The sequence below is a fragment of the Lactuca serriola genome, chromosome 2 (genome assembly GCF_051521515.1).
Source record: "Lactuca serriola cultivar US96UC23 chromosome 2, Lser_US96UC23_V15, whole genome shotgun sequence".
In the NCBI taxonomy this organism is placed as follows: domain Eukaryota; kingdom Viridiplantae; phylum Streptophyta; class Magnoliopsida; order Asterales; family Asteraceae; genus Lactuca; species Lactuca serriola.
The window spans coordinates 9819948-9892036 of NC_136409.1; the positions used below are offsets into that span (position 1 = coordinate 9819948).

The 72089-nt window shown below is 38.8% G+C and overlaps 1 protein-coding gene and 1 non-coding gene across 3 annotated transcripts; one reads left to right on the forward strand and one right to left on the reverse strand.

Annotated features, from left to right (window-relative positions):
* Positions 1 to 17231: 17231 nt before the first annotated feature.
* Positions 17232 to 34313, reverse strand: LOC145085961 (uncharacterized). 2 transcript variants are annotated; one of them, XM_079023666.1, is made up of 9 exons: positions 34208 to 34313; positions 27304 to 27370; positions 23916 to 26619; positions 23249 to 23785; positions 21090 to 21749; positions 19378 to 20088; positions 17831 to 18670; positions 17660 to 17702; positions 17232 to 17521 (listed from the first exon to the last, which is right to left on the reverse strand). In XM_079023666.1, exons 3-8 carry the CDS (start codon positions 26592 to 26594, stop codon positions 17679 to 17681), a joined length of 5451 nt encoding a protein of 1816 aa, XP_078879792.1. In that variant the 5' UTR covers positions 26595 to 26619; positions 27304 to 27370; positions 34208 to 34313; the 3' UTR covers positions 17232 to 17521; positions 17660 to 17678. The 2 variants fall into 2 exon arrangements, with proteins under 2 accessions (XP_078879792.1, XP_078879791.1); XM_079023665.1 differs by lacking the exon at positions 17660 to 17702.
* A 37008-nt stretch (positions 34314 to 71321) lies between these two features.
* On the forward strand, positions 71322 to 71428 carry LOC145091107 (small nucleolar RNA R71). Its single transcript, XR_013701995.1, has one exon. It is a non-coding gene; the product is annotated as a small nucleolar RNA R71 (small nucleolar RNA).
* The last annotated feature ends 661 nt before the right edge of the window (positions 71429 to 72089 follow it).

The following is a 72089-nucleotide window of genomic DNA, read 5'->3' on the forward strand; positions in this document are numbered from 1 at the left end:
CAAGCGAGGACCTGAATTCACTTGGGAACGAGAGGATCAGATGAAACTGAAATACCCTCATCTTTTTACTTAGTTACTTGTAATTAATCATTTTCTTAAATTCTAATTTCGGGACGAAATTCTTTCTACGGAGGGGATGATGTGACAACCCGAAATTTCTAGTTTACATTCTTCATTTTTATCAAAGTTAGCTTCATTTTGCTATTTTATAATGAAGTTTTGGGTCGAAAAGAGTGCTTAAAACTTAGTATAATTGAGTTACGTGTCGGAGGATGGGTTAGTTTGGTTGTAGCACCGAAAAATTGGGCCAAACACACCAAACCAGGTGTGTGCGGCCGCACACTAGAGTATGCGGCTAGCCAGCCGCACACAGGCCAACCACACACCCCTCCAGCCGCACACACCCTCCTATATATACTATCCTTGGTCATTTTGATCATTTCTTACACTTCTACAAAGCTAGGACCCGAAAATCCTCTCAAGTATCATCCGGAAAGGTATCATCCTTCACCAAGAACACCAAGAACACCAACAACACCATATGTTCTGGCAGCACACGCCTTCTGGCCACACACACGTGCTGGCAACACACCTGGCCGCACACATGGCCGCACACACACATATAGTGTGTATTTTGGCCATACACTCTCTTGTATAGCCTTATAACCCTGCATACAATCATATATGGTTGTAACACTTCAATATAAGTGTTTACCAGTCACTAAAGTGGTCCCAATTCATTAATTAGTTGTTTATAACACTAATTATATTCATATATGTATCAATATATGCTAAATAGGATTCGCGTGTGTACTCAAGTCAACACTTGGCACTTAGCAACTGATCCAACATTTTCTTCAGAACCACTCACTATAGGTGAGTTCATACCCCTAAATTAACCTTTGAAATGTTTTTAAATGCTCTTATGGGGGGGATACAAGTTGAAAAATTATAGTTATTATATCAATCACATGTGATTAATAACTACCAAGCAAATGGCTTATCTTACTTTCCAAACTATTTATCAAACTGTTTTACCTCAAACTGTCTTACAAACTCCTTTAATTGTCAAATACTTTTACTTAAACTCTTTTGAACTTATATTCTCTGTATCTGTATAGATATAGTTATATAAGTAGGATTGAAAGGGCTTAGGACTGCTAGTCTACCCTGTCTCCTGTTCTTGTTTGATTGTGGTCTTAGGGTATCAAGATTAGTTGTCCGAAGGTCGTTTGAATCCTAGTTACATATTATGTATATGTATATAGATAGAAAAGGTTATTTCTTTCATTCAATTCCATGCCCTTGGGTAGCAAGGGTATTCAATCATGTTCATACTTTACTAGTAAGCTACCATATGGGTAGTTTAGGAAGATATTATTACTAGAACAATGAAAGATACAAAGAGTCAGTTCATCCATGAGTCAATACATACTATGATGAGATTCAAACATGAAACAGAGTGAGGAGAAACAAATAATAGACACTATAACGAGAAACAAACATACAGGCTAGACAGAGAAAGAACACACAATACAGCTAGCACACATATACATTACATATACATTAACACAGTTATGTGAGCCATTAAACAGGGCATTGCACTACCTGCCATGACTGTTTTTGTATCAGAATCTCCTTAATTGGGGAGCGTATGAGTTTGTGTATAGATCTATACTGGATTGACTATCCTACATCTTGCTGCTCGCTACAGTGGGACTTGCAAGTCTACGAGTGCCAAACGTCATTTTTAAGGCATCTTACATTGTCGTTTTACTTTTGAGTCGGTAGCAAGATACAGGCCGATCACATGTTACCTTAAAAATTACAATTGCTTAAGGTACTTAGTATAACAGTAGTTACTTAATACAACACTATAGTACTATAATATTTCCCCATTGCATTCACTTCGTGAACATGCACACGGTGCACGGTAATGTAAAAACTATATTTTTGGTTAATGATAGTCGGAGTTGGGAAAATACACACTCTTACATGACATACACACACAGATACTAGATGCCTTGGTAGAAGGCTACTTTTAGTAGAAAACATAGGGTTTTCTAGGACAGTTCAAACAAATACAAACAATACAAAACTTAACAGAACTTATACATTACAAAACATCTTACAAATGATTTCATACAAACTCAGACACTAATATACTTATGACCTCACCATCTTTAAAGCTGATACTCGCTTTCAAAATAACTTGTATTCTCAGGTCACCAGTAGACAGGTACAGGTGCCAGATTTTGAGAAGAAGGAGCTTGTTCAAGACTCCTCTTTTATTTTGATGTATATAATTTTTGGTGTCTATATAACTTGACAAAACACACTTGTATGAAATTATACCATTAATGCAATGGATGATGTTGTTGCTTGTTTACTACTTTACATTGTTGTGATACTGTACATGACGTCCTCCACCCCAGAACGTTTCCGCTGTTCACCGGTTTTGGGGGTGTGACATTGCTGGAAATCTATTTTGGTGGCTGTTGATTGATTTATTGTTTTGTCAACTGATGCTTTTATAGATTATGCTATTAACATGTCATTATTCTGAAAACTCTTGTTTCCTCTCTGTTTAGACCAACATAACTTGAAATTATCCAGAGCGATGCCCTTTGCTCAGCTTTAGATTAAGTTATTGCTTATTTTAACAACCCCAACTGAGTTTTCTATACCATTTTCATTATACATTTGTGCTATTTTCAGGATTTTTTTTCTTTTATCGTAGACTATGGAAAAGTCTTGTATGGATATAGTTCGTAGGACAAAGGACCCAATATTTGAGTTGGGTGTGAATGAATTCCGTTGGGTGTGAATGAATTCCATAATTTTGCATAACATGATAGAGAATTATTGTCAAAAGTTCCATGTCCTTGCACAATATGCAAGAATTTTCAACATCATAACCAAACAACTTTATTTTCACATTTGATGCAAATGGGAATTGTTGGTAGTTATGTTAGGTGGATATATCATGGTGAGTCATATGATGCGTTCGATGATGATATATCAATTGATGAAGTTGATGTGGCTAGTGATGACTTAAATTATGATGACCTTGATGAGATGTTAAATAACATAGGTCAAAGTAAGTGGTGTGATAATTTGCAAGCTAGTGGTGATTCTTCATGTACCTTAGACAAGTATTTAGAAGCCCTCCAAAGATTATTTTTCATACCTATATAGTTTTTTGATTCTTGAAATGATGAAGAAGCATCAAGATCTGCAAATATGTTTTTCTATTTTCCAGGTTTAAAATCTTTAAATGTTTATCGTTGCGCTTGATTATGTTTCTTTTGGTTCATATTGAAATGAAGACCTAAGAGTTTAACCCGTAAGCATTTTCCATCTATATAATCTTTTATTTGAATCTATTTTTCCTTTGATTTCCCATGTTTGAATTTCTATTTTTTGCTTAGGAGATGCCGAAGTAAAATAGATAAGGTCGACCTTTGGAAGGCAAAAATATTTTATGTTTGATTGAATTTTATAAATTTGTTTATTCCCATTAATTGGAGAAAATTCACAGGAAAAAACCTAGAAATTTCTTAGCCATAAAACTCACAAGAAAGCAAAGGACATGCCAAGAGTGGGAAATTTGACCGAGCATAATGTTTTTGGCTAGAAACTCAACAGGAAGTTAAGAGCTTTTTGAAGTTTAAGAAGGTATTAAGTATGAAATTTACTGCAAATGTACTTATGGGGACATAACTAAAGTAGAGCAAAAACTATACATTCTATGTACATATAATATAAAAAGGGAAAGATGCAATAAATAGCAACACATGTTTGTTTATTTGTGTATTATAGCATCTAGCTTTCATTTCTTGTTCTATAACACCATATTACTTTCAACCTTTTTAAAAAGTACATTGTTGAACAGGACAAGTTATTCTGCCTACTGGCAACATACGTGATCAAAATAGGTAACAAATGCATAGTTATAATGTTGTAATATTATAACTATAACAAGATATTAAATATGTGACTGTATGAGTTTACATTTTTTAGTTTGGAAACGATATTGGACGTGTAGATAAAGATATGGGAGGTCAACATGAGGCATCTTCCCTTCGTGATGAAGTAAGTAAGTCTATCTTATAAAATTTAAAAGTTACTTGCACTTTGAATTATTTCTAGGGTATTTTACTTATTGGAAATTTGTATATGCTAGATCATCCAAATCAATATAGCTATATTGTAGCACCTGGTTCCGGGTATGTAAATCTTATTTGAGTATCCTCTTTTTTTTTAGCCTTGGACTCGGCGAGTCATAGGTCCGACTCGCCGAGTATATACGGGACCCGGGACACGTTTAAGTTGGCGACTCGGCGAGTCCATATCCTGGACTCGGCGAGTCACCGCTGTTGGATGAAACCCTAAGTTCCAGGGGTTTGCACCCTATTTAAACATCATATCCGCCCCAGGCCAGCCCCCATTCACCCTCAGAGCTCCTAACCCTCGTTCTAAGCTTGTTCATTGAAAGTTTGAAGCAATTGTTGTGTGTTCTTGAAGGTTTTGAGGCAAAAGGGGAGTAGATCAAGAGGAAGGGAAGGAATCCAAGCATCTTTGTGCTCTCTCAGCAGTTCCTTTGAGGTATAACCCATTTTCCCCCTGTTTCTATGCTTATTACTTCATTTAAGTCATTCTTGAGCCAATCCCCAAGCTTGTATGTGCAATATAAGTCGTAATAAGTTGATTGGCCTTTAGATCTAGGCAAGATTGAGCTCCAGGAGCTTAGATCTGTTACCTTTATGGACCCATGTTGCTTGTTCACCCTAGATCTACCCTTTTGAGGCATTTTGAGCCCTAAATCCCTCATTGGTGAGTATCTACACGTAAAGTTGGAAACTTTACGTGTCATTCATGCTCTAGGAACCCGGATCTATGTATGGCATGAGCTGGATTCAAGCAGAATCGACCATATAGTAATTGCATGGTAACGACTCGGCGAGTCGTTCATCTGACTCGGCGAGTCTCCGAGTTGTCCCCTTTTCGTTGTGTCGAGTGGATGTAGTGAGTCACGGGGTGTGACTCAGTGAGTTGGAAGCCAAACTCATCCATGGAGGAACTCGGCAAGTCCATGCCCTGACTCGGCGAGTTCAAGGAAATCTCCTTAGATCAAGAACAGACTCGGCGAGTTGTTCATACAACTCGGCGAGTCTCAGCATAAGTGTTCATCGGATGAAGATGAACTCGACGAGTTGTTCATACAACTCGGCGAGTCTCAGCATAGGTGTTCTTCGGATGAAGATGGACTCGGCGAGTTCAAGGAAATCTCCTTAGATCAAGAACAGACTCGGCGAGTTGTTCATACAACTCGGCGAGTCTCAGCATAAGTGTTCATCGGATGAAGATGAACTCGACGAGTTGTTCATACAACTCGGCGAGTCTCAGCATAAGTGTTCTTCAGATGAAGACGGACTCGGCGAGTTGTTCATACAACTCAGCGAGTAGGATGAAGGACTTGAACCTCAGTTTAGAAGAAGAACTCATCGAGTCGACGCCTAACACGACGAGTAGGGACGGGATTCAGGACAATCGAGTGGATAGGGACTCGGCGAGTTGGAGAGCCAACTCGGCGAGTCGAGTCAACTGAAAGTTGACTTTGACTTTGATTCATGGTCAGGGGTAAAATGGTCATTTTACCCAGAGGTCAGTTAGCAGTGATTGATTGAGTATGTTGTGGAAATTGTAGCTGGAGGATTTCTGGAGCAGCAGCAGCAGCAGTAGACAGTCAGTTCCCGATCAGATCAGCAGCTACTTCGAGGTGAGTTACCTTCCAGTAGCGGTGGGTCTACGGCCACAATGCTGGCCCACCAGTAGGAGTCGTATGTTAGATGATTGTCTTTATGATATCATCTGGGTTTACTACCACCTGATATGTTATATGCTAGCATGATATGTTATATGTGATAGAAGTAGAGATCGGTTGTTAGGACCGAAGGGTAGTTCAGACACCCCATAGATGTCTGATAGTACGTGATGATATGTTTGCATGCTGGCTTGTTATGTTATATGCATTAGAGGTAGTAGGAGGGGAGCAGTCCCTGAGTTCGGTTGCTAGGACCGAAGGGTAGTTCAGACACCCCAGATATGTCTGATAATATATTATGTTATGATATGTGATAGTAATAGCAATAGGGGGTGAAATAGTCCCCGAGGATCGGTTGTCAGGACCGACGGGTAGTCAGCACCCTAGAATGGCTTGACACGGGTAGTCAACACCCCAGAATGGCTTGACACGGCTAGGACGGCACCCCAGAATGGCCGCACGGGTAGTCGGCACCCCAGAATGGCCGTACCGGGTAGTCAGGCACTCAAGAATAGCCTGGCAATATGTATGTTATGTGTTTGTATGGTATTTGGTACGATGGGGGGGGGGGGGGAACTCACTAAGATTTGTGCTTACAGTTTACAGTTTTGGTTTCACGTACCTCTTCTTCAAAGGGGAAGGAGCCAGCGCGGTAGCGGCACATCATGCACACACATTGGTTTCCGCATTTACGAGATTTCTCTAGGATTTATACTCTGATATTTCGATTGGTTGTATGATTTGGCTTTTAGACATGGTTTATGTTGTGTTGTGGTTTGATCAAACAATGTTTTTAATTATTAATGTTTTCTAAAGTAATGTTTTAAAACGAAATTTTTGGACGTGAAAATTGGGTCGTTACAAGTTGGTATCAGAGCCCTGGTTTGAGGGTTCGGACACACCTTCGGGGTGTCTGAACTCAAATCAAGGGATTAAAAGATTTTCTAAAAGAAAATGTTTTCTAAAAAAAATTGAGAAAAGAGTTTCGAGAAAGAACGAAGTGTGTGATGTGCGTGACCGGCCGAGCTCAAGTAAGTATTCCCCAAAGTACCCATACAAGTTTATGTTATGTTTATAAGATTTTGTAGAACAACATGCTAGAATAGGACTAGGGATATAGGAGTGATGCCTTATGTGCCTGCTTTATGTTTTTCAGTTGTATGAGAATTGCATGCTAGTTGTTGAGTAGACAGCAAGTAGGATAGCCTGATTAGGTTATGCCTGATAGTACGAGCTTAGCACTTTATGCTAGTACAGTTCCTGTAAGCAGATAAAGTTGATTGAGATTGTTACCCTTGTCTGAATGCTGCTTGCTTCGTGCTATGTGGGACTCTGAATAATGGGAATTAGCGATTAGGCGAATACGTCACGTCACATGTGATCAGGGTTGAATAATCTTAGAGTACCGGATTTGATCCTACTACGCAGCTCTTGTTTGAGTCCAACCGTTGTAGGGACGAGTCGGGTACTCGAAGGATTATCTGAGCCTCGTCATGTGTGATGGTATTCGGGTAATGGCTAATTGGCATTACAAGGAGATCTGCAGCAGCTGATGACTGGATCGAGTAGAGTCGGAGATTTCCCTAGGGTGAGCCTAGGATGAGTATAGTAGTGATCAGCCATAGTGAAAAGGGATCTGGTGGAGTCGAGGCAGTCCGTGAAGAAGGTACGGATAGATGTGGAAGGTAGTATGGGCCCGTACTACTGAAAGCAGAGGATCCGTACCCGAACCAAGGAAGGCCAAGATAAGACCAGGGAACCTGTAAGTAGTTGTGATCCCTCAGGAAATATCAGTATCACTAATGACTGTTGTGATGTATTGCATAATGGTGGTACTTCGATCGAGGCCGATAGATGGCGGTTTAGGAGAGGGGTCAGGTTCGGGATCAGGTTCCGAGCAGGTAGATGAGGGACTACGCGAGTTCATCGCGTCAGAGATCACCAGGGGTATCCTTGAGTCGACTCCCATTATCTTCGGGTCGATCAAGGAAGGGATCATCGAGTTGATGGAGGATCGCCTCAGGGCGTTCAGGAGCGACATGGCATCTGGCTAGTCGGGTCCTCGCACATTGTCCTTTAAGGACTTCAGGGGCAGTGGTGCGCCAGATTTCCACGGGGTGAAAGACCCCATTGCTGCCAGGCGATGGATTGCTGACATCGAGTCTGCACAGTTGACTAGCTTCTGCCTCGAGGGGTCGAAGGTGAGGTATGCAGCAGGGTGTTTACGGGACCGAGCCCGAGATTGGTGCGAGTCAGTGGGTGACTCATTGGAAGCCTCAGCTATCGAGGCTATGACGTGGTCGGACTTTGTGACCAGGTTCAGGGCAGATTTTGCGCCGGCTGTCAGCAGCTGGCCAGGGAGTTTCTAGACATGAGACAGACGACGGAGACTGTGGCGGAGATCACCGCCAAGTTCCGGGAGAGGGCTTTGTTGGTGCCCCAGTATGCTGGTGACGAGGATATGAGGAGGACCTGTTATCATGATATGCTACGAGCTGACATCCGGGAGCATGTTAGCTTTTCGGCTTGCCCTACCTTGGACTCTATGATTGCCAGGGCGAGGGAGAGGGAGATAGATTTGGAGCACATCCGGAAATGGAAATCAGAGGAGGGACAGATAGGAGGGGCTTCGGGGAAGAAGCCTAAGGGATCAGATGGTAGGCCGAAAGGCCAGTCATGACTGAGCCGCTGCAGGAAATGCGGCAGGCCGCACGAGGGGGCGTGCAGGATGGGATCATCAGGCTGCTACAAGTGCGGCAAGTCTGGGCACTTTAGCAGGGATTGCACTGCTCCGGCAGCAGTTATTCAGACATCGGAGTTGATGTGTTTCCACTGCAACCAGAGGGGCCACAAGAAGGCCAATTGCCCCCAGTTGATAGTTTCAGCGCCAGTGAAGGCGCCAGCTCCATCAACCCTGCGGATCACGGATGGCTGGCAGGGCAAGGCAGAGGCTCCGGTGGTGAGGAGCCGAACATTCCAGTTGACTACCGAGGAGGCACGCACCGCACCCGATGTGGTGACGGGTATGATTCTTTCCCTCTATTTTATTTTTTTATGATGTTATGATATTGATATGTGCTCCGTATGTATATGTATGCATTAGGATCGTTCCATGTGAACGACATCCCAGTTCAGGTGTTGTTCGACTCAGGTGCATCCCGATCGTTTGTTTCCCTTGCGCTTAGCAAGAAGTTTCATGAGACTTCGGGCGAGTTAGATTGCCCTTTAGAGGTAGAGATTGCTGATGATCGATCGGTGCGAGCATCGATGGTGTTTCGAGATTGCGTATTGCGTTTGTTTGAGGAGCGCTACTTGGTAGAATTGGTTCCCATTCCGTTGCGCGGAAACAAGGTGATTATAGGCATGGATTGGTTGAGCCCTAATGGGGCGGTGATAGACTGCGCGTAGCAGCTAGTGCGGATCAGGACCCCAAGCGGGGGAGAGTTAGTGATTCATGGCGAGAGGCCGTAGTGTGGACCCGCAGCATGTTCAGCAGCGAGGGCGAGACGCTACCTTCAGCAGGGATGCGCAGGATATGTCGCATACTTGATGGATACCCGGGAGGCGGGTAAGGCGATAGTGAGCGAGGTTCCGGTGTTGCGAGATTTCGCAGATGTTTTGCCAGAGGAGCTTCCTGGGATACCTCCGGAGCGACTGGTGGAGTTTAGGATTGACCTCGTTCCTGGTGTGGCTCCGATAGCCAAGGCACCGTATTAGTTGGCTCCTCCCGAGATGCAGGAGTTGTCTACACAGCTGCAGGAGCTGTTAGACAAGGGATTCATTCGACCGAGTAGTTCACCCCGGGGAGCTCGGATTTTGTTCGTGAAGAAGAAGGACAGGTCACATCGGATGTGTATAGATTATCGGGAGCTGAACAAGGTAACGGTGAAGAACCGTTACCCGCTCCCGAGGATTGATGACCTCTTTGACCAGCTTCAGGGAGCATCTTGGTTTTCTAAGATTGATTTGCGTTCGGGATACCATCAGATGAGGGTCAGGGAGGAGGATACGCAGAAGACCGCATTTTGGACGCGCTATGGCCACTATGAGTTCGTGGTGATGCCGTTTGGGCTCACCAATGCTCCTGCCGCGTTCATGGACCTCATGAACCGCGTACGCAGACCGATACTGGATCGGTCTGTGATAGTCTTTATCGATGACATCTTGATTTATTCCAAGAATCAGGAGGAGCATGAGGAGCATCTGAGAGAGGTGTTGGAGACCCTAAGGAGGGAGAGCTTGTATGCCAAGTTCTCCAAGTGTGAGTTTTGGTTGCGCGAGGTGCAATTTCTCGGACACCTTGTCAACCAGAACGGGATTTTGGTCAATCCGGCCAAGGTCGAGGCCATGATGAGATGGGAGGTTCCGAAGTCTCCATCTGAGATTCGGAGTTTCCTAGGATTAGCAGGCTACTATCGGAGATTTATTCAGGATTTCTCCAAGATAGCCGTACCCCTGACGCGGCTGACGAAGAAAGTCGTGGTCTTTCGGTGGGGACCCGAGCAGCATGCTGCATTTGAGACACTGAGACAGAGATTGTGCGAGGCGCCGATCTTAGCTCTGCCAGAGGGCGTAGAGGATTTTGTGGTATACTGTGACGCATCCATTTCAGGGTTGTGCGCGGTACTGATGCAGAGGGGGCATGTCGTTGCCTACGCTTCGAGGCAGCTTAAGCCTCACGAGGCGAACTACCCGACGCATGATTTGGAGTTGGGGGCGGTGGTTTTTACCCTCAAGATTTGGCGGCATTACCTCTACGGGGTTCGATGTACCATCTACACGGACCACAAGAGTTTGAGGTACCTCATGGATCAACCGAATCTGAACATGAGGCAGCGTTGGTGGTTGGACGTGGTGAAGGATTATGATTGTGAGATCCTTTACCACCCGGGAAAGGCCAACGTGGTGGCCGATGCGCTTAGCCGCAAGGCGGCGCCGATCCGGGAGGCCCAACAGGAGGCTATCAAGGAGGAACATCGGAAGAGCGAGCGTGTGTTGGGTCAGGTTTCCTCCTTTGATTATGATAGCCGAGGACTATTGACACTATACCGTAGGGTGTGGGTGCCATATCACGGAGACGTGCGCCAGATTTTGATGGAGGAGGCGCACAAGTCCCGATTCTCTATTCATCCCGGGGCGATGAAGATGTATAGGGATCTTCGTCTAGATTATTGGTGGCCCTGCATGAAGCGGGATGTGGCATGGTACGTTGAGCGATGCTTGACCTGCAGGAAGGTCAAGGCCGAACATCAGAGACCGCATGGCAAGATGCAGCCGTTGGATATTCCACTGTGGAAATGGGAAGATATCACGATGGATTTTATCACGAAGCTTCCCAGGACCGCGCGTGGAGTGGAATCAATTTGGGTCATTGTGGATCGATTGACCAAGAGTGCTCACTTTATCCCGATTCAGGAGAGCATATCGGCCGAGAAATTGGCCGACATCTATATCAGGGAGATCGTGGCGCGGCATGGGGTGCCAGTATCGGTTATCTCGAACAGGGATGTGCGTTTTACTTCCAGATTTTGGAAGAGATTTCATGACGAGTTGGGCACTCGTTTGCATTTTAGCACCGCCTTTCACCCGCAGACGGATGGTCAGAGTGAGCGGACCATCCAGACTCTGGAGGATATGTTGCGGGCGTGCATGCTAGACTTCGGTGGTAGCTGGGATACTTATCTTCCCTTGGCCGAGTTCTCCTATAACAACAGCTACCACGCGAGTACTGACCGTCCCCCATTCGAGATGTTGTACGGTCGGAGGTGCAGGACCCTGATATGCTGGGGTGAAGTAGGCCAGAGAGTCATAGGGAGCACCGAAGTGGTGCTCAAGACGACCGAGAGGATCCAGCAGGTTCGGAGCAGGCTTCAGACTGCTCAGAGTCGGCAGAAAAGTTACGCCGACAAGCGTCGATCCGACTTGGAGTTCCAAGTCGGGGATATGGTTCTCCTGAAGGTGTCGCCTTGGAAAGGCGTCATTCGATTCAGTAAGCGGGGCAAGTTGGGCCCAAGATTCATCGGACCGTTCAGGGTTGTAGCCCGGGTGGGCAAGGTGGCGTATAGGCTGGATCTGCCAGCCGAGCTCAGCCAGATCCACAACACTTTCCATGTTTCTCAGCTGCGGAAGTGCCTAGTGGACGATTTAGCGGTAGTGCCATTAGAGGATATTCAGGTTGATGACAACCTGAATTACATTAAGCGCCTAGTCGCAATCCTCGACAGGAACTCGAAGGATTTGCAGAACAAGAAGGTGGAGCTAGTGAAGGTGCAATGGCAGCACCGCAAGGGTTCGGAATGGACTTGGGAGCTGGTGGATGAGATGATGGAGCATTACCCCAAGCTGTTTCTGGATCGAGCAGCAGACTTCGAGGACGAAGTCTAAAAATAAGTGGGGGAGATTTCTAGCACCTGGTTCCTGTTACGTAAATTTTATTTGAGTATCCTCTTTTTTTTTTTAGCCTTGGACTCGGCGAGTCATAGGTCCGACTCGCCAAGTATATACGGGACCTGGGACACGTTTAAGTTGGCGACTCGGCGAGTCCATATCCTGGACTCGGCGAGTCACTGCTGTTGGATGAAACCCTAAGTTCTAGGGGTTTGCACCCTATTTAAACATCATATCCGCCCCAGGCCAGCCCCCATTCACCTTCAGAGCTCCCAACCCTCGTTCTAAGCTTGTTCATTGAAAGTTTAAAGCAATTGTTGTGTGTTCTTGAAGGTTTTGAGGCAAAAGGGGAGTAGATCAAGAGGAAGGGAAGGAATCCAAGCATCTTTGTGCTCTTTCAGCAGTTCCTTTGAGGTATAACCCGTTTTCGCCCCGTTTCTATGCTTATTACTTCATTTAAGTCATTCTTGAGCCAATCCCCAAGCTTGTATGTGCAATATAAGTCGTAATAAGCTGATTGGCCTTTAGATCTAGGCATGATTGAGCTCCAGGAGCTCAGATCTGTTACCTTTATGGACCCATGTTGCTTGTTCACCCTAGATCTACCCTTTTGAGGCATTTTGAGCCCTAAATCCCTCATTGGTGAGTATCTACACGTAAAGTTGGAAACTTTACGTGTCATTCATGCTCTAGGAACCCGGATCTATGTATGGCATGAGCTGGATTCAAGCAGAATCGACCATATAGTAATTGCATGGTAACGACTCGGCGAGTCGTTCATCTGACTCGGCGAGTCTCCGAGTTGTCGCCTTTTCGTTGTGTCGAGTGGATGTAGTGAGTCACGGGGTGTGACTCAGTGAGTTGGAAGCCAAACTCATCCATGGAGGAACTCGGCAAGTCCATGCCCTGACTCGGCGAGTTCAAGGAAATCTCCTTAGATCAAGAACAGACTCGGCGAGTTGTTCATACAACTCGGCGAGTCTCAGCATAAGTGTTCATCGGATGAAGATGAACTCGACGAGTTGTTCATACAACTCGGCGAGTCTCAGCATAAGTGTTCTTCGGATGAAGACGGACTCGGCGAGTTGTTCATACAACTCAGCGAGTAGGATGAAGGACTTGAACCTCAGTTTAGAAGAAGAACTCATCGAGTCGACGCCTAACACGACGAGTAGGGACGGGATTCAGGACAATCGAGTGGATAGGGACTCGGCGAGTTGGAGAGCCAACTCGGCGAGTCGAGTCAACTGAAAGTTGACTTTGACTTTGATTCATGGTCAGGGGTAAAATGGTCATTTTACCCAGAGGTCAGTTAGCAGTGATTGATTGAGTATGTTGTGGAAATTATAGCTGGAGGATTTCTGGAGCAGCAGCAGCAGCAGTAGACAGTCAGTTCCCGATCAGATCAGCAGCTACTTCGAGGTGAGTTACCTTCCAGTAGCGGTGGGTCTACGGCCACAATGCCGGCCCACCAGTAGGAGTCGTATGTTAGATGATTGTCTTTATGATATCATCTGGGTTTACTACCACCTGATATGTTATATGCTAGCATGATATGTTATATGTGATAGAAGTAGAGATCGGTTGTTAGGACCGAAGGGTAGTTCAGACACCCCATAGATGTCTGATAGTACGTGATGATATGTTTGCATGCTGGCTTGTTATGTTATATGCGTTAGAGGTAGTAGGAGGGGAGCAGTCCCTGAGTTCGGTTGCTAGGACCGAAGGGTAGTTCAGACACCCCAGATATGTCTGATAATATATTATGTTATGATATGTGATAGTAATAGCAGTAGGGGGTGAAATAGTCCCCGAGGATCGGTTGTCAGGACCGACAGGTAGTCAGCACCCCAGAATGGCTTGACACAGGTAGTCAGCACCCCAGAATGGCTTGACACGGGTAGGACGGCACCCCAGAATGGCCGCATGGGTAGTCGGCACCCCAGAATGGCCATACCGGGTAGTCAGGCACTCCAGAATAGCCTGGCAGTATGTATGTTATGTGTTTGTATGGTATGTGGTACGATGGGGGGGGGGGGGGGGGGAAGAACTCAATAAGCTTTGTGCTTACAGTTTACAGTTTTGGTTTCAGGTACCTCCTCTTCAAAGGGGAAGGAGCCGGCGCGGTAGCGGCATATCATGCACACACACTGGTTTCCGCATTTACGAGATTTCTCTGGGATTTATACTCTGATATTTCGATTGGTTGTATGATTTGGCTTTTAGACATGGTTTACGTTGTGTTGTGGTTTGATCAAACAATGTTTTTAATTATTAATGTTTTCTAAAGTAATGTTTTAAAACGAAATTTTTGGACGTGAAAATTGGGTAGTTACATATATGATATAATATGTGGATTTAGGATGTAGTGTAGTGTATAAAACTTGAGTTAAATGAAGGAAACTTGTTCTATTTGTGTAATCCTTGTTCTTTGGTGAAATTTTGTGGGGTTTAGGTTTACTGGAACAAAAGTAAAATACTGATGAACGACTTGGTGCAAAAATAAAAACAAAGGGCATTGTTGTCTTTTGTGGGTTAGTGTTAAATGCGACATGTATATTCAAGACTGTATAAAACACCGTGACTATGGTTGGCAAGGGATTAGAAAGAGTTGGTTTGATGTTCTAAAGATTTGGTACGATAAAAATTCCAAGGGGTATTTTGGTCCTTTTTTGGAGTTTAATGGATCTAAGACCTGGTGTAACTATAATTCTAGTCCTCTAGTTGTGTTAATTTTGATTTTGGATGTAGTTTGATGGGGATTGGTTTTATTAGAAAAAAGGGTATCCTTACAGTTTACAAATTTTTTGAGTTTGACATAAGAAAAGTTTATAAAAGATATTTTTTGGGTGAAAATGCATTGCACTTCCATTTTTTTTATAACCATTCTGCCCCTGCTCAGAAATTGACCATTACTTTACTTTCTACTTTCTTTTTTATTAAGGTGTTATGCTTTAAAAAAATTAACCAGTTAATTATTGCAGGAAGGTTAGAAGAAATGTTACTTAAAGCAAAGGGCATGGGTTGAGGCTGAAAAAGCTTATTCAAGCCCACTAGAGGATAATCCACTTAATCATGTAAGATTCTAAATTTATTTAATTAGAAAAAAGAAAAAACGAAATGGTTCATTCCATTTTAATGAAAAAAACTTTTTGAATGAAAAAACCATTTTGAATTGGCTGACGGAATGGAATGTGAGCATTATAGAGGAAATGTGATTCCTTCCTTTTTGTTATTTTTCAATCCTTATTAGAGGGGGTGATTTCTTTTCATTCCATCATTGAATGGAATGAAAAATTGCAATATAACCCGTTTTAACCGTGTAATTTTTAGTGATTTAAATCTTTGTAAAAGAAAATTAATTCTTTTAGCCAAACTATAATTTTTAATTTTTTATAAACTAAAAAAATATTATTTTTGTCATAACCTTATTTAGGTGTTCTGTGTTTGAGAGTGTTGTGTTTGAGAGTGTGAGTGTACAATAGGCAACATGATTCTCCATTTGAATATTATTTTGACATTAATTATTTTTGATGATGCTTTTAGCTTGTGGTGGGGTATCAAATACATGTGAATTATCTTATATAGATTGTAGATTGACTTGGGGGGATTGCTTATAGAGGCTGCAAACAGATGAGACAGTTATTGCAGGAAAAAAAACTATCTTGAAGCAAATCATGCTGTTTGAATAACCCGAAGAGTTGAATCTTTTTTTTTTTTTTTTTTTTTTCGTTTTCTATTTATGTAATTTGCTGGAAAGTTGTGTTAAGGTTTTATTGAGGACATGATGTAAGTTTGCATGATAATTGAAACAATGCCAAAGGGAAAATAATTACCCCCCAACCTTTCGTTTTTATAATTTGAGGACAAGTTTTATATTTTTAAATTGCTCATGAAATATCTTACCATTTACCAAGTTCCATGCTTGTTACTTAAATTGGTTAAATACAAAAAACAACAACAAAAATCAATGACGAGTTTTTTTTGTAACTAATTGGATAAATCAATGACGACTTTTTTGGTCACAAGTCGGATAAGACAGTGACAACTTTTTATTGTCACTAATTAGGTAAAACATTTCATTGATTAGTGACAACATTAAATGACGAAACAGTTTGTCACATATTTAATGATCAGTATATTGTAGTCACTATTTAGTGATCGTTTTTATACTTACAGTTACTTGTGGCCTTTATATGAAAATTTGCACCGGTCTCTTTTCTTGGTTGGAAAAAAATTGAAGTAACTCTAAGGTTTAATCAGATTTTTGCAGGTAAGAAATGGAAATTATAAGTAGTTGAAGATGAGAATAAACCAGTGTTGTAAAAATCAGTCTAGGCGGCCGATTAATGGGATTAATCAGTAGGCGGTCTTCAACCAAATATGATTAAGGCTAATCGGTCGGCTTAATTAGTTTTGGTCAAAAAGGGTCAAAGTGAAAACTAGATGGTTCTAATCGGTCCTAGGCGGCCTAATCGGCCAAATTTTCAAATTTTTAAATATTAAACCAAAATTTTCAAAGTTTCAAAAGTTCATAGTATTTTAGTGTTCAACTAATATATAAAAAAAAATTAAAAATTAAATTTTAAAGTTTTTCTCCAAAATTGTCAAAATTTCTATGTTTTCAAATATGCAAATACCTAAATTTACTTCTTTTCTTAAGATATATTAAAATTTGAATAATTTTTCTTATTAATTGGATGATAAATTGGTGTGCTTGTTAAACTTATTATTAAACTTTTATGCTTATTTATTAATATTCTTATGATTAAAGTTATATTTATAAATTATTGAATAACTTTCTTAATAATTAATGGTCTCCGATTAATCCCCGCCTAACCGATTAATCCCTAGACACCAGTCCATCGACTAGCTAACGTCTAACGTTTTCTTCACCCTTGGAATAAACTCTACTTCTAGTTACTCTCATGATATGTGCTTCCAAGATACCCAAATAATATGTTGCATTTATTTATATACTATAGTTTCATAATATTTTCATTGAAAATCTCAATCCTACTTTTCCATATATTTTTCACAAGTCATTCCTAATTTTCCATACTTGTCCAACATTTACCAACAACATAATTTAGGTTAAGTCACTCATTATCCCATTAACACTATTGATAAGCCCATATAATGATACCAATGAATTTGAAATATTAAAATCAACATCCTCAACCAACAAACTTAGATCATTAAGCAGCTTGCTACTTGATACATATGTTTTCTCAACATCTTCATAGCATCCATGTTCTTCTTTAATGTCCTTCATATGACCAACAATTCTTCCCTTGAATATTCATCCTGACATAGAGTCAACATTCAACCAAACAATGAATGGGGTATTAGAAGATTCACATCATCATGAAGAATACATCCAAAAATCATGAACTAAAAGGCCATTAATTAATAGGCAACTAGGAACATGAAAATATAATTTACTTTTAATATTCACTTCACATTAATCAGAGTCTTGTTTGAAATCCTGCATAAAGTACATAAATATAAAGCTGAAAATGTAGGTTGCGGTTTTTGACAATATAACAAAAAAACTTGCATGAAGCTTTTCAAATGTAGTTTAAGAATTATTAAAGCAACAAAGATCTGATTTACCTGTTGTTTGATCTTTATAAGAGAGTTGATGTCTTTTTCCCCTGCAGCATAAAAGAAGCCAAAATTTGTTTGTATTTCTTTTAGTTGTGGAGTAGCGGAATTTCCTTTGGTGAAGGTGGTTATTGCTGGGCATTTGGAAATGCTCAAAGTATCCAATAATGGGAATGAAAAATCCTCCTTCCCCAAGCTAAACCCCTTAAGACATTGTAGTTCATGTAATTTCAAGGACTTTAGATGAGGTAACACAAGTATCTCCTTATTCGTCTTGCCATCAGATTCTTTCTCTTTGTTTTCTTCTACAGAAACATCTGCATCCTTAACAATCACCTCCTCCATATTCCAGCAGTAATCTACAGTTAGCTCTTGGAGTTGCAATAGACTACCAACCATGGAACTAGTAAATACATGTTCTAAACTGTTGCATTTACTAATTTCAACTCTTGTTAGTTTTGGAAACTCAAATGCTGTCCACTGATTGCTCTTCCATATATACCTCAGACAATTTAGATACCATAACTTCATTTCTCTGAGGTTTGGAAGATTGACAAGAGTAGTAGTAGTAGTAGTTTGTGACGGTTCATCAAAACCACTTCCACATCCACTATTTCCATTTCTCCCTGCTGCTTCCAATGCAGTTTCAAATACCTCCTCTACCATCTTACAACCACACACATGAATCTTTTCCAGCTTTTGCAGTTGCAGCAACTCACTGGATGGAATAATCTTTTTAACATCATCAGTAAATTCCACATCTAATTCGATCAACTTATGAAAAGACCAAGGTATCCCTTCTGAAGTAGCAGGGCCCGAGGTGTCACCGTATAAACTTTGGAATGAGGTCTGCAAGTCCAATAAAGAAAACGCCAGAGGCATATATATGTCAAACAAAAACCCTTTGAAATGTCATATATGTGCTGTACCAAACTTAATGAATTAATACAAGATATTATAATTATTGATTACAATGGTAATTGTAAGTATTAACTCCAACTAAAAGTTATCCGATGGTTTGCTGTTTTTAATCTCATAAAGTAGGTTAGTTTTGACCTTTTGCCCAATGGAAAAGCTTGATTCAAGTGACAGCATGCTATGAAAATAACAATCAAAAGAAGTAACAGATGAGCCAATAACTCATTTAGAACCATGAAGAACGACAATCAAATGGAGTAACAGGGAAAAATTTCGTCATTGAAAATCAAAAGATTAAAAGGGTTTCTAGCTGTTCGAGAGGCTAGACTCTCCTAGGCTAATAAAAAATGTTAAAGAAATAAGCAAATCAGAATAATAATGCTCCTCCACACACGATTCCAGATTCCCGGTACTAAAAAGCCTGCAATAACAACTTTTGACAGAAAATACCTAAAATACCCTTTCCACTGAAATGCACTATTTTTCCCTATCTTGCTTTCCCATTTTGGCCTTCCTAGAACAACATAAACTTAGACCGAAACTAGTGTGAATGTGTTTGAAGTAAATTTACTTGGCATGATCATGCATGCATGATATCTTTCTTAATTAGATGATGCCAATTAAAGAAATATATATACCTGATGAAAGTTAAGGCCACATTCTCCAAGACTATATTTGCCTAAGCCTGTTTGTATATACTTGAGTTGGGGAGCTGTGGACCCACCAGCTGCAAACACCATCATTTTTGAGCAATACTTGATGGTAACTTCTTCCAATGAAGGCAACCAGAACTCATTCTTCCGCAAGAAGAAACCCTCCAGCTCTGGTAGACCTTCTAGTTTAATGGACCTTAGACGAGGAAAGACCACAACCTTCTTAGAAGAAGATGCCCCCTTCGTTGTTGTTGTTGTTGTTGGTTGCTGCTCTCCATATTCATCTTCTTCCTTCTTCACAATCACTTTCATTGACCGGCAATTCATTATCGTTAACTCTTGGAGCTGTGTCAGGCTTTCAAGTGCAGAGAATGTGAATATATGTTCCAAACCCCCACAACCTCTAATTTCCAATATCTTTAGATTGGGAAGCATAATAACATTGTTATTTACTCTTGGAATTCCACCATTTCCTTCATCACCACCACTCTTGCTGTTTTTGTTGCTGCTCGTCCCTAATTGAGTTTCAAATACCTCCTTCATGCCATCACAACCCATTACTCTCAGCACTTGAAGCTTTTGCATTTGTCCTGCTGCATAACATGGAATTACACTTGACAATGCATTGCAGAATTCTATTATTATCTCTCTAGCGTATTGGCATAAGCTCCAAGAAACACCACCTGCTTCAGACAACTGCAACACCACATGGAAAAATGATGTAAAACTAATTAAACTATATACACAACTTTTATATAAGAAAGGTAATTCAAAATCTAGTTTTTTTATATACTAAATGATACCGGTGCTCTCCACATCAAAAATGTACTTTTTTGTTTTTCTAATTAAGGTCAGGATCTATTGACGAGACAATCACTTTACCACCTAAAATATGCGAATGCAAATTCAATGAAATCAAGAAAGCACATATTTAACAGAACCACCTTCGAAAAAATAGTTTTGGGTAATATTACATATTGTTCTACTCTACAATATCTGTCACCTGATGACCCCTGACAATGACCAGATTTTCACAAAAGGGGATATTCTCCTCTCCTACTGGCCACTACTAGCTAAATACTGCTCTAACGGAAATAAAACTTAAATTGCCTATATTACCCATCAAAGATGTCATTATCATTTTATTGAACTTCCATAACCGCCCTTACTAGAGTTTCTGAAGTGTAGCAGTGTCATGGCATCCATCCGTTTAGGTCATTATTAGCTTAGTATAGTGGGTATAAAATGCACTATTATGTACATTAAGACTTGAATATATAACAGGTTGCAATTACAACTATATATAAAAATAAAAATAAATAAAAAAAAACTGTCAAAATAAACACAATTATGAAAATGGATAAATAATCTAAGATGCTTGATTACAGACAGAATAGAGGATTCACATAGAATGGAAAACCTAATTAGACATGTGGACCTTTTCTAATTAGAAAAATAAAAAAGAAATGTTATTAGTAAATGATATGAAAATGATAAATAACAAATAAAAGGTAATACTTGTTCAAATGAATGTAACTTTATATGCCTCCAAATCCCATTCTTGAGTCCGCATGGGTGTGAAATAAAAGTTTAAATCTATTATTTGTGATTTGGTGATTTTTTTTATAGAATATTGCAAAGAAAAAAGGAAATTAACAAGGAAATTAAATAAATAATTGAATATGTACAAAGCATACCTCAAATTGATCAAGAACAGCAGTAGTTGCAGTGGTATTATTGAAAGATATTTCATTGCTCCCCTCAACCTTGGCACCACCTCCACCAATACACTTCAGATTGTTTAGAAAAATTAGAGTGAGAGAATCAAGATGAGGGAACAAGTTGGTGGTTTTGTAGGTAGATGTAGTCATTTCTTCATCCTCATCATCTCTGTTTGAAACAACTTCTTCAATAGCATCAAACCCACTTATCTTGACTTTCTTTAGGTTGGAAAGAAGTTTTGCCATGAGAGGTGAAAACAGGTACTTAATGCTTTTACAATTGCTAATATATATGGTTGTGAGGGTGTGGAATGGGGATTCTGATTGTTGTTTTGGAAGAGTGAAGAATTTATTCCAGTTGCTGCACTTCCACACATGACTCATGTTGTCCATATTATATAGATATAATTCCTGGAGGTTGGGAAGTATAATAGGCTGTTGTTGGTTATGGTGAGTTGTTACGAATTCTCTACTTGTTGGACTCTCTATCTCAAACACCACCTCCACTCCTTTAACTCTCTCCAATATAAGTTTCTGGAGGTTATGAAAAGAGTGCATGAGACAGGATGGGAATACAACATTAGAAATACTGCCAGTGGCTTCTTGTAATGTCTCTTCCTCTGACAGAATTTCAATCTGCAAAGCAAGAAATGTAATTAGCAACCTGTGTACTGAATTGTGTTAATGATATATGATTCCACGTCCATTAACAATTCTCTCTTATAATTTTGGATTTGAAAATGGTTATTTTGATTTTAGGTATCTTTTTCAAGAAACAGTTGCAAATGATGGAAAATGCCAACAGATTAAAAATAGTTGGATCTTTCACCTTCAAATAAATTAATAAAAGATGCTAAGGATCCTATGCAACAAGATAATACAAAAATAAAGATGCAACTTATTTTCAAACAAGAGTCCGAATTTAGCTTGAAATTGAGTTAGTAAGAAAAAGGTAGGTTAACTGAAGGGTTAAGTTTACTAAATTTATCTACCATCCAAGTCACGGTCTCACGGAACTGTTTCCATACAACCTAAATGGGAAAATAACTTGCTAAGGTAATTAATTTTTCGGTATGTTTACATCATGATAACTATCGTTTTTTTGTACACACCTAAGTAACAAACTTGTTGGAAGTGTTCACATATGACCATTATGATAGGGTGTAGTAGCTACCCAAATATGAACAAAACGAAAAGTAAGAGTAAATTACACGAATGGTCCTGATGGTTTGGGGGAATTTATGTTTTTGGTCCCTAATTATTTTTTAAATCGTATGGTCCTTACTGTTTATTTTTGTTGCGCGTTTGGTCCTTGTCTTACCTAAAAAGACTATTGTGCCCTTGTTAATTTATTTTTTATTTAATTTTCTCATTTATGTATTTATTTTTTATATATTTAAAAAAATTAATAGACATCACATATCTGTAACAAATATGAGCAAGACATCAAAAAAAAAATAATAAATAAATAAATAAAATGAAGATGTGTTTGTGTCTTTGAAATCTACTCTCTCTTCCATCTTCATCTACCAGACCCAAGACCCACCTAGACCATTTTTTTTTTCAAGCTAGTCTCTCTATAATATAGATTTTTATCAATTTTGAAGAAGAAAATCATTCAACTTGCTATCAAGATCAAGAAAAAATATGAAAGGAATTTATATAGGCACTTTAGCTTCAACTCTCATCTATCTAATTATGCTGGTCAAGTTTTAAGCTGAATCGATTCCAAACTTGAGTTGCTGGTGATATTTGGTCCAAATCATGTTTAGAAAAAAATTGTTCGTATTAGATGTCAAATCCTTTTATTTTAAATTATTTCGGGTTGTGGGATTTTTTTAGTTGATGCTTTTTGTTGATAATTTATTAAATTTGTTATTTTTACTGAAAAGTAATTAGTGACATTTATAACGATTTATCAACTAAAGTTAGGTGATGAAAAATTAGTCACATTTATACATGATCTATAATGAAAAAACATATTTTGTAGTCATTTTATAAATAAAAAAGAGTTGGTCACTCTTATATATGACTTGTATTGCTACATTAAGTCAAGAAATGGTTTGTCCCTTTTTTATTCAAAAAGCAGGAGCTTAATCATTAATTAAGTAAGAAAGTGAAATTGAAATCCTTACCTGCTCTTGCTCATGGCTACTCTCTTCCGATTCGTCATTTCCCCTGTTTTCTCCGCAGTCATCTATTGAAATCTCCAAAAGTGCCCCCAGATCAAAATTTGTGGTGGTAGGTGTGAATACATTTCTAAACCTCTTACATTTTCTAACCCTTATGCTTTCAACAGCTTGAAAGCCATGAACAAGGGGACGAGAGTTATCTCCACCTTTTATCCTCCACACCTCTCTTAGCTTCCCTAAATTCTCCACTTTGATGTTTCTTAAGCTGCTGCTGTTGTCTTCTTGCCCAATTGCACCAGGACAATCCAAGTCAATGTTGAATAACGATTCAATGGAACCACAATTCTTGACCTGAAGCTCTTCAAGATGATGCAGCAGAGTTATGGGATTGCGCGGAAACATATTCACAAGATTATCACAGTTACTCGCTTCAATCTCTCTGAACTTAACTTCCTCACTCGTATTAAATTCGCAAGGCCATATCTCCTTCAGATTCCACATACTACTAACATGCAGTTTCTCTAACTTAGGAATCAGAACCTGCAAGATAATCATTTATTAATAGTCCCATCCAACAATAATACCCCATACAATCAAATTACAATATATTTTATAAAATTTAACTGAAAAGATCCTTTGAAATGTATTAGCATTAAAAATCTATATTTACCTCTTCCTTCAACAAACTAGATGTTTCAGACTTTTTCATGGGATATATGCTTGTGAAACCTGGAATGTTGTCAAGTTCCAACTCCATGAGTTGTGGTAGCTCAATTATTTTGACATTATCACACAAACCCGATAGCTTTGGTAGCCCACACAAAGATAAAAACTTCAGCTTGGGGAATGTAATCGTCTCTTCTTCACTATCCCCGGTATGTATGAGTTCTTCCATATTATCACATTTGTAAACTTCAAGATGCTCAAGCTTTTTTAAAGTGTTTGTAACACCAGGTGTGAAGAGGTGTTTCAACTCTGCACACTTTGAAACGACAAGGACTCTTAAATGGTAAAACGAAGAGGATTGAAAAGGTTGTGAGGATGACTTAACCTCAATATCTTCAAGATCATTCATATCTCCCACACTTAAACATAACACCTCTGTTTTCTTAAACAGCCCGTTCATTCGAGATTCAAATAATTCACCTTTGTCAATAACCAACTTCAATGTGTTTTCATACGAGTGCCTGCTCTTTATGGAAGCTCCATATAAATAGCACCCCACTGAGATCTGGAATCGTTGTAGCTTCTCAAATGACATATTCTTTGGATGAGCATTGTTTTCAAAGAACTCAAGTTCTAATGCAGAAAGGTCTTTTGAACGTTCTGCCATCTCATTGCAGTTATCCTCAGTGAGGCTGATCGCCTTTCGATCTCCTCCATGAACCACTATCATATAGAGCTCTTCAAGTTTGACCAATTTTTTAAAGACACCATTAGCTATACAAAGACCATAACAATTTGTCAAATCCAGTAGCCTTAGCTTCTTCAAATTTCCGATTGTGGAAGGCAACAGGTCAATGGCAGAATCAGCAAAGCTAAGCACTTCTAGATTCGACAGATATCCAATACAAGAGCAGTCAAACATCACTAACGAGCATTTATGGAGATGAAACACGCGAAGGTTGACGGAGCATTGCGGTGATGAGGGAAGCAATGGATATTTCATTTTATCATAGGATATAACCTCAAGCTTCTCCATTTCTTCATAAAAGTTTTTGGGAAACCTCAATGATATATCTTCATGCATAAGTTTCAAAATGGAGAGGTTTGGAAACTTGAGGTCTGTAGGAAACTTAGACATACCCTTGCATGTTAATGAAAGTCTTTTACAAGAGTTGTGCATATTATCCACATGCCACTCTAGTGTATTACCATGGTTGACAATGGAAGCATGCTCAACTTTAGAATACATGTCCAAAACAAAAGCACGGACAAGATCATGCATCTTGATGCAGCTAACATCATCAACTTCAATCAACAAATTTGTATGAATGAGCCGCTCAATGCATGTGTTGAGCCTGGTTCTTGCTTCTCCTATGGTATACACCTTTTTAAATAATTTCAACCCCCATCCATACCTCACCAACTCCTCGGTAGGAATATCAAAGTCTTCAGGGAACATTCCACAAAGCAAAAAGGTGGATTTAGTCTCCTCATCTTGGAGATTGTCGTAACTCATTTTAAAAACTCCATTCACAATATTTTCAATGTCGTAGTGCTCTAAACGAAGAAGTGCATTCTTCCATGCATCCTTGCTTTTTCCTCTAAGAGTACACGCCATGGTTTTGATGGCAATGGGTAGACCGCCACACTTCCTTACAATATTCACTCCTATATTATGGAGCTCACGATCAACATCATCCGAAATTTCTGCAAATTGGTGGAATAAACTTTGTGCTTCTGTTTCTATTAACATTTTCACATTAAAAGTTGAATTAACTTCAGCTCCCATCTCAGTGCAAACATCTTTGTCTCGTGATGTCAACAACACCTTGAAGTCGACACCTTGATTTGGTAAAGGACTTAAACCAATATCATTCAGATCCACAAACTGCCATACATCGTCGAGTATGACTAGGATCTTCTTACCACCAGAATTGTCCACAAACCATTTACGAAGCTTCTCAGTTCTTGCTGGTTTAGTTTTTTCATTGAGCTCTATACCTAGGTAATCTGCTACAGCTGATTGAATAGCAATGGGGTCTGTTTTTTCCCCTACAACCGCCTCAACAATAAAATTAAACATTTTCTTTTCTTTCACAACCTTTTTCAACCGATGCATCATTGTCGTCTTCCCCACTCCGCCCATTCCCCATAAGGCTATCATGTGGGATTTGTGGTTAGGTTCAAGTGCTTTTAGTGCTTCTGTGAAGGTTTGCTCTCTTGACAGGAAGTCATCATGATGATCGGTTGATGGTATAGAGGTGGATGCTTTCATGGAATCAATTCTTCCTAGTGGAATGGGATGATCATTCCAGGTAATGATAGAGTGTTCTCTCATGACACTGTCGATGTCCTCAATTATCTTGGAGGCTCTCTTTCCGACCCCATGTCTAACCTTAAGATTGAAACAACTGCTAACATCGCTAGGAAAATTTTCCATTTTTGCATTGATCTTTCCTACTTCTTCAAGCCAACCCCTGACTTGGGCTGGAACCTCAAGTCGGTTGCATATGTTCCGGTTCACGTGCTCTTCGACACTAAATCTTGTAGCATTCAATCCCCTCATTTTGATACCCATTTCCCTCATATATTGCCTGCAGGAAATGAGGTACCCTATGTGTTTCTTAACAGGTACCATGAGAGTCTCGACAACTGGTTTAAGAATGGCATTAACAACATCCATTTCAGGAATTTACTTGTGGTGGCACCTAAATTAGTACAATAGACAAATTAGATGGAAATATATAATTGAGCAGCAAACTATAAGCATCCTAGATTCCTTTAGTTTAGTCGGATTGTAATAGCTTTGGCCCATAAAGTAAAGATGTAATTGGTAAAAGTAGTCCTTTCATAATCCAATATGACTTTGAAAATAAACTTTGGGCAATTTTAGACATGATATTCAATTTTGTTAAGATTGATTGCAAACTTGGTAAAAGTTGGTAAAAGTTTGAAAATAAACTTGGTCAAAGTTAAGATTGATTGCAAAGAGTGATATTCAATTTTGTTATAATTGAGTTTGGTACGAAGAGGTTGAATATCAAGAAAAAAAAACTAAGAGTTTGTTATTCTTTATAATTAATTAGCATATTAATTTGTTTTTAGCTTGGTATCTTTCAAATTCAACAAATTAAATTTCAAATTAAAGCAATTTTCTAGTCATTTTGAACATATCTCTATCTCATCATCATATACTACCAATACTATATCTTGATTCACTTGCTCTTTCTATTCACCACTTTTCTTACACAATCTCAACTCCATGCAATATCTTATGAATCATCAAGTGGAGAATTCCAAATCTAGTTTCAATTTGAAAAACATACACAAAAAACCATGGATCGTGTAAAAAAATGCATGTAAGTTAATACATAATTAAGAAAAGAGAATACCTGGCCCTTTGCTTTGTTCTTGAAATCTTCTTGTCTGAAACTCTCTCAAACTCTCCAGAATAATAGACTGATAAGGAAAAGAGGGAAAAGCAAAGTCATCAAGAATATTTAGACTTTGGGCATGGCGGGGGTTTGGTATCCTAATTTTTTATTTATTTATGGTCTTTTTTGTTAATATTTAAAGGTAAATCATGGATGTCCGTAAAACCAATAAAAAAGAAATTAAAATTTAGTGATTAGAAACTAATAATTTTGCGTTAGTACGTAAATGGAAAAGGTTTTCCATTCAATGTTCACGTCAAGGACATTAACTCAATACCAGATACATTCTATTTAATATTAGATATCCGTAAAAAAACTATTTAAGACTCTTTTTCAAATAGTTGCAAAGAATTTGTCAATAATGATAAAATATAATTTGATAATTTTAAATCTTGTTAAAATACATAATTGTTAACATTCTGACCTAAGAATTTTATATCGTTAGATACAAGTGTTTGTGTGACTAAGTTGATCTATTGAAATTAATTATCTTGAAGACAAAAAAAGGTAAAAAACATAGAGAGGTTCTTATGTTTTCTATCACATACAAAAACAACATTTAAGCGTACATAACATTATTTCAAAAAAAATGTGATCATGCTAACCATTGTGTTTTTTTTAGAAAATATGGTAGTTTGAAATCCTATATATATCAAACCATTATTGTTTGAAATTTATTTAACAATAAAGAACAAACGGGCCCCATTATTCTCTTTTCCTTTGCTCTCTATTGGTTAAGAATAATATTAAGACCTTCAACTTTTAACAAGAGTCAAAAACCCCTAAAGATAAACTGTCAAAGATAATTTATGGTTAAGAATAACATTAAGACCTATACTATCTCTATTGGCTAAAAAGCTTTGATGTGTTTAAGATTAAATATATTCTCAGGTTTTGTAACTTCATTCATTATAATGCGTTTCAATGCTGTCACTGGTCAAACCGTCAAAGATAATTTATGAAGCAACATTGAAACTTATCACGTGTTAAATTTGAGAAAATAATCGCTCTTCAATTGAAGGGAACTTTTATGGTCAAAAATTCCCGACAAAATGAAAGATTTCCATCAATTGTAGGGGAACTTTTACGGACATCTAATATTAAATATATTTCCATCAATTGTTCTTGAAAATAATCAATTGTTGAAACTAATCACGTGTTCAAGGTTGATTTTGAAAAGGCCTTCGATTCGGTGAACTGGGAATATCTGGACTCTGTAATGAGTCAAATGGGCTTTGGGCGTAAATGGAGAGGATGGATTCATGCTTGTCTTAGCTCATCTCGGGCATCTGTGATCATTAATGGCTCCCCCACTGATGAATTCGATATACAAAGGGGGGTCCGGCAGGGAGATCCATTATCCCCATTTCTCTTTATCATAGCAATGGAAGGGCTTAACGGGGCACTGAAGGCAGCTTGCAATCAAGGAATCTTTTCAGGCTTGAAGATTCTGCATGGTGGCCCCTCCTTGTCGCATTTATTCTACGCCGATGATGCTTTATTCATGGGGGAATGGTCCAAATCTAATCTCAAGAATCTCGCTAGAATTCTCAGATGCTTTCATGTATCTTCTGGATTAAAAGTAAACTTTCACAAGTCTAAGGTATTTGGATTAGGGGCTTCGATTAACGAAATAAACAACTGGGCTCGTATCCTTGGATGTGAGTCTGGTTCTCTCCCATTCAAATACCTTGGGGTACTAGTTGGGTTAATATGAATCTCTGAAAAATCTGGAAGGGAGTCATTCACAAAATCAACTCAAAGTTGTCGCTATGGAAATCAAAAACCATGTCCTTTGGAGGTCAAGTAACGTTAGTCAAATCTATCTTGGGAAATCTTCCGAAATACTATATGTCACTATTTAAAGCCCCTGTGGGAGTCATTGAGACACTCAAAAAGATCCGTCACAAATTTCTTTGGGGGCGTAGTATTGATGGAAAACCAAAAATAAGATGGGTGGCATGGGACAAGGTCATTTCTACTAAGAATAAAGGTGGGCTAAGAGTCGGGTTTCTTCACTCCCTTAATATTTCCCTACTAACAAAATGGTGGTGGAGGCTTAGAACTAATCAAGACTCGCTATGGGACAGTGTCTTGCCAAAACATTACAGGTGTATGGAGTAATATTGCTGGAGAAAAGAAGGACATCCATAAATTAGGTTTACACGTCAGCGATATAACTAAGAAGGTTGTCAGATCGGGTGACAATACCCTCTTCTGGTTAGATGAATGGATAGGTGGTGAGTCTCTCAAAATGAGATTCCATGATCTATACCATTTGGAGAGTTCTAAAAAATGCAAACTGGCGGATCGCATAAAACCAAATGGATTTGAATGGAACTGGAGTGTGGATAGTGAAGATGTTGGTTTAGCCCCCATGTTATCTCGACTTATTTTTGTGATCGCTACATTTTTCCCTAGTAATTTGGCTGACTCTTGGACCTGTAATCTGGCTTGTAATGGTAATTTCACAACAAATCTTATCAGATCCAAGCTTTATCCATCTTCCTCCTTTCCTCTTGGTTCTAGAGTCTCATGGCTTATGATGGTCCCAGTCAAGGTCACTTGTTTCATATGGAGAGCTAGCTTGGGGCGTATTCCCTCGACAATGGCCCTGAACTCAAGGGGTATTCCCATTGGATTCGATGTATGTGGTTATTGCAATGAAGCAGTGGAGGATCAATGATCGTCACTTTGCTCATTCGTATGAACTTCTAGATTTTGTTGCATCGTGGGGGCACTGCCCCAAGAAACGGAAACTATTTTTGGCCATATGTTATGGCATGTTCTAGTGGATATGGAAAGCTCGGAATATGAGGATATTCCAAAATGCCAATATATCTCCTACTAAAGTTGCTGATAATGTCATCGTATGGTATTTCTTTGGTGTAAACATAGGGGGGGGGGGGGGTAAAGAATGATATCAAATGGGTGGATTGGGTAGTTTCTCCCTTTTCATGTTTGTAATTTGCTAAAACCTATCGTTGTACTTTTTTATGCCCTTAGCATCTTGCTGGCTGGGTTTTTTATTTAATCTTATTTGCCGTTTCCAAAAAAAGTCTAACTGACAAAAAAAAAGAGCTAATAACTTATTTGTGCAGCATGATTATAAACTTATTATTTTTAACCAAATTAATGCAACAAAAAAAGTTTACAAGTAATTGAAAAAATTATAAAAAAATGTGTTAAATTAAAATATGACCTGTAGCAGATCAAGTTACAGAAAAGATTGGCTATATATATATATATATATATATATATATATATATATATATATATATATATATATATATATAGCTAGGTTCAAGTATTCTAACTAACTATTGTACATCTATCATATGTTATGAGAATGATAAAGAAAATATGTTGTTTGATATAATATAAATACGTTCAATCTGAGCTAGGTTCAGGTGTTTTAACTAAGTATTGTGTTATTGTATGCATGAATATGGGCCAATCAAAATTTAAAATAAAAATAAATAATTAAATAAATCAATGAGGGCTATTTAATAATTTGATAAATGAATTCTATAAATAGTGCCTTTATTTTAGGGATCAGTTTATTATTAACCCTATTAAAATCCACCTCCACCGTAATAGGATCACACCGGTGAACTAAATCCTAAATCTGCCTCTTTCTTCCTCCCTACGTCGTAGGTCACTATTTTTTTGTCTCCGTCACCAATTAATCATCCTCCTCACTACTACTTCTTCCGCCTAATACCATTTACTGATGAAAATCAATGACAGTGGCTCAATCTTCGTCGATCAATGAAGCGTACTCGCCTCTCCCCTGTCTTTACTCGACTTTCACGTCAATGTGGCTCGTTTTCACTTCTGTCGACCGGAGGGAGGAGGTGCGATTTTGGGATGTGTCGATCGGATTTGAGAAGTGAAGAAGGAAAAACCGATGCTGGATCATCAACACTTACATCAATCGTCGTTTTCACGTTACGTCTACATTCAACTAGTTGATTACTATCGGAGTCCTAAATGTCTAGATTTTGTTTGTATATAAAATTTTGGATTTGAGCAGGATCGATGCTATCCTGTTGAAGGTAATTGTGTTTAATTGTTTGATTGTGTTGTGATGATATTAGAGCAAGTGAACAATTTGCAGTGGACTCCGGGCTTTGTGGTCGATGTGAACAGCAGAAAAGGAAAAAAACGATGGGAAAAGGGAGGACCTATGGGGTTTGGCTAGACCGAAGGAAGAAGCAACGAAGCTGCGGTGGCCTTCTGTGGGTGCAGATGGGAGTTGTAGGGCGGCAGTGGGTCGTCTAGGGTGGTCGTAGTCGGCATTTCCGTCTACTTTTTTGAGGTTTGTTTCTTTTTTTTTTTTTTTTTGCTAGTTTTAGACAGAAATCAATAGAGGGAAAAGATGGGTGTTTGGGTTTGTTGTTTTTACAAGGAAGAGAACATGAAATTGGGGCTATTGACCATTGAAATAGAAAGGGGAAGGGGGAGTTGCAGTTAAACAGGTGAGCAAGGGGCTGTTTCTGCAGCCTCTTCGTTCTTCATCTTTTTTTTTTTTTTTTTTTTTTTTAATTTTAATGGTAATGGAAGCAAGAATCAGTGACTTTTGCTTGTGGAATCGGTGATGAGCAAGGATGACCAAGGTAAAAAGAATCATGAATTCCAATTCTGTTGGAATCTAAACTACAATTTGGTTTTGTTTTGATAGAATTTGATGCTTGAAGAACGGACCGCAAATTTCAAAGTGATTCTAAGCATTCTCAGAGAATATTATTCTTACATGATTTGATTCATGGCAGTTATTTTCGTTAAATGTCTAATTTCATGGATGATCAAGGAAATAACTATTCTTTTGATAGAATAATCTACAATAGAATGATAGGAGTATATGTAATAATATATTCTGCTAGAATATTCAGGTCGAATAATATACATATTTTTATTTGTTATTAGTGAGTATTTCATTGTCAGAATATTATATAAAGTTTTTACTTTTTTAAGAATGTAATAAAAAATTTGAAGTTGAATCCAAAAATATGTTATTAGTCGGTGTTGGCATTCTCATAGAATATCATTCTAATAGAAATATGTATCATGAAATTCGTAGAGAATATGATTTTAACAGAATAAAATCGGTTTTAATTATAAAAATTACGTTATAATTAAAATTAAAGTAATTAAAAAAATTAGAATTTTAAAATCAAGAGAGTTAATTATCCCAAAAAATATGGAATTTTCCTTTTTTAAATTTATCTCAATTGTCTAAAATACCCTTAGAATAAATTAAATGGTATTTTTCAATTATCATTAATTTAATAATATATATTAATCACTTTTTTAAATTAAGTAAAATGATTGGTTCATATTTATGCATACAATAGCACAATAGTTAGTTTAAATAGAATAGTCTAAGCCCTTTCAATCTTACATAACTATTCTTATTAACACACATTCTCACCAATTAAATCGTCTGTAAGGTTACTATACACTTATTATTATTATTCTCATTTCTGTCAGAATGTTGTCAGAACATTTTCTTGGGTCGTATTCTGTCAGAATGAAAATGACTGAAAAACGATGTGTGAGAACAAAAATTAAATAATTAATGAGAATGCATGAAAATGACGATATTCTTGTAAGGTTAAACGTATTCACATTGGTAAACAACTTATTCTTTTATTAATTCTCATAACATACGATAAATGTATAATAATTAGTTTGAATAGAATAACCTAATATATATATATATATATATATATATATATATATATATATATATATATATATATATATATATATATATATATATATATTGGATTTTTGTCAATTTAAAAAACATTTCAAATAGTGTTTCTTCTAAAAAAAATGTTAACCCTCATTTTTTATATAAATCTATTATTTGTAAAACAATTTTTTTAATTATAAAAATACCAAAGAAGTAGGACGTAGTGACAATATGTCTGAGATAACATAGAGATTGTGTGGATGGCAGAAGAAACTTTTTCAGAATATTAACATTATTGTTCGTGAAATAATATTATATTTGAATATATATATATATATATATATATATATATATATATATATATATATATATATATATTATTTTCCTAAAAAGTAAAAATTCGTAAAATGTATAAACTTTTTTTACTAAATATATAATTATTTTAAATATTGAAAAAATCACCATCTGTTCATCATTATCTTAGCTATTTTGTTCAATTTTTGTAAAAGTGTCTTGAATCATATCAATCTTAAAAAAAATATATCTACTACATAAAAGCAAGAAATACAGTTTTTCATCAAATTATGCAATATTTTTCAAGTTTAACTTTAATCCATACCAGACAAGTTCTTTTTACTTTTGATCCAAAATATTTCATATCAAAATTACGTTGATGATAATCCATTAAGTAAAATCTCATCCACTAGTTATGTTAAAAAACTGTCACCACACATCACCATCAGCTTTCAGATTTGCATTTTAATTTTTTTTATCATATTTATTGTTTCTATAAAATTCAAAATACAAAACTCAAAATGAAACATTTAATCATAACAGAAATATTACTAAGTAAAAAAACTGAATCCAAAATACTTACAACAATCAAAACCTACATTAAAATTTTCAAAAGGATTAATCAACTTTCTCCCTTTTCCAATTTTGATGAAGAAATATGAGTTTTTAGTGAGTGCAAGTTTCTTTCCGGTTTCCATCACTTATTGCTCTTAAACAAACCAATATTTCCAAAATCAAAGGAGAAAACTAAAGAGGCATTATGGTTAACGAAATCATTGATTGTTTCAAACAAAACAATACAACTATATATGTGAAAACTAAAAAGATATTGTGTATGTGAATCAGTAAAGAAAGGAGAATGAATACCTCTGTGTGAATGCTTCTGTTTTCTTCTTTCCTGTAAACACAAGAATTCAAATTTTTTTGAGGATGATACTACGAAATGTGGAAGATAAAAATATGACAAAAAGCAAATTATATAAGGCTTTTGTGAGGGGAAGGGGCGTGATGGTAATTTGGAGATTGCCACACCTAACTTTTGAGGTGTACACTGTCCACACCTACTGTTTTTTATCCAATACATTCTAATAAATATTATATTTATCAATTACTAAAAACAAAAACCCATGGAAACATTGTAGTTGTAGCATAATTGGTGTCGGAAGAAACAAGAAAGAGAACACATTTTTGCAAAGTAATAGGTATTCTGTAAAATAATAATTGCATTTACGAAATTCCCAATTAAGTAAAAAATACTGGCTGACTGAATCCTTAATTGATTTTAGTATAAGTATTTGTTTTAAGATACTATTTGTTACTATGTTTGTCGTTTGATATAACATGTGTTTTGCATACTTAATTGGCTGGTGAGCACGATGCACTATCGAAAAAGCCAAGGTATCCAAAAGAAGGAAACCAAGTGGGCAGACTTACAAGAGGAAACTCAAGATACATGTATACATTGCCGAACATTGAAAACTATATTCATTTCTAAAAAAACTAGAGTAAATTACACGAATGGTCCCTATGGTTTGGGGTAATTTGCGTGTTTGGTCCCTAAATTATTTTTTTAACTCGGAAGGTCTTAATGTTTGTTTTTATTACGCGCTTGGTCCTTACTATTTGTTTTTGTTACGCGCTTGGTCCCTGTCTTATCTAAAAAGACTATTATTTAAATAGGAAAAAAAAGTGGGGTAGATAAAGTAAAGTGAGAGGGTGGGGTTGGGGTGTGTTTATTTAAATAAATTAAAAAATCAAAGGCAAAATAGTCTTTTTAGGTAAGACAGGGACCAAACGCGTAACAAAAACAAACAGTAGGGACCTTCAGAGTTAAAAAAATAAGTTAGGACTAAACACGCAAATTACCCTAAACCATAGCGACCATTCATGTAATTTACTCAAAAAACTAGTCATCTCCAAAAAGTAGTGAATTTATAACATGTTATGAGAAACCTAAAAACAAAATTCAGCCAAAAAACAACAATTTGCAAAAGTAGTTCAACTGATTTTACAAAGCTGTGATAGCAAATCTTATTTTGGTTATTTTAGTAATATATCCCCAAAATATACTGATATAACTGAGAATTTGAGATGGTGAGACAAAACTTTCTTAAAGTTTGATATAAAGTGACATAAAGTAAGGGAACAATGGGAGGTGGAGTGTGGGGTTGTGGATAGATGTGTCTCTGTTAATAATTGTACAATATATGTTGTTTCTTACATGAGTTTATTTTTGAAACTTAAATAAAATTTTAGTGAAGTACATAATTCTGTGATACTTTTGAACTTTAAGGTGTTTAGCATATGAGTTTATTTATTCTTTCTAAAAGTTGAATGGACTCCAACTTAAAAGTATCACTGCTTTAAAAAGTTAAATCACAAATACGGCCGAAATGTGATGTGTGTTGGTGATTTTAGTGTCATCATGTTATTTTAAGTAAGTGAAACTAACATGTGAGCTAAGGGGCTTCATAATTTATACTCTAATATATGTACGGGGTTGTGTGGAATGCACGTATGTATAAGAACGAATTAGAAGCCGGTTCGACGACTAGTCGGGGTCCGGGGGCAGCGCCCCTGGGTCCGGGGTTTCCAAAGGGGCAGCGCCCCTTTGGCGGGGTCTAAGGGTAGCGCCCCTAGCGGAGTCCAAGGGGCAGAGCCCCTGGCTAGGCTCCCGCTGAAATCCTCATTAAATCTGGATTATCATGACTTGCTTTCAAAGCAACTAATGATGGTCTAACCCTAATGAAACCCTAATCTCGTTTAACATATGAACTGTTCTTCCTCTTCAGAAGAGGGTTACGATCTTAAGCTCTCGGTTTTCATCATACTTTCAAAAATCCTCTAGCATATTGGCTTACGATTTCTGTGCCTAGAATCGTGAGTGTCCACTTGGATTATCCTAGGCTGAATTTCTTGTAACCCATACATAGGGTAGATATATCAGTTTGGAAAGTGATATCACGATTCAAGTTAGTATCCAGATCTCCACCACAAACCCTATACTTCCCTACAATGTGTACTATCACTAAACTACTTTTTTATAAGGTATCAAAAAATAACTAAATGTTTTGTAAAATAGACTTTATGACATACTTTAATTTGAAAAAATTGTTTTGATTTCTAAAAACTATTTATGAGATCCTATGAATATCTAAAATTCAGTTGTTAGTGATGCCATTGAGACACCCTGTCGATATCCTTACTTATGGTATAGGCATAGCAAACAATTTCCCAAAGGGGATTCGATTGAAACCAATAATAAATCAAATACGTGCATTTTATCTTAGATTCATTTCATTGAGTAAGGTTGGTGGAACGTGGTATTTTATAGGGAAAAAAAGGGGAAATCCATAAGGCTTCACATGTTAAACAAATATTGTGAATAATATCCTCAGATTTGATGGATTTCACACTAAATGAGTAATGGTTTATGATATGAATCAACAACAAGGTGGCAGGTGGGGACGGTTCTACAACAGAAGGGATAAGAATAAAGAATAAAGACTTATTAGATTTGTTATCTAACTAGGATTATTTAATAGTTTCCTTATTTAAGTCTTTGTTTTCAGTTAGGTTTAGAAAATTATAAATAAGGCATAAAGCTAAACGATGGAGGGGAGTTGAATCAAATTTCTTTTATTATTTTCATTAGTTTAATATCTACTTTAGTTTACGTGTGGTCGGGTTCTATCAAATTCACTACTAGAAAAAAGGGTGTTTTCCTACGGATAATAGCTACGGAAAATTTCCGTAGCTAATTAGCTACGGAATGGCTACGGATTAGCTACAGAATGGGACGCCCTAATTTAGTAACGGAATAGCTACGGAATAACTAAGTATGCAATTCCGTAGGTATTCTGTAGCTAATTAGCTACGGAATAACTACGGATGCTATTCCGTAGCCATTCTGTAGCTAATTAGCTTCGGAATAGCTACGGAATAGTTACGGATGTTAACCCGTAGCTATTCCGTAGCTTACGGAATAGCTACGGATATAATATTAAACCATTAAATGAATAAAGGATCTTGAAGGTGCAAACGACTATATCAACACTATTAATAACTATAAGTTGTTGAAAATAAAGATAATCGTGTATAATAGAGGTGAGAAAAAAACGATGTTTAATGCCCGGAAAATAAAAAATAAGAAAAATCCGTAGCAACTCCTTAGCTAATTAGCTCCGGATTAGCTACGGAATTTTTTTATTTTCTATTTTTCGGGCATCAAACGTCGTTTTTTTCGCTTCGTTTTTTGTACACCTCTACTATACATGATTATCTATATTTTCACCAACTTATAGATATTAATATCATTCATAAAGTCGTGTGCACCTTCGGGATCAAGTATTTGTTTCACAGTTTTAACAATGTAATTACTATACTTTTCACCAAATTGTGATGAATTTATTTTTGTTTATGTATATTTACATACATGAAAGAGTTGTGGTATATGTATACGTGTATGTGTGTGTGTATACGTGTTTGTGCGTATTTATATGTGAATGTAGATCATAAGCGTGTTAAACCATTAAACGAGTAATGGATCTTGTATGTGCACACGACTTTATGAATGATATTAATAGCTATAAGTTGGTGAAAATATAGATAATCATGTATAATAGAGGTGTGAAAAAAACGAAGCAGAAAAAACGACGTTTGGTACACGGAAAATCAAAAATAAGATTTATCCGTAGCTAATCCGTAGCTAATTAGCTACGGACTAGCTACGAAATTCTAACGGAAAGCACATTCCGTAGCTACGGATAATTCTTATTTTTTTTAACACTAACTACATCAACTATACTTTGTATTTTATGTAGGAAAAGATGATGGGTAAACCACCCACACAATTTGATGTTTTCATGAAGACGCATGGCACAGCTGAGGCGAAAAAAAGATATTTTGCGGGAGATCATGAAAATCTCGAATATTGCTCACTAACTGCCAAAGAAGCACAAATAACTTATCTTTTATCATTTATGTATATTGATTGTCATAGTATTTTTGTACATGACAATGATACTGTTTTGGTAATTTGTAGGAGATGTATCTACAGGAGATGGTCAAAAAACACGGAGAAGAGTCTTCAAACCATAAAGATGATGCAAGGGTATGGGAGGAAATTCAACTTAGGAGAAAAGGAAAGAAGAAGGGTGATATCTATGGCATAGGAGCATCAAATATACATTTTGTGATTATTGGGACACCGTCTTCCCAATCCACCCAATCCACCCAATCGGATAGTACACAACAAGAGGTATGTTGTTATGGTTTAAACGTTAATTAGTATGTTGATAATGTTGATTAAGTTGATAATAAACAAAAGTACGTTGCTATTATGGTTAAAAGTTAGGTAGTTTGTTGATAATATTGATTAAATTGATAATAAACAAAAGTACATTGCTATTATGGTTAAAAGTTAGGTAGTCTGTTGATAATATTGATTAAATTGATAATAAACATAAGTGCGTTGTTATTATTGTTAAAAGTTAAGTATATTGCTATAAGTATTATAAACAACAATGCATTGTTATAATAAACTAAAGTGCATTGTTAATATTATTTAACTATTGCATTGTGTTGCCATTTTTTTAGGTTGATAGGTTGCGTGCACAAGTTTCTACCATGGAATAACAACAACAACAAATGAAAGAACAAATGGAAATGGTTATGAGGATGATGAATATGTCTGGAAATCAACCCTGTGCTCCCCCCGATAATCCACCTGAGGATAATTGATAAGTATTTTGGAACAATTTAGTTTGTAAACATTTGATATTGTTTGTTTTGTTAAGTCGTGCTTACTTTTGTAAGATATTTTGGATAATGGATTGGAATGTGTCAAACTCGGTATTACGGACGTTTTTTGGTGTATTTTATATGGTATTTGGGACAAATGTGAATTGAATGTGGTATTTGAAAAAAAATTGGAAAATTTTAAATTAATTTTTTTTAAATAAAACAAAGTTAGCTACGGAATAGCTATGGATTTCCGTAGCTATTTACTTTCGTAGCTATTCTGTAGCTGTTTTGTTCCGTAGCTATTTGGATCCGTAGCTATCTAGTGTCGTAACTATTCCGTAGGAAATCCGTAGCTATTCCGTAGCTATAGTAGCTACGGAATATTCCGTAGCGATTCTGTAGCTAATCCGTAGCTATAATTTAGCCACGGGCCATTATGCTACAACCAATTTTCCTTAGCAATTCCGTAGCTATCCGCTTATAGCTACGGAATAGCTACGGATTGTGCTGTAGCTATTGCACCAATTTTCTAGTAGTGATTGGTATCAGAGCCAATTTGAAATGGCCCCCAAGGTCGACGCCTCTGCTAGCAAACCGATAACGCGATCAGATAACAAGGAACTTACTCCAGAAGAAACAAGAAATCGATGGGATCAATTTGAACAAAAATTGGATGCAATCGGGGCCGACTCCGAGCAAAGAATGATGACGATGATGGCAGAATCTGAGCAAAAAATAGCAACGTTGAGGAAAGAGGTTGAGGCACGTCACTCTCAACTGATGACAATGCTTCTAAACCTTAGCCAACAACAGTCGGCGATCCCAACAACCACCACTCAGTCGCAACCACCTACGATCCCACCACGCCCGATCACCACCGCCCATGTGACCACCGCCTCAGCAGTCACCGCCACCGGAGCACCCACCTTGTCCGCCACAACACCAGTCCAGTCAATAACTTTTATGCAATCATCGGTGCCTCCGCCCCAATCACCTACTACGACATTACTCTCTTCAATCCTACATATCACCCATTCGTTGGCCTGCAACGTCCCTCCTCCAGGTATCACTTTTTGATCGCAAGTTCCACCTCGCCAACCACACGCACCTTGGTACCAACAAACAGGAGCACCCACCCACCCCCACCCTATTTCATGCCTCCTCTTCCACCCCATATCACCAACCGTTTGCCATGTCAACAACAAATTTTGATGATAATAGGGTACCCATATCATAAGCAGCTAACTACAATTACGGGGGTCAACCCTCTCACAACGAGAGGGGATGGGACTTTAAGGAGTATCCAGAACCACAAAACCATACCAACGGCTTCATGTGGGATCGACACGGATCACAACCACCACATCACCGAGGCCATGGGAGTTGGTCAACCAGTACTGATTATCGTTTAAGAAAGTTGAAAATGCCATTATGTGAAGGGGAGAACATTTATGGGTGGGTAGCCAAAGCATAGCGATTTTTCAATATGCATGGGTTACTAAATACAGAGGAACAGCTAAAAGCGGCTGTTTTATGCCTCGAAGGTCCAGTATTATCATGGTTTTTATGGAAGGATCAGCGAACTCCATTTTAAACGTCAGAAGAAGTAAAGGAAGGGTTGCTGGATCGTTTCCAACCCTCGTGCGACGGAACCTTACATGAACAATTCCTCCTGCTCAAACATTTTGAGGAGGGAACAGTCAGAGAATATGTGGGGGAATTTGAACAGATGGCAGCACTAGTTAAGAGAGGTTCCGGAGCGAATCATAGAAGGAAATTTTATCAAAGGCCTCAAACCACATATACACACATCAGTTAGGTCTATGCAACCAGTAGGGCTGAAACAGGCCATTAAGATGGCATTGGTATGTGAAGAAAGTCGAACAAGCACGGGGGAGGATCTAAACGGAGCACGTATCGCACTTCGGGGACAAATCGAAGCCAATCAACAACTACCAAGGAGATAGGAACACCGAAAACCCCGGCCAGAGGATGACTGAAGCCGAGTTTGCAGATAAAAAGGCCAAAGGATTATGTTTCAGGTGTAATAGGAAATTTGGGCCAGGACATCATTGTCCACATAAAACCGTACAAGTACTACAGGTTCGAGATGACAAAGAAGATGAAGAAGACGAGAACGAACAAGTAGGGTTGGATATGGTTTCAGTTTCTACTAGTTCAGTGGCAGGTTTAACAACTCCTCATACAATGAAATTAAACGAAGAAGTTGGTGGGAAAGAAGTGGTGGTTCTCATTGATTGCGGGGCAACGCATAATTTTGTTTCTGTACAACTTGTAACACCACTGGGGCTTCAGATCATAGGTAATAAGGATACCGGGGTAATGATGGGGAATGGAAAATTCGACAAAAGCCTCGGTTTGTGAAAAGGGGTAGTCTTGAAATAGCCAAGCTACTAGTTGGTTTTCGACTTCTATCCGTTGGAACTAGGAAGCACCGATTTGATCTTAAGGTTGAAATGGTTACGCACTCCCGGGGATACCTATGTGAACTAGAAGGAGATCATCATGACTTTCATGGAAGAAGGACGTAAGATCACACTAAAGGGGGAAGCCGGTTTACAGAGATCAGAAACATCTCTCTAATCCATTCTGCGAGGAATGCCACATGCTAGCGAAGGATATCTGGTGGAAATAAACAATATTGTAACAACTCAAATTTTCAACCAAATTTTTCATTTTAAAAACATAATTATTTTCCATTAAAACAAGACATAAACAGTTTAATCATTCGGTCCATACAATTTATTCAAACTCCCAAGATCATGAAACATTCTTCAGTGTGTATCGATCATGCCGACGCCTTCCCACGGTCCTCGCTAGTACCTGAAACACATACATACATAACAACTGTAAGCATAAATGCTTAGTGAGTTCCCCAATATACAACTTACGCACATACGCCTTTCCAGGCCCGACCTTCCGGTTCATGTGTCTCAGGGGACTTCCGTCCCTGCTGGGTAAACCTTCCGGCCTTACCCACGCCGACCTTCCGGTCCATCACACATCATATCGCCTTCCGGCCCATAATACATAGCACATATAACATATAACATACCACATATAGCATACATATCACATATCATATCCGACCTCCCGGTCACACAGTCAAACCCTTCCGGGTACAGTATAGTGAGAAGACTCACCTCGTAAGTGCTGAAAGCTAGCAACTCCTGAAATCACTCGCGCACAAACCAACGAGCTACAACCCTCCTATAACATTATATAACTCATTAACACTCATATCATCTAAGTGTGACTATCCCTAAAAAGTCAGACTTAGGTCAACTCTGGTCAACGGTCAACGGTCAACTCGACTGGACTCGGCGAGTACCATGGCGACTCGGCGAGTCTAGTCGTCCTCACAAAATCCTGAATATTCCCTTTCTACTCGTCGAGTATCCCTCATGACTCGACGAGGTCCTCGTGGAAGAATCGCGGGGCCACCCCGACTCCACTCGCCGAGTCTGATGAACAACTCGGCGAGTCCCAGCAAATCTTCAAGCTACTCGCCGAGTCTGAAGAACAACTCGGCGAGTCCATGCCATGCAGACGAGTAACTGCTTCCTGAGATAGGTCTCGTCCCAAAGTACACATGCATGGGACCTTCTGGACCTCTAAAGGTCCTATTACAAGACTATAATCGTGGGATAACAAGGCATTACTTCATCAAATCACTAAATGGGTTCTATAAACCCTAATTTCATAAATACATCAAAATAACAGATTTGATCCGAGTATTACCTGGAAACGCACTCTCTGTGTCCCCCAAATCTCAGGACTCAATCCTCCTTGATATTCCTTTAGCCAAATCCCTCTTCTTCTTGCCTAACCAATTCTTCCAAGTTCCAAAGCTTTCTTCCTTGCTCTAGGCGTCCACAGCGATTAGGGTTCCTCTCAATTGATCAAAAGACTGAAAATGACGGCCTAAGAGGCGTTAAATACGATCCAAACTGAACGGTTAGGGTTTCTGCTGAACAGCGTCGACTCGCCGAGTCCATATCTGGACTCGTCGAGTCCAGTCGCGGACCCGCGAACAAGTCCGCGATCCTACTCGGCGAGTCTAGGCTCCAACTCGCCGAGTCCCCTCTTAAATCACCCCAAAAACATAATTTTAATAATACCTGGGATTCCGGGCTGTTACAATTCTCCCCCACTTGGATTAGACTTCGCCCTCGAAGTCTCATTCTGCAAATAGTTCCGGATGCTGCTCCCGCATTTCGCGCTCCGGTTCCCAAGTCATTTCTGATCCCTTACGGTGTTGCCATTGAACCAACACCAGAGGTAGCTCCTTGTTCCTCAGAACCTTGATCTTCCGATCCCTGATAGCCACTGGTCTCTCCGCGTAATTCAGGCTCGCATCCACCTGAATATCCTCCAATGGAACCACTGCCGACTCATCGGCTATGCACTTTCTCAACTGCGACACATGAAAAGTGTCATGGATCTGACCCAACTCCGCTGGCAACTCCAACCGATAGGCTACCCGACCTATCCTTGCAATCACACGAAATGGCCCAATATACCGGGGCCCCAACTTGCCTCTCTTCCTGAACTGAATCACTCCTTTCCAAGGAGAGACCTTCAGGAGAACGAAGTCGCCGACTTGAAATTCAAGCTCGGATCGGCGCCTGTCTGCATAGCTCTTCTGTCGGCTCTGGGCAGTCAATAATCTTTGTCTCATTTGTTGAATCTGCTCTGTCGTCTAGAGTATGATCTCCGTGCTGCCCATCACTCTCTGTCCCACCTCTCCCCAGCAGATGGGAGTCCGACACCTCCTACCATACAACAGCTCGAAAGGCGGCATACCAATGCTCGAATGATGGCTGTTGTTGTAGGAAAACTCTGCCAATGGTAAATACGCATCCCAACTACCCCCGAAGTCTAACACACACGCTCGGAGCATGTCCTCCAGTGTCTGAATTGTCCGCTCGCTCTGACCGTCTGTCTGGGGATGGTATGCGGTACTAAAATGCAATTTAGTACCCAGCTCCTCATGAAATTTCTTCCAGAATCTGGAAGTAAAGCGCACATCACGGTCTGACACAATCGAGATCGGCACCCCGTGCCGAGATACCACCTCTCTCACGTATATCTCCGCCAATTTCTCCGCCGAAGAACTCTCACTGATGGCAAGGAAGTGTGCACTCTTTGTCAACCTATCCACGATCACCCAAATTGCGTCAACTCCCCTAGCAGTCCTCGGCAATTTGGTGATAAAATCCATAGTAATCTGTTCCCACTTCCACTCGGGGATCTCCAATGGCTGTAACTTGCCATGCGGTCTCTGGTGCTCAGCCTTAACCCTACGGCAGGTCAAGCACCTCTCAACGAACCATGCCACGTCCCTCTTCATACAGGGCCACCAATATTCCTTCTTTAAATCCAAATACATCTTTGTAGCACCAGGATGGATCGAAAATTTCGATCTATGAGCCTCTTCCATCAAGGTAGTACGCGTACCGCCTACGAACGGTACCCAAATCCGACCCTGAAACGTCATAAGGCCTCGACTATCCTTGACAAACTCTGAGATTAACCCCACAACCCGCTCTTTCTTCTGCATTTCTGGTCGCACGGCCTCCGCCTGGGCCCCACGAATGGCGTCCAATACTGGAGTCATCACAGTCAGTCTCAAGCATACGTCTCGCAATTGAGTGCTCTCCGCCCTGCGACTCAATGCATCGGCTACCACATTAGCCTTGCCTGGGTGGTACAGGATCTCACAATCATAATCCTTGACCACATCCAACCACCTCCTCTGACGCATATTTAGGTTGGGTTGATCCATCAAGTACTTCAAACTCTTATGGTCCGTGTATATCGTACATCGAACCCCATACAAGTAGTGACGCCAAATCTTGAGAGCGAACACCACTGCCCCCAACTCTAAATCATGCGTGGGATATCTCGCCTCATGAGGCTTCAGCTGCCTCGACGCATAAGCTATCACATGACCCCTCTGCATTAACACTGCACCCAATCCCGAAATCGATGCGTCGCAATATACCACGAAATCTTCCATCCCTTCTGGAAGAGCTAATACCGGGGCTTCGCACAATCTTTGGCGAAGTGTCTTAAAGGAGGTCTGCTGTTCGGGCCCCCATGAGAACGTAACACCCTTCCGGGTCAATCTGGTGAGTGGCACTGCGATCTTGGAGAAATCCTTGATAAATCTCCGATAATACCCTGCCAACCCAAGGAAACTTCTGATCTCAGAGGGTGACTTCGGCACCTCCCAACTCATCACCGCCTCAACCTTGGCCGGATCGACCAATATCCCTTTCTGATTAACCACATGTCCTAGAAACTGGACCTCCCGCAACCAGAAGTCACATTTGGAGAACTTTGCATAAAGTTTCTCCGACCTCAATACCTCAAGGACCTCCCTCAAATGCTCCTCATGCTGCTCTCTCGATCTCGAATACACCAGAATGTCGTCGATAAATACGATCACCGACCGATCCAACATCGGCCTGCATACCCTATTCATGAGATCCATGAACACAGCCGGGGCATTGGTGAGTCCAAAAGGCATCACCACAAACTCATAATGTCCATATCGCGTCCTAAACGCTGTCTTCTGGACGTCTTCATCCCGTACTCTCACCTGATGGTATCCTGACCTCAGATCGATCTTGGAAAACCAAGATGCTCCCTGCAACTGATCGAATAAATCATCGATCCTCGGCAACGGGTAACGGTTCTTGACCGTTAGCTTGTTCAACTCCCGGTAATCAATGCACATCCGGTGTGAACCATCCTTCTTTTTGACGAACAGAATAGGTGCTCCCCATGGCGAGCTGCTCGGCCGAATGAATCCCTTTCCCAGCAACTCCTGGAGTTGCGAGGACAACTCTTGCATCTCTGGAGGTGCAAGACGATAGGGCACCTTGGCAATAGGCGCTGCCCCCGGAACCAGATCGATACTAAACTCTACTTGCCTCACAGGCGGTACTCCCGGCAACTCCTCGGGAAAGACATCTGAAAACTCGCGCACCACCGGAACTTCCTCAACTGACTTCGGTTTCTCAGAAACCTCCCGCGTATCCATCACATACGCCACGAAACCCTTACAGCCCTGACGTAGACACTGCCTCGCCCTAGCGGCCGAACAAAAAGCTGATCCCGAACGGGTACCCTCGCCGTATACTGAAAGAACTCCCCCACTTGGGTCTCGTATAGTCACCAACTGACGCTCACAGTCGATAACAGCGCCGAACCGGCTCAACCAGTCCATGCCCACGATGACACAGACATCCCCCATCGCGATAGGAATCAGGTCAATCTGGAATCCAACCCCGAAAATCTCTAGTACACATCCCCGAAGAACCTCCATAGCACAAATCACCTTCTCGTCAGCTATAGAGACTCTCAAAGGTCGACTCAACGACTCACGACTAACGCCAATATGCTGACTAAAGGCCAAGGACACAAAGGACCTACTCGCACCCGAGTCAAATAACACTAAGGCAGGCACAGAGTTCACAAGGAAAGTACCTACGCGCATAACAACATAAGCATAACATAACGACATTAAAATAATTACATGAATTACGACATACCTGCCACAACATCGGGCGCAGCGCGGACCTCTTCCGCTGTCAGCTGAAAGGCTCTTCCCCGAGCCCTCGGGGCCTCGGCCTTCACCGGTCGAGTCGCAGTAACTCCGGCAGCAGGTGCAGATCCCTGAAGAAGCTGAGGGCACTCGGCCTTCCTATGGCCAGTCTGGTTGCAATGAAAGCAAACCGAAAATCCCTTGGGGCACTCCCTAGCAATGTGCCCCTCCTTGCCACACTTGTAGCAAGCACCAGATCGACATGCTCCATCATGACTCTTGCCGCACTTCCCGCAAGTGCGACCCTTCGAACCTCCTGTCCTCGAATCAGCGGACTTGGTCCGCTTGGCTGCCGGCTGGAACTGAGCCGGTCGCCGATCCACCCGCTGAGACTCGGCCTCCTCCCTAGCCTGAGTCTCCAACTCGATCTCGCGCTTCCTGGCATTCGCCTGAAGCTCAGCAAAAGTGTGGTAAGTGGAGTTTGACACAAACTCCCGAATATCCCTCCTCAAGACACCCAAGTATCGGCTCATCCGAGCCTGCTCTGAGGACACCAGCTCAGGGCAAAACATCGCCCTCTCATGAAACTTCCGTGTAATCACCGCAACAGAATCGGTACCCTGCTTGAGGGTTAAGAACTCCTGCACCAATCGTTCCCTCTCCACCGGGGGAACGTACTCATCCCTGAACATGGCAGTAAATCCCTCCCATGTCACCGCTGTAGTCTCTGCCAAAGTGAAATTCGCTGTCACGAACTTCCACCAGTCTTTCGCTCCCAGACGGAGCTGGTTCAAAGCGAACCGTACCCTCAGGTGCTCCGGGCATGAACAAGTATAGAAGCACCCCTCTATATCTGCGATCCACCTCATCGCAGCAATCGGATCCTGCGTCCCATCGAACTCTGGTGGCTTCGTGTTGCTGAACTCTCGGAACAGCAATGAATCACCCCCCTGTGGCCTAGCAGCGGCCACAGCTGCGGTAGCTGCAGCGGTTGCAGCCTCAGTCAATGCGGCGTACCGCTCGTCGAACGTCTCCATCAGGGTGGTCTTGATAGACCCAAACATCTCCGGGATCTCAGCCCGGATCGCCGCCGCCACCTCCTCGTGGATCATCTGACGAATATCTTCGTCACTCATACCGCTCGAACTTGCCCCGTGCCGCGGTCTAACCATGATATCTCTGAAATACAACAAAAAACTATCAGAGATTCTACCGAGTATAATCGTACTCGACACGCAACCCTACTCAGTCCCAGATATCCAGGGATTCTTACTTGGGCCTCCCACTGACCCGGTGTCCTCGGTAGTACGGGCCCAATACTACCGACCACACCGCATCAATGTTCATCCCAAGTCCTCCTCCCCAAACTCCAGATAGTGAGTACTCTACTTCTGATACGCTCTATCTACCCGCATACTAGCAAAGCATCTCATATAGGCAACTTCCCTAGACTAAGGCATCACAAATCAGGCCACTCTAGTCCTATCATGAATACCTAGTCTTCTAGCATGCATAACAATTCATATCATATAATATTGTAAGGTATTTTGGGGATCTTTACCGTTCGGGCGCTGACTGATCGTACACACTGCTTCTTTCTTGCTTACCACAAAACCATTTACAAAAGTTTATGCCTTTATTTGAAAAGTTTCCTCAAATCCTCGGTTTGAGTTCAGTTACCCCCGAAGGTGCACCCGAATCCCTCAAACCAAGGCTCTGATACCAATTGTAACAACTCAAATTTTCAACCAAATTTTTCATTTTAAAAACATAATTATTTTCCATTAAAACAAGACATAAACAGTTTAATCATTCGGTCCATACAATTTATTCAAACTCCCAAGATCATGAAACATTCTTCAGTGTGTATCGATCATGCCGGCGCCTTCCCACGGTCCTCGCTAGTACCTGAAACACATACATACATAACAACTGTAAGCATAAATGCTTAGTGAGTTCCCCAATATACAACTTACGCACATACGCCTTTCCAGGCCCGACCTTCCGGTTCATGTGTCTCAGGGGACTTCCGTCCCTGCTGGGTAAACCTTCCGGCCTTACCCACGCCGACCTTCCGGTCCATCACACATCCTCCGGTCCATGTGTCTCAGGGGACTTCCGTCCCTGCTGGGTAAACCTTCCGGCCTTACCCACGCCGACCTTCCGGTCCATCACACATCATATCGCCTTCCGGCCCATAATACATAGCACATATAACATATAACATACCACATATAGCATACATATCACATATCATATCCGACCTCCCGGTCACACAGTCAAACCCTTCCGGGTACAGTATAGTGAGAAGACTCACCTCGTAAGTGCTGAAAGCTAGCAACTCCTGAAATCACTCGCGCACAAACCAACGAGCTACAACCCTCCTATAACATTATATAACTCATTAACACTCATATCATCTAAGTGTGACTATCCCTAAAAAGTCAGACTTAGGTCAACTCTGGTCAACGGTCAACGGTCAACTCGACTGGACTCGGCGAGTACCATGGCGACTCGGCGAGTCTAGTCGTCCTCACAAAATCCTGAATATTCCCTTTCTACTCGTCGAGTATCCCTCATGACTCGACGAGGTCCTCGTGGAAGAATCGCGGGGCCACCCCGACTCCACTCGCCGAGTCTGATGAACAACTCGGCGAGTCCCAGCAAATCTTCAAGCTACTCGCCGAGTCTGAAGAACAACTCGGCGAGTCCATGCCATGCAGACGAGTAACTGCTTCCTGAGATAGGTCTCGTCCCAAAGTACACATGCATGGGACCTTCTGGACCTCTAAAGGTCCTATTACAAGACTATAATCGTGGGATAACAAGGCATTACTTCATCAAATCACTAAATGGGTTCTATAAACCCTAATTTCATAAATACATCAAAATAACAGATTTGATCCGAGTATTACCTGGAAACGCACTCTCTGTGTCCCCCAAATCTCAGGACTCAATCCTCCTTGATATTCCTTTAGCCAAATCCCTCTTCTTCTTGCCTAACCAATTCTTCCAAGTTCCAAAGCTTTCTTCCTTGCTCTAGGCGTCCACAGCGATTAGGGTTCCTCTCAATTGATCAAAAGACTGAAAATGACGGCCTAAGAGGCGTTAAATACGATCCAAACTGAACGGTTAGGGTTTCTGCTGAACAGCGTCGACTCGCCGAGTCCATATCTGGACTCGTCGAGTCCAGTCGCGGACCCGCGACCAAGTCCGCGATCCTACTCGGCGAGTCTAGGCTCCAACTCGCCGAGTCCCCTCTTAAATCACCCCAAAAACATAATTTTAATAATACCTGGGATTCCGGGCTGTTACAAATATGGACAAGCACAATCAATACAAATCTCCGGTACACTCTTCCCTATGATTTCCTTACTAGTTTTTCCGATACTTTTGAAATGCCCTACGGGTTACCATCGCACCGCGAACATGACCATGCCATTACTAAAAGCTGGAACTGAATCTATTAATGTTTGACCATATCGACACCCATCAATTACAAAAAGATGAAAATGAGAAATTAGAAAAATCCGATGATGATGGCAGGAATAATTCGAACAAGTTCAATCCCGTACTCCAGTCTCGTCCACCTTGTAAAAAAAAAGAAAGACTGTAGCTGGCGTTTTCGTGTTGACTATCGAGCACTACATAAGTCAACATTTTTAGGTAAATTTCCAATTCCCGTGATCGACGAACTTTATGGGGAAACAATATTTAGCAAGTTGGATTTAAAATCCGGTTATCATCAAATTTGAATGAAAAAAGAAGATATTTCTAAAACCGCTTTTAGAACCCATAAAGGGCACTATGAATTCCTGGTCAGGCCCTTCGGATTGACAAATGCGCCATCAACTTTTCAGTCTCTTATGAACAATGTTTTTCATCCTTATCTTCGAAAATGTGTGCTTGTTTTTTATGACATTTTAGTTTAAAACAAGAATCTTCAAGAACACCACGAGCATCTCACCGCCGCGTTCCAGAAACTAAGGGAGGAAATATTATATTGCAATAAAAAGAAGTGTGTTTTCGGTCAAGATCGGGTGGATTACTGGGGACATGTAGTGACAGGAGGCGGCATCATGGCAGATCCATCTAAAATTTCAGCCATGGTGGATTGGCCAATACCAGAAACCATCCGCGATCTACATGGATTTTTAGGAGTCACAGGTTATTACCGAAATTTTATTAAGGGTTACGGTAAAATCACCAAACATTTAACCGATTTACTCCAGAAAGATAAGTTCAAGTGGGGTGATGACGCTACACAAGCAGTTCAAAGCTTAAAAAACGCCATGACTCATGTTCTGGTTCTCGCATTGCCGGATTTCACCAAACAATTTACGATAGAGACAGACGCTTCGGGGCATGGGATAAGATTGGTGTTGGTGCAAGATGGGAAACCCATTGCATATTTCAGCCAGGTACTTGGAAAAAGAGCCCAACTAAAATCAATCTATGAACTAGAACTCATGGAAATTGTCATTGCAATCCAGAAAATGGCGTCCTTATTTGATAGGAAGAAAATTCGTTGTAGTTGCCGACCAAAAAAGCTTAAAATTCTTGCTCGAGCAACGCATGATTTTTGGCAAATAGCAAAGGTGGATTGCTAAATTAGCAGGGTATGATTTTGACATTCTTTATCGAACTGGTAAAGAAAACGGGGTGGCGGATGCACTCTCACGATAGAGGGAGGAAGTCGAAATTAGTGAGTTAGTAATATTCAAGCCTAGTGACCATGAAGAGATGCTGCAACGGTTAGCTGAAAACCCCGTTATTAAAGAATTACAAAGCCGTGTGGAAACTGCCGAAGAAGGGCCGGAGGGTTATGAGGTGGCGAATGGTTGTGTGCGATATAAAGGATAGATAGTTATACCTAGTTCTTCTAATTGGGTTAACCGAGTGTTTCAAGAATTCCATGTAGGGGTAACCGATAGTCATGAATGTGCACAAAAAACAAATCAACGAGAATGGCTAAGGAGCTTTTTTGTGTCGGAATGAAGAAGGATGTGGCGTAGTTGGTGTCGGAACGCGGGGTGTGTCAACAAAGTAAGTATTCTAATTTAGCACAAACATGATCGTTAAAATCCCTAAAACTTCCCGAGAGAATATGGGAAGATGTGACTATGGACTTTATTGATGGTTTACCAAGATCAGCTGGGTATAGCGTCATCTTAGTAGTGATGGATTGTCTTAGCAAGTTGGCTCATTTTATTCTCGTTAAACATTTGTTTACTGCATCATCTATTGCGTGGATTTTTATTAAGGAAATTATTCGGTTACATGGGGTACCGAATACTATTGTTACGGATAGAGATAAAGTCTTCCTTAGCCATTTTTGGAAGGAGTTATTCCGACATATGGGTACTACACTCAAGCATAATACGGCCTACCATCCGCAAACGGATGGTCAAACTGAAGTGGTCAATCATTGTGACAATTAGAAAATTTGGGTCAAGCACAGTCTACGGGGTCTTGTGTATAAGTGTACCCACAACGTATGTATATGTAACTTTGATGCAATAACAATCATTGGAAACCAAGAAGGCTTCATGATATATATATATATATATATATATATATATATATATATATATATATAATATGGGTTATGCATTTTTTAAAACCCAATGTTGGTAGTAAACACATAAAAGTTTAGCAAGCGAATTAATTGGAACATAAAATCATGAAAAAAGAACATTGTTTTATAATTATTGGCCTAAGTACCCCACCCCTTGAGATTTCGGTTTGCTTAGGACCACTCAAGGCCGAAATCTCCTACCTAGAACATCCTAGGCCGAAAACATTACCCTAGAGCACCACTAAGGCCGAAAACAACATGTGTGAGGGGGCTAGAACCGAAATCACCTCCTTAGTGGATGAAACACAAACCGAAAACACCTCAAATGAAGACTTAGGACCGAAATCACTAGAGAACAAGGTGATTTTGGTCATACATGGCCAAAAACTCCAAGGTGGTCCTTCCTAGATTGATTTCAGTGGGATTAAAAAGATATGGTTTGACTTTATGATAGGATGCTTCCCCCATTTCCAATAAGATAGCAGTATTCCAAGTAAACCTCTAGCAAATAAACGTTTTCCTAGCAAGTATCTAAGCAAAAGTCTAATAACTTATTATCATCATATTAAGGCCAAAATCACCTTCTCCAAATCTCACCATTCCCATTTGCACTTCAGTAAACTTCATTCTCTCTGAAAACTTAAAGCCTAAGTTTACAAGGATTTTCCTCCAAGCATTTTTCTTAGATTTTGGTAAGTGATTTCAAGAATTCTTAGCATCCTATACATTCTTATGTTTAGTTCATTCCATTTACACACTTTAAATGTGCTAAAACCCTTAGGATAACATTATTCTCAAGGAAGTTCATCAACTTAGTTCAAGTGGTTAGGCTTGAAAACTTCTCAACACCTCTTAAAATCAACCCACAAAACCACTCAAGGTGAGCTCATACCCCATGTTTTCGAGATTTTTCATGTTTTTTGTGGGGAATACAAGCAAAACTATGTTATAGCAAAATGTTGTTATATGTGTTCATCTATATGTTGTGTATAAGGCTTTATGTGCATACTATGTGATTTTACTAGTTATTTCAAGTCTTTAAGCTCAATATGGTTAAGTTATTGTATATAACTATATAAAGACAATTTTGAGCATGTTCTTTGAACAATTGGGAAAATTATGACTTTTAGGATAAAAGGAAATTTTCTATCAAAAATGAGTTCTGAATAAAATGGTCATAACTATTCTAAGACCATATTCTCATGGGTTTTTAACAAAAACGTATGCATTTTAAATCTATTATGTTATATAATAAAATATATAAATGGGTTTACATACATTGACGTTATAGCTTTTCTGTTAAACTATAATGGGTATAGTTTGTGGTTCTTTGAAACTAGTTCTCAGTTTTTTTGGGCATATTACAGATAATGATTACAAACTATAATTATGTCACTCTATATAACTGCTATGGAAGGGGAAACACTTTCACTTACAAAAAGGGTTTTCAATATACTACGTGTAAACCGTTAGTAAAGTTTGTGAGATACACTCTGTTCACGTACTTTTCATAAGTACACCTTTAAGTCCTGCTTTATAACCAGAGTCTACTGGAGGGAGAGCGAGATACTTGTGTATAGATCTATACGGGATTGGCAACCTCACATATAAGTTGTTCGCTACAGTTAGACTAGAGGTCTAGGGTGACAAATGCTTATATTCTCAGGAAACCTGTAAACAATTATTCAAATCATTTTGAGGATTGGCGTTGTTGCATAATGAATTTTACTTTTCAGTTATTCGTATTTAAATTTTGAACAAACAACATTTGTAAACAATGTAACTTGTGATCTCAATGTATGAATGTTTGTGTTGATATGATTGAATTATATTTAGTTGTTATGATATTGCACATGAAGTCAATCCATCTGCCCTCAGACGTTTCTACCGTTCTGGTTTGGGGGTGTAACAAATTGGTATCCGAGCATTGTTGCACAGAGATCATGGCAGGATTTCATCTACCTGGAGACCCCTATTTCGGTAACCAAACACGTAACAAAAATAAATAGTAGGGACCTTCTGAGTTAAAAAAATAAGTTAAGGACCAAACTCACAAATTACCCAAACCATAGGGACCATTGGTGTAAATTAATCTCATTTTTTAATTTGATTTTGATTACATAGACCAGACTTTCTAAACTATTAGTTTTAGACTAAATTACATTCATTGTCCTTGATTTTTGTCAAATGTTACAGATTCCATCCCTGAAACTATATTTTCACTCGGACCCTGTGATTTTAATTTCTTGCAGTTTTCGTCTATTTTACCCTTAATAGACAATTTCTGTTTACTTTTTTACTATCTATTTATCATTAAATGGTTATTAAAATAAATGGGGATGGGTGGGGGATGGAGCCCGCTTATTTTAATAACCATATAGTACTAAATGTATAATACAAAAGTAATACAAATATCTAGTAAGGGTAAAATTGTCTTTTTGCCTCCGACATGGACGAAAACCACATCAAACTAAAACCACATGAGGCTGAAAAAATATAATTAGGGGCGTAATTTGTCACTTTTGACACAACTAAAGGACAACGAATGTCATTTAGGACATGTATTATGAATCTTGTACTTATGTGTAAAAGCTTCATGATAAACAATCGTGCATTTCTGGTTGAAAAAAAAAAGGAAAAGAATTAATTATAAGAAAATGAGAACCAAAATTTTCAAAGGAGTGTTTCATAGCCTATCTCCTTTGATTTTGAAAGGTGTCCTTGGTTGGAAGCAAACATGATCCAAACTTGTAACACAACCCAAGAATTCACATCACCATCATCTCAAAAGCATGACCTAGAATTAATGCACAGAAAAAAAAAGTTATAAGCAACGATGACATGAAAAATAGATTTTAACCTTTAATAAGCACCTGAAATTATTGGTCACCACTTTTCTTTTGTAAACATAAATTCCTGAATAAAATATATAAATACTAAGGTGAAAACATAGAGGATGGTTGGGCTTTTGACAATAATAAAAAATGGTCACCTGTGTTGGGATTAATCAGGTTTATTTTAGACTTGTTTAGTTTTTGGATTTAAATTGAATAAGCTTTGCTTCAAGGGACTTAATGGATTCTACATGGCAGGAACTTGAAGATCAAATGCATATTTTTATTAGGTTTATTTAGTAGTTTATTTAATTGGTGGTATGTGCTGTGTCATATTGCACCATGTGATATTAGGTAGAAGTAGTCAATTATTTAGTAGAAGTAGTCAAATAGGATCTATTCTTGTGGCTAGTCTTTTGGTTCACAGGTTGTGACTGAAGAGGCTATTTATAGCCATTAGTTTAATAAATAAATGTAGCCTTTTTGTGTATCTCACTTTGTATACTCTCTGTAATTTTTTATTGAAGCTTTTCCAATTTTTCATGCAAACGTTAGTCTCACATACATAATATGGAGTAGTGTGTTGTGTGTATGTTTCTAAAGGACCTGATTCAACAACCTGAACAAGGTGATTAATTAATCTCAAGAGCCAAAAGAATGGGCTTAGAAATGTATTCAATATGACACTAAAACATTAGGGCCCAACAACATAACTCCTAATAGCTTTCTCATTTAACATTTCCAATAGAAGCCCAATATACCATAATAACAGCAATGTACTTTATAAAAAAGTTTATACCTATCAATCCTAATCAAAATTTTCCTCAAATTTTCAACCATAGAAAAACAGATCCAGATAGAACCATCCAAGATACATACAATTTTTATCAAAATGGGGAATGTACTTTGACTTTTTTTTATACAAGTTCAACCCACAAAATGGATGATTATTAGATGATAAATATCAAAAGATGGACGTATGACCCACCTAGTTTTTTATATTTAAGGATCAAACCAAATTGCTTATATGACGTGATATTTTTGTCTTGTAAATATAAAAAGAAATATTAAGATTTAGTGATTGGAAACTAATATATATTTGGGCTTACATGCAATAGATAGAAATGTATGTTATGGTAAGACAGTTAACACACGAACATAACTCTCCTATATTGTAACAACCAAGAACTCAAGAATTTAAGGTGGTTGGTCTGATGACCTACGTCCACACACAAGTAACTAGGAGCTTTATTTCTTTTGTGTCTCACGTTTACAAATACAGAGTAGTCTCATATATATAGAGATTGAAATGATAACTGGTCAAAAACAAAAAAAAGATAACGGGACCATAAAGCATGTCATCAATACGGTTGTTCACCAAACACAAAAAACAGATACGACCCTTAAATCCCAATTCCTTGTTTCTGATACTACCTTTATTCTTGACCAACCCAATAAATGGCTTCACATACAACAATCTCCCACTTGAAGCCACGGAACAATCTTCACCGGTGCTTCACTGTGTATGTGTATTTCTATAGACACTTTTGATCTTAGCTCCTTCCTAGATACCCTGTGTCACACCCCGAAAACCGAAGACGGAAACATTTCCGGGGTTGACTCCATGTTGAGTATCAAATCCAATGCACATAGTAAAACAGTAAACGCAAAACATTACATTACATAATCTTGTTTACATCTATTTGAAAGAAAAGTTATACAAGTGTTTTACATATGTAATATAAACAAAAGTAAAGACGAGTCTTCGGGACGCTCCGTCTTCTCCAAATGGTTACGGTGTACCTGTCTATCGCTGACCTGAGAATACAAGCGGTTTGAAAATCAGCATAAAGCTGGTGAGTTCATAAATGGTTTAGTTTTGAAAAGAACGAGTTCCTTTACTTTCTGGAAAAGTTGTTGATCAAGAAAATCCCATATTTTCTTATGAAAACGGTTTGGTTATCCTTTGTTACAATTTCGAAAACAGTTGGTTATGTCGTTCCAGGAAAATCCCATATTTTCCTTGTAGTTTTAGTTATTCGTTTGTTACTTTGTCTGTTTATGTGCTGTTGTGCTACCCAGGAAAATCCCATATTTTCCTATGTGTTGAGTTGTCTATTTGTATCTAAGTTCGTTACTGATTGTGATGTTATCCCAGGAAAATCCCATATTTTCCTATGTATGGTGTTTGGTTCTTAAGTCTGATTTCGAAGTACTAGTAATTACCATGTGAGTAGTATTAGTTATGTGTTCTAATTCCTTAGTTATTCTACATTCGGATGACTATAATCTACTAACTTAGTTGTATTTTCGAATATTTGGAATCACATAGAAGCGTACATTACAGTATTTTCGAAGTTCTGCTGAGTTCCAAAAGAGTATATTAGTTGTGTATTTGAAGCTCTGTCGACATTCTGATGCGGATATATTTGAAACTCAGAAGAGGTCCAGAGGCGTATTTTCGTAATAGATTCGAAACTCTGGTGACACTCAAGGAGTACACTAACTGTATATTCGAAGTCTTAGTGTCAACCAAAGGCGTCATATCGTATTCGTAGTTGTATTCGCATTCGTAGTCGTATTCGTATTCGTATTCATATTCGTATTCGTATTCGTATTCGTATTCGTATTCGTATTCGATTACAATTGTTGATCTTAAATATGATTAGTACAATTTCGTTTTCAAAAAGAACGTAATTATAACACTTTTTAAAAGAAATCTATGTTTAACCTGCAATTCGAAACGTCAGTTACCACAAATCTTTGGAAATCAAGACATTTAGTAAGTAAAACCATTGAGTTGAAAATCAGTTTAAGTACAAAATACACTTGTACTTTTTTCTTGTATTCCCCCCCCTAAAAACATTGAAAAACCATTGAAAACACGGAAAAAGGGTAGGGGTATGAACTCACCGGACGCGGAAATGTGTCGGTTTCGGATGCTATACGTCGAATCGAGGCCTGATAACACGCGAGGTTCCTATGTAATATGAAATGGCATACAAATATATCTAATTAAATTCATAAACTCTAATTAGATATGAAGCCACACTCCAACGAACGAAAACACCTCAAATCGGGTGTTTCGAGTGACCCGGGTGACATCTACGGACGGAAATTGAAGCGAGGGACTTGGGTTTTGAGTTTACTCCCCAAGAGTAAACTTCCTAATGAGTTTGCAGCCTCTAAACACATAACCACATGAGTTCACGGCCGTGAACTCATGTCCGGGTGTTTTATGGTGCTTAAAGGGTCATAAATGGTCAAAACTACTTGGGAATGCTTGGAATAATTTTACCTAAGGCTTGGAACGAATTAAAATCACCAAATACATCACTTAAGGGAGTTTACGGCCTTGGCATGGGGTCTATGGCCGTAAACTCTCATATTCCCTTGAATATGTGTTTTTAAAGTCCCAAAGTTAATCACATGTGATTCTGAAAAATTCCTACAAGCCTTGAAATGATTTTTGGCCACAATTTGACATCCTTTTTGGAGTTTATGGCCTTGGAGCACCTTCCATGGCCGTAAACTCTCAAATGAAGAGTTTTGATGTGTTTAAGGTCCTTAAACTATTTTTGGTTGGTTCTATGATTTATTCCAAGGCTTTTGGTGGTGTTGGATGGCTTTCTAACACCTTAGAAGTGAGTTTACACCCATGTTTGAGGAGTTTACGGCCCAAGCACATGCCTTGGCTGTAAACTCATACAAACCCCTCAAAATTCATGTTTGAAGTGTTCTAGGTCCATAACCAATATTCTAAAAGTCGTATCTAAGTCTTGTTTGAGCCATGGAAGGGTTTAAGGGCTTAAAACCCTTTTAATTTAGTGTTTACGGCCTAGGCACCTTCCTGGGCCGTAAACTCTTAAACAAGGCTCTAAGTCATGTTTCAAGGCATTCTAAGCTCATTCCATAAAGTCATTTAGCCATATTCAAGGTCTAATTGTGGTTTGGAAGGTTTTGTTGCTCCAAAAACCGCATTTATATGAGTTTACGGCCTAGGACTGTTCTAGGGCCGTAAACTCATGGTAATGGTCCTAATCCATGGTTTAAACTCGAATTTGAAGGCTCAATATGATGCAAAATGAGTATAGGAAGGTACCTTGAAGATTTGAGACCTTAAACTTGAGATTTGGACCTTTAATTCTAGTTTGAGGAGAGAGGTTGGAGTGAAAGTTGTAGAATGGAGCAAAAGCTTCAAAATGAAGACTTGAATCACTTTAAATAGTGTCCAAGTTCGGGACACGGTAGAATTCTACCCGATACCGGCGTTAGACGGGGCTTTTGGTCGCACCCGGCCAATTTGCCGTAACCCGATATGGTTGATTCTAGAAATGTTCCGATCATTAATATGAGATGTTAGAATGAGTTCTAAGGGTATTAAGACACTTATTAAGTCATAAAATAAAATATACATTAATGACTTAATAAAATGTCGGAATCGGAAACGAAATCGGAAACGGCGATTAGATGATCGGAAAGAGTCGCGAGTAGGGTTACATTTAAGGATATGAATTTCGGGTTGTTACACCCTGGCCTTCTCTTCAATCAACCTGAAGACCAGTTGAAGCTATACAAAGCTTTAACTTCTCTAAGGTAACAACCTTAGTCAACATATCAGCTGGATTTTTAGTTCCTTTGATCTTTTTCAATTTCGGAGTGCCATCATTAATTCTTTCTTTGATGAAGTGATATCTCAGCTGTATGTAGGGATGTAAACGAACCAAATGCACATGAACAAGGGCTTGTTCATGTTCGTTCGTTTAAGTCAGCCAAACAACAAATGAACACGAACGGATAAATGAACGAGATTTTCTTGTTCATGTTCATTCGTTTAACAAATTACCTTGTTCATGTTCCTGAACATGCTAAACGAACATAAACGAACAAAGATAAAAAAAAACACAATTGAACATATATGAACATAAACGAACATATAATATAGCAATATAAAAACATTTAATATAAATGAATATAAATTAACATAAACGAACTAATATAAACGAACGTAAACGAACATCATAAACAAACATTCACGAACATAAATGAACGAACGAGACCATTGTTCATGTTCGTTTATTTAAGTAAACGAACGATAATTTTTGTTCATGTTCGTTCATTTATTAAATAAACGAACATAAACGAACTTCCTGCCAAACAGTTCACGAACGGTTCACTGAATGTTCAATTCGTTTACAGCCATAGCTGTATGTGCTTTGTCTTCGAATGGAAAACAGGATTCTTTGCAAGGTTTATTGCACTTTGATTATTACAAAACAGTGCACAATCAACTTGTTCCTTGCCAAGTTCTTCGAGAAAGTCCTTCAACCATATAAGCTTTTTGCTTGCTTCAACAACTTCCATATACTCTGCTTCTGTGGTTGAAAGAGCAACACTTTTCTGTAGTTTAGACATCCAACTCACTACAGTGCCTCCCACTGTAAAGACATACCATGTCGTGCTTTTGTATGAATCTTTACAATCACCAAGATGTGCATCTTCATAACCCTTTAGAATGACATCTTTCCCCTCAAAATGCAAAGACATCTTTGAAGTTCCATTCAAGTATCTTAACAGCCATTTAACTGCTTCCCAATGTTCTCTTTGCGGATTTGACATAAAACGACTAACAACCCCCACAACATGAGCTATGTCTGGTCTCGTGCATACCATTGCATACATGAGGTTACCAATTGCAGATGCATAAGGAACTTTAGCCATTTCTTTCTTGTCTTCATCTAATTTGGGTGACTGAACTTTAGAAAGCTTAAAGTTGCATCCCAAAGGTGTCCTTTGGATCTTGGCATCTTGAAGGCTGAATTTTTTAACAATTTCCCAATGTATTTCTCTTGAGATAGTGTCAAAGAGCCGTCTTTGTTTCTAAAAATACTCATCTCGAGTATTTGTTTTGCAGCTCCTAAGTCTTTCATTTCGAACTCTTTAGACATTTGCCTCTTTAACTTCTTGAACTTTGACAAGTCTGAGTCGACAATCAACATATCATCTACATAGATTAGTATAATGATATAAGAACCCTTAAACCTCTTGACGTAACAGCAATGATCATTGTCACATGTCTTGTAACTGATGCTTGCAAATAACTACACCTAATTTTATATTTATAACCCTACTAACTTAACTAACTAAATTGCACCTAGGCAGTGTACCTAGTCAAATTAAAGAATAGTCGGGTAAGTCGGGTGTCGATCACAGGGAATGGTTTTGACTAAATAATCTATCTACTACTAAATTAACCTAATTACTAACAATGAAAGGGGATTTATCTAATTTTGCGAGTTTAGATGAACTTAATTCTTTAACACAAATTCAATCAGTAAACAAAACACTTCTATTAGTTCGAATCCACTTTCCCTCAATGGTTTATAAGTTAGCTATGATAATTACTGTTGGTTACCAATTAAGATAGTATTAACAATTTAGTTCTAAATCTACTAACATTAATCAATTCATGTAAATCTATGTGTAGTCACACAATAGCTAACACATAATCAATTATTAAATAGAATTGGAGCTATGTAATGTTCATTTCACAAACACACTTATGGTCATAATATGACTTCTCTAGCACAACCTAATTTTAATAATTTAATTGCTTATCTAAGATTGGTTCGGTCTTAGCTCTAATAATCTAATGTTCACCAAATTACTAGGTATTCTAATTCATGCAGATTAATGGTCATTAACTACATAGATTAAGAAATCAAATCAAACATGCTAGGTAAAATCAATCAACACAAGTCTTAACCAACGAGTAAATCAAAGCTAGAGTATTAAAACCAAGAGTTCCAGCTTCATCTAGCTAACAGAAGCAGCTAGAATTAGCTGGACATCCTAGAAAATAAACAAGCACAAGTCATATTTAAAAGCATGCTAAATGTACCAAACTATAAAGCTAATAATGAACTCTTCCTTCTTCCTTGGTGTTGGAACCAATTTCTAGGCCTTTGAACTCTGCAATTTTTGTCTCCAGAAATTCCTCCAGTCAGCCAAAAGTCCCACAAGTCATAATGATCAAGAGAACATATAGTTATCATAAAACTCGCTCTCACATCGTGAATGAGTATGACTCACGACGTGAATTCAGTAGATATCCGTGTTCTGCAAGGATTCCTCCTCCGTGATGTTAATCTTCTGGAATATTCATACTCACGTCGTGAATCCTAGATATTCACGTCATGAGTTGATCTTGCACGTGGGTTTCTTCTTCTTTTACTCTCCAAGCCTCCCAAGTTCCATTCTTTTTCATTTTTAGTCCCTTCTCTTCAAAAATGCTTCTATTTGGCTGCAAAGTACAATTAAAGCTTATAAGTATCATTATTCTATGCAAATAACCAAAATATATATACAAATGTACTTAAATATTGCCTAAAAACATGTATAAATATGGCAATATCAAAATACCCCACACTTATGCTTTGCTTGCCCTCAAGCAAATCTAATTATTCTGAAACTCAAACCCTCATCACTAACATCACATAGAACAATCCAACTCAAGCTCGGCCATTATACCAAGGCCTCAATGCGCATATTTTTTTCTAAAATCCTAACAACCTCCCAATCCTAAATACTCATAATCCTTATGAACCTTCACCTATTAGCTAATACAACATTCATTTCTGCAACCCTCCGAATCAATCCTCAGAAATCTCTCTTAACCTCAAGGTATTTTTGGTTAAGCTACCCAAGCATACATAATCTAGAAATTAAAACATTAGATACCACAATGTAGCTCTTTGAATTCTTCACTTCTTTGATTAATTGATCTTTGATTTCTTTGAATTCACCACCTTTATGTATGATTTTTGGTATATTCTTCTTTTGATTCTTTGGAATTTTTGATCTTTGATCCTCATACTTTGATTGCTCCAAGAATTCTTCAACTTTTGGTAATTTCTCTTTTTTTTTCACATGTATCTCACTTTTAATATTTTTCACTAAATTCCTACATGCTTAAGTAGGGGCGCTTAACTTCAACCTTTATTGGTTAAAGATATTAGTTTTCCTGGATAGATTTTTGGTTTAGGCTACAAAACATATTATGCCATAAAAACTACAAGAATACCTTTTCATATCTCATGACTTTTCACTAGACTTGGGAAGCCACAAATATACTATAACATGTATTGGCTCAATTAAACATTTGAGCTTTCATTGGATCATCCCATATAACACTAGCAACTTAAGTTCAAATTATCATTACTAGATTAATTATTAGATTATTATTTCAAATATATGAAAATTTTTAAATTTACTACTTTTATAGCAATTTACTTTTTGTACCCCCTACCCCACACTTATTGATGGGTTTTAGGTGAAACAAATAGAGTAGAAAACAATTCCTAAGTTCACATGCAACCTACTTTGGATCTATGTTTTAACTATTGAACATATAACTTTGAATTGCTAAACAAGAACCCTAGAGGAGAGAGGCTATTTTCGAAAATAACTAACTAAGGTTTAAGAGTTACATACCTTTCAATTGTTATAGCAAACAATTGTTAATCCTCTTGAACTTGATCTTCTTGGAAGCCTAGCACCACAAATGTAATGCCTCTAATGGAGTCACACCAAAAAGCTAGCAAGAAGGAAAATTGAAGGAGAGAGAGTAGGGTATGCAAAATTTTGGCCCTAGGGTTTCACAAGGGAAGCAGTGACCGAATTTAGGAGCTGGGAGGCTCCTTATATAGCTGAGGGATCTAGGGTTTAGGGAAAACCCTAATACTCCTTTGCTTGGGGCCTAAGCTAATCCAAAGGCCTTATCCAAGCCCCTTGGACGAAATCCTTAGGGTTTCCCCTATAGATTTCGTCCACCTCCTTCCAAGGAGGTTTTGGAGCCTTCCACTCAACTATTTGATAATTGCAAACTAGTCCTTGCACTTTATAATTAATACAATTAGCCCCAAAATTAATTCTAATTTATTTCTGGCTAACTATTAATTAAGCCTTATGATTTCTAATTAATATATTAATATTTTAACATATTAATAAATCATTTATATTAATTTATTAATCTTAAAATAAATCAATATCTCTCTTTTCATAATTTCCTTGTCATGTTGCTAGGTTTGAGGGCAACCCAAAAGGACTGTGCTGCTATCAATTCAAGTACATACCAATTATAGTTATGGGCTTAGACACTTAATCCAACACTTATTACATACAATTCCCTCATTGTATGCATAAAATAAATTAAAAGTAATAAAAGGGAGAAAAAGGAACAGACTCCCTAAGGGTAGAAGTTGAAAGATCGAACTCTAATCATGTGGAAGAAGTGTGTATCTTGAATATGGACCTCTTCTTTGAATAAGGAACTTGGATCTTGAAACTTGCAAGATATGTAGATGTCCCAACAAAATATAGAATCGAGCCTTCAATTTTTAACAAATGTTTTGGAAAGCTAACTATTAATTAAGCCTTATGATTTCTAACTAATATATTAATATTTTAACATATTAATAAATCATTTATATCTATTTATTAATCTTAAAATAAATCAATATCTCTCTTTTCATAATTTCCTTGTCATGTTGCTAGGTTTGAGGACAACCCAAAAGGACTGTGCTGCTATCAATTCAAGTACATACCAATTATAGTTATGGGCTTAGACACTTAATCCATCACTCATTACATACAATTCCCTCATTGTATGCATAAAATAAATTAAAAGTAATAAAAGGGAGAAAAAGGAACAGACTCCTCTAGGGTAGAAGTTGAAAGATCGAACTCTAATCGTGTGGAAGAAGTGTGTATCTTGAATATGGACCTCTTCTTTGAATAAGGAACTTGGATCTTGAAACATGCAAGATATGTAGATGTGCCAACAAAATATAGAATCGAGCCTTCAATTTTTAACAAATGTTTTGGAAATCTCCAAAGCGGAAAGAACAATGTGTGAAAGCAAACGCCACATTGGATGGTTGAGAAACTGAGCCATAATTGTCTTCATAATAATCCCAAGAAGAAGAATGGTGACCCATGAGATAAAATGCACCAATGGTCTTCATTTTTGTGGAAAAACATGATTCACGACATGAATCCTAAGACCCATGATGTGAATTCGCTAAAACTTGAAATCTGGAAACCATTGAGAACCCAACTCACGACGTGAACTTTGGGGATTCATGACGTGAGTACCGGGCATACAGAAAACCATTATGCCTTCACCTCTTGACTTCAAACAAATGCCTTAATGGATTAAGACCTTTCTAATGCATGATTTTATGACTCTTCTGTAACTTTATCCTCTCTTGTGACTCACCCCACACTTATTTCTAATCGTGGGTCTCGACTCTTGATTCTAACGCACACTTGGCTAAACATAACCTCTTTTGCATCTTGACAATTCTCTCCCGTGACTCCTAGTAAATCTGGAATAACAACCAAAGAAGAGACAAAGTAACATAATAACTTCGATAGTTTTACAATCTAAAAACAAATCAAACTAAACTTCAAAACAAACTAAAACAAATCCAAACCAAATGAAATTAAACCAAAATAAACTAGAAACTAAATATCACTCATCCTCTTCGTCATCTTGCGCTCCACTTGTCCCAGCACCATTGCCTCCACGATTCTGGTACTCACTCCACCTTGGGAAAATTGGGTAATGATACCCTAAGTGAGCAGGTTGCTCAATATTGAAATGTCGCACCATGTTCTCCATCGTTCTACCAATCCAATTAACACTCAACGACAACTGATCAAGATAACCTGCCATGTCTCCTCCAAAATGGGCTCCTCCCAATGGTGTATTTTGTTGCACCGGTTGTCCTCTATCGCCTCTTCCTCTAACATTCCTCATTCCTCTTGGTCTTGGTTGAGGTGTGGGTTGGTCACATTGCTCGGTTGGTTTGTCATCATCCTCTTCACCATCGGAATGCACAATCCCCCAATGCGTCCCATAGTTCTGTACCACGCTCATTGGTTCCAAATATCCCAAAGAAAAGTCACTCGCATCCATGAAAGTCAAGGTCCTCGTGATGTCGGGAATTATTAAATGGGTCACGAAATTTCCTCCACAAATAGGGCTCCCAGGTCGGGAACTTACTGCAGACTCCGCCAAGTAACGGGCCAAAAAGTATGGGATGTTGCAACACACTCCCGGCTGCAAAATGGACCACAAAAAGAACAATTTTGACTTGGTAACCTTGTCCTCATGGTGCTTGTGGTTGATGGAAAATGTGATGAGTCGGTAGATAAGACGGTAAATTGGTGACTTGATGCTACTTTCCGGTGACACCCTGGAATTGAACACTCCCGATGCAATGTTGCTCCAAAACTCGGGCCCGAAAACTCCTTCCTCATATGCTCGTGCAGCCTCTCGTTAGAACAAAGCAAACTCCGGGGACATAGCCTCATGGGTCTCATACAATATCATCCTCCATGAAAATTCAACCAAACTGCACTCCCGGTATTATCCTCCTAAGAGAAAAACCAAGGCATGCGGATAACTGGGATCTTGTACATGCTCGTGAAATGTTACAGTCGAGAAAAACTCCACACATAACTCCTTATAGACCTGTTCTTGAATTGCAAACAGGTTGTTCCACCCTTTGCGTGTAAAAGAGTAGCCATTCCCCAAAAATAACTTTGTAAGAAGTGGGTTTAACTAATCAACCAACCCAACCTCCCTCAACCTTTTCCAATCCGTGGTTGGTGCGACAGCGAACTCACGGTTGTGTAGCCACCCAAACGTATATTCCAACGTGTAAAAACATCTCGTGACACAGTTGGTGGGAAGACATAAAATGGGTGCAAGTTGACCACCCCTGCTGGAACCTTGTGCCTAGGAGCCATTTTCTGCAAAATAAGAAACAACAAAAACAAAACACAAAGTATCTAGCAGATTAGAGGTTAAACAACATAAGGCCTTATCACGCCCAGAATTCACGTCGTGAATGCCTAGGAATTGATGTCATGAGTTCGTAACTATCGTTCAATCAGTTACAACAGAAGACAAAATCGAGCCATATGCTTTATTGGGGTTTACTCCTAGAACAATTCTAAGTATATTCTAGTCACATGCAATGGCTATAACACGAAATTAAGGGCATACATTCGTCATTTTGACTAAGAACAAACCCTAACTGTTTATTCAAGAGATAAACTAAAATTAACTATTAAAATTAAGAAATAATTACCTTAAAGGGCAGATTACATAAACTAAAGTGGATTTTGGAGTTGTGTATGGATGAAATCGGAACAAGGGGGCCAGAAACCGCTTCACATCGTGGGGAATAAAGAAGTGTTTTAGGTCAAATGGTTTCTGCACTTTTATATGTGGTCCCGTGTGATTCAACATTCACGTCGTGAATCTCTACGAATTCACATCGTGAATTCGACTTGGGCTTACGTAGTTGGGTCATCCAATTAATCATCAAGTGGACTTATTTAATTATTGGGCTAACGGAAAAACGGGCTTATAAATGGGCTAAGAGGAAATGTTGGGCTAATATAACTATCAGACTAAAATATTTTGTACCCTCATGTCTTTCTAAACTCACGTCACGAGCCATACGTGCTCACGTCGTGAGTTTGATCTGAGCAGATAATTTTCTATAAAGTCTATCTTTTTGTTTACTTAAAACATTAATTAATTACCATTTAATTCAGGGACCCTACACTTAATGTTTTACTATTCAAAAGATTACTTGGACAATGAGATGAAAATTTTTCCTAAAAACAAAAAAAACTAGAAAGAAATTCAAATCGGGCTCGGGTTGCCTCCCGAGAAGTGGTTCTTTTTTTTATGGAGTCGTGAGTTGGACTCCATGCCTCCTACGTTGAGTTGTCTGAAGATTCCACCACAAACTGAACCTTCTACTCCTTCCATCGCCTTTTGTACGCTTGTACTTGTCGTTTATATGCTTTTTCGAGTTTTCCCTTTTAGCTTTCATCTCATTTTCATCGAGCTTTCTTTTGGTCCCTTTATTCTCTAAGTTCTCTTTATTCTTTTCAAACTCTAATGTAATCTTCTCTTCTTCCACCACTTGAATCGTCTCCTTAGAAGTTACCTCGTCTTCATCCTCATCAATCAATAATTCATCGCTTTGCTTACTTACCTAAGAAGTTGGATTGGTATAGGCAATGACTTCAACTAAAAACGGGACGGATGCTCTCGGTTTTGTTTGTTTGACTTGTTGAATTGTTTTCATCTCTTCTTCCATCAACTTCTCTAATTCCCCAAGTTCATCATCTTCATTAACACAAACGTCATCTAGAACACCATTTCCCTTGAAATCTTCTTCTATTCCAAAAATTTCCTTCTCATCTCCAACTCTTAAAGTGAGCTTGGATTTGTGTATATCAACCAAGGCTCCAGCAGTATTAAGTAATCGGCGACCAAGAATAATCGGAATATTGGGATCTTCTCTCATATCCAAAACCACAAAGTCTATTGGAAAAACGAACTTCCCAATTTTTACTAGAATATCTTCCACAATGCTCTGGGGTTGTTTCACTGAACGATTTGCGATGTGAATAGTCATTTTTGTATCCTTTAACTTCTGAATATTACCCTTTTGATAAAATGAATAAGGCATCAAATTTATGCTAGCCCCATAATCGGCTAAAGCATAAATCTTCATATTATTCCCAAACTCACATGGAAGAGTGAGGCGTCCAGGATCTCCCATCTTCTTAGGTAACTCTCCCAACACTGCTTTTGAACTTTGCTCATTTAAAATAACCTTGGAAAATTTCTTCAATTTTCGACGAGTGTCTATCAAATCTTGTAGGAACCTTACATACTCGGGAATTTTAGCTAACGTCTCAACAAAAGGAGTATTTATAGGAATACCCTTGACATGCTTTATGAACTCCAAATGCTCCTTTCCAATGGACTAAGATCAGCTTGGGATGGAAACGGTAGAGGCGGACGATAGGGATGAGATTTAGAATCGGAAAACCGGACCGGAACCGGAATCGTTAGAACCGGAATATACAGAACCGGTTCTGGTTCCGGGTTTAAAAAATGGTTTTATCCAGGTTTGGGTCCAGCAGGTCCGGGTAAACCGGGTCTAAAAACCGGAACCGGTGTTAGGAACCGGAACATGTTTTAGGGTCGGAACCGCTTTTTGTGAATAGTTTAAAAGATGTATATCTCATTCGTTTCAACTCCGATTGACATTCGGTTTTTTTTCCAACGTGTAGTTTAGAGTTTGTGCATAATTTTAGACTATAAATTTTCCATTTTTAGTTTTATATTCATTGAGTTACAGTCCCCGAAAGTTGAGATATCAAAGCTGAAAGTGTTTAGTTTTTCAGTTTTTTTGTAATCTATAAAAGTTTTAAAACATGCATATCTAATTCGTTTAAAGTCGGATTGACATGTGGTTTCTTCCAACTTGTAGTTTAGAGTTTGTACATGATTTAAGACTATAAATTTGCCATTTTTAGTTTTATATTCGTTGATTTACAATCCCCCAAAGTCGAGATATCAAAGCTGAAAGTTTTTAGTTTTTCAGTTTTTTTTGGTAATCTATGAAAGTTTTAAAACATGCATATCTAATTCGTTTGAAGTCGGATTGACATGTGATTTTCTCCTACTTGTAGTTTAGAGTTTGTACATGAGTTTAGACTATAATATTGCCATTTTTGGTTTAATATTCAATGATTTACAGTCCTCCAAAGTCGGGATATCAAAACTGATTTTCAACTTTTCAACTATTTGTTTTTGTACTTTGTATTCCGTGAAAATGTTAACGCATGCATATCTCATTCGTTTAAAGTCGGATTGACATGCGATTTTTTCCAGAGTGTAGATTAGAGTTTATACATTATTTTACACTATAATTTTGTCAATTTTGGTTTCATATTCAATGAGTTACAATCCCCCAAAGTCGGGATATCAATATGAAAAATTTCAAAGTTCAACCCACTAAGTAGTAAGTAATTACCAAAAAATTCTAGTTTTTCTGGGTTTTTCGGTTCTAAACCCACTTTATCTAGTTCAAACCTACCCACTTTGATGTTTCCGGGTTTTTGAGTTCTAGACCCACTTTACCCGGTACCGTACCTGGAACCGAACCCTATATACCGGTCCGGTTTTCAGTTCTACAAAATCCCGTTAACTGGTTTTGGGTTTTTTGGGTCTGTGTCCATCCGGTCCGGGTTTGGACCCACTTTCATCCATAGCGGATGATCAGCCGGAACATTTGTTTGAAGTTTTCTGTTCAGACTGATCCCACGTCGTGAGCATAGAGGGCTAACGTCGTGAGTTTGGTATTTCAGCAGAATTTTGATTTTCGATCTTTAACTTCTTTGGTTCTGGTTCGGGTTGCCTTGGATCCACTTCTAATGCTTCTAGGAACTTAGAGATGGCCTCTTCTTCAGTCTTAATCATCATAACCTAGGATTGAGCCTTATTTTCGGGAATTCATGGAGATAATTTTTCGTTTACCAAATGCACTAGTTGAGCAAGTTGTACTTCGAGATTTTGGATCGAGGCTTGCTGATATCTCAATGTGGCTTGCTATTCCTTCATCATGATTTGTTGTTCTTTCATCATCACTGTTTGATCTCTCATAGTTGCATCTGTCTCATCGTGTCTCTTTTCTTAAGCCTCCATAAAACGAGTAAGCATGTTCTCTAAGTCAACTATCTTCTGAACTAGTGGTGGTTGTTCCTTTTGGTAGAAGCCTCAGCCTGTCTGCCTATATTTTTCTTCTTTTTGCTTCTTTTACTCATCGTATGGCAACCACTCCTTCCTTGGTTTTCTCCAATCCTCATCATATTTGTCCTCACTCGAATCATAAACTTGAGCCTTCTTGTTCCCATTATCATCTATGTGGCAATCCTTGGTTAAGTATGGACCATTGCATCTCTCACATCCAACTCGAATGTCATGAATTGACTGATCCATTTGGGTCAACCATCGGTCCATATTATTTAGCATTGCCATCACATCAACCATTTCTTCTAATGCTCCACTACCAATCCCCTTTGCTTCATCATTTCTTGGATTGTGGTACTCATGAGAATGCTTTGAGAATTCTTCAATCAGCTCCTTGACTTCGCCCGAATTTTTCTTTGTAAGTGGTCCTTGAGAATCAAGGAGTTGCTTCGTCATGACATTCACCGCATCGGAACAGATGCTTTTCCTGTCTTTCGAGGGGTTGTTGCTAACCCAAACAATAAAATATTTACATCGGGATGGAAATCAATGGGCGCAGGCAGCGGATATCACCACATTTCTCATAGAATATAGACACTTTTTGTTGTATATTGAGATCATGTTGAGGACAATTTCTTAATAATTCTTTGTAGCGTTCCAATGCCTCGTAGAGTGACTCACCTGGATTTTGTTCAAAATTGGCTATTACCTTCTTGAGTTTTGATATCTTGGATGGTGGGCAGAATTGTTCAAGAAAATTCTCGTGCATTTGGGACCAAGTAGCGATTGCACCAGGTGGTAGTGCCTTCAACCAGTCTTTTGCAGCTCCTTTAAAGGTGACTGGTAGCATCCTTAACAAAGCTGTCTCTCTAGGAACATTAGGGACTTTGAAATAATCCGCAATGTCATTGACCTCATCTAGATGCTTAAAATCATCCTCATGATCCTTTCCATAAAAGGGTATATCCTTAAGTGCAGTAAGGATGTGTCCTTTCAGCTGGAATGTGGTAGTGGAAGGAATTGCAGGTTGTACTAGACCCAACCCAACATCATCTCTAATTCGCTTCTTGTAAGCTCCCATGGACATGTTAACAATATTCTCCATCTCGTTTTCTGGCTCGTCTTCATTGTCACTTCTTTCTAATGCAAATTCGGGATCAGACTCGTATTCGGATTCTTGCGGGTTTAGATTTTTATCAATACTCAATGAACTTGACTCTCCCACTTTCTTCCCTGATTTCTTTCCAAAGACTGATTTAAGATCTTTGAAAGATGACTTCTTTGGTGTTTGGTTCACTTCTGCATTCTTATATGTTTTCTTGTGAAGGGCTGACTCTAGATCTTCAAGTGGTGCTACCAAAGGTGTTTTGGAACCTCTGGTC

Bases quoted from the DNA above. Each gene is read 5' to 3' on its own strand.
- LOC145085961 (XM_079023665.1), bottom strand. From the start codon at position 26,594: ATGGATGTTGTTAATGCCATTCTTAAACCAGTTGTCGAGACTCTCATG. The intron at 23,786-23,915 runs GTAAATATAGAT...ATTATCTTGCAG, and splicing joins CTAGTTTGTTGAAGGAAGAG to GTTCTGATTCCTAAGTTAGA. The intron at 21,750-23,248 runs GTAAGGATTTCA...CTTGCTTTGCAG, and splicing joins GTAGCCATGAGCAAGAGCAG to ATTGAAATTCTGTCAGAGGA.